The sequence below is a fragment of the Fomitopsis serialis genome (assembly GCF_022376445.1).
Source record: "Fomitopsis serialis strain Sig1Antser10 chromosome Unknown B0H18scaffold_118, whole genome shotgun sequence".
Taxonomy (NCBI): domain Eukaryota; kingdom Fungi; phylum Basidiomycota; class Agaricomycetes; order Polyporales; family Fomitopsidaceae; genus Fomitopsis; species Fomitopsis serialis.
In genome coordinates, this window is record NW_025955078.1 from 1 (window position 1) to 57459 (window position 57459).

The 57459-nt window shown below is 50.5% G+C and overlaps 10 protein-coding genes across 10 annotated transcripts; 6 read left to right on the forward strand and 4 right to left on the reverse strand.

Annotated features, from left to right (window-relative positions):
• Nucleotides 1-5981: 5981 nt before the first annotated feature.
• On the forward strand, nt 5982-7580 carry B0H18DRAFT_958840 (uncharacterized protein; the record flags this gene model as incomplete). The annotated part of the gene is made up of 4 exons (XM_048042736.1): nt 5982-6188; nt 6264-6287; nt 6331-6894; nt 6945-7580. 4 exons carry the CDS (start codon nt 5982-5984, stop codon nt 7578-7580), a joined length of 1431 nt encoding a protein of 476 aa, XP_047887683.1.
• A 1218-nt stretch (nt 7581-8798) lies between these two features.
• B0H18DRAFT_1124230 (uncharacterized protein) lies at nt 8799-9166 on the reverse strand (the record flags this gene model as incomplete). The annotated part of the gene is made up of 3 exons (XM_048034819.1): nt 8799-8902; nt 8957-8972; nt 9050-9166. 3 exons carry the CDS (start codon nt 9164-9166, stop codon nt 8799-8801), a joined length of 237 nt encoding a protein of 78 aa, XP_047887684.1.
• A 2976-nt stretch (nt 9167-12142) lies between these two features.
• B0H18DRAFT_1124231 (uncharacterized protein) lies at nt 12143-14548 on the forward strand (the record flags this gene model as incomplete). Its single annotated transcript, XM_048034820.1, has 8 exons — nt 12143-12295; nt 12352-12763; nt 13245-13725; nt 13774-13919; nt 13973-14083; nt 14138-14203; nt 14273-14315; nt 14374-14548. The coding sequence occupies 8 exons, from the start codon at nt 12143-12145 to the stop codon at nt 14546-14548; spliced, it is 1587 nt and encodes a 528-aa protein (XP_047887685.1).
• A 1279-nt stretch (nt 14549-15827) lies between these two features.
• Nucleotides 15828-16456, forward strand: B0H18DRAFT_884808 (uncharacterized protein; the record flags this gene model as incomplete). Its single annotated transcript, XM_048041044.1, has 3 exons — nt 15828-15935; nt 15997-16170; nt 16235-16456. The coding sequence occupies 3 exons, from the start codon at nt 15828-15830 to the stop codon at nt 16454-16456; spliced, it is 504 nt and encodes a 167-aa protein (XP_047887686.1).
• Nucleotides 16457-17841: 1385 nt separating this feature from the next.
• B0H18DRAFT_1087329 (uncharacterized protein) lies at nt 17842-18508 on the reverse strand (the record flags this gene model as incomplete). Its single annotated transcript, XM_048032156.1, is given in 5 exon segments — nt 17842-17953; nt 18036-18070; nt 18090-18155; nt 18187-18320; nt 18349-18508. 5 exon segments carry the CDS (start codon nt 18506-18508, stop codon nt 17842-17844), a joined length of 507 nt encoding a protein of 168 aa, XP_047887687.1.
• Nucleotides 18509-20700: 2192 nt separating this feature from the next.
• Nucleotides 20701-22157, reverse strand: B0H18DRAFT_884818 (uncharacterized protein; the record flags this gene model as incomplete). The annotated part of the gene is made up of 4 exons (XM_048041045.1): nt 20701-21107; nt 21167-21362; nt 21420-21542; nt 21654-22157. Coding segments are annotated over 4 exons (1230 nt in total), but the record flags the coding sequence as incomplete, so codon positions are not given.
• Nucleotides 22158-24260: 2103 nt separating this feature from the next.
• B0H18DRAFT_958844 (uncharacterized protein) lies at nt 24261-27182 on the forward strand (the record flags this gene model as incomplete). The annotated part of the gene is made up of 9 exons (XM_048042737.1): nt 24261-24364; nt 24421-24491; nt 24730-24761; nt 24922-25048; nt 25101-25240; nt 25300-25379; nt 25437-25755; nt 25808-26428; nt 26478-27182. The coding sequence occupies 9 exons, from the start codon at nt 24261-24263 to the stop codon at nt 27180-27182; spliced, it is 2199 nt and encodes a 732-aa protein (XP_047887689.1).
• A 1397-nt stretch (nt 27183-28579) lies between these two features.
• On the forward strand, nt 28580-30760 carry B0H18DRAFT_1124234 (uncharacterized protein; the record flags this gene model as incomplete). The annotated part of the gene is made up of 7 exons (XM_048034821.1): nt 28580-28745; nt 29307-29581; nt 29632-29700; nt 29776-29979; nt 30039-30212; nt 30281-30449; nt 30735-30760. The coding sequence occupies 7 exons, from the start codon at nt 28580-28582 to the stop codon at nt 30758-30760; spliced, it is 1083 nt and encodes a 360-aa protein (XP_047887690.1).
• Nucleotides 30761-30941: 181 nt separating this feature from the next.
• B0H18DRAFT_1124235 (uncharacterized protein) lies at nt 30942-33955 on the forward strand (the record flags this gene model as incomplete). The annotated part of the gene is made up of 16 exons (XM_048034822.1): nt 30942-31167; nt 31229-31453; nt 31506-31613; nt 31674-31882; nt 31931-32072; nt 32110-32120; nt 32173-32523; nt 32576-32806; nt 32878-33027; nt 33079-33149; nt 33202-33294; nt 33344-33406; nt 33469-33593; nt 33650-33741; nt 33793-33872; nt 33922-33955. The coding sequence occupies 16 exons, from the start codon at nt 30942-30944 to the stop codon at nt 33953-33955; spliced, it is 2211 nt and encodes a 736-aa protein (XP_047887691.1).
• A 14630-nt stretch (nt 33956-48585) lies between these two features.
• B0H18DRAFT_1138762 (uncharacterized protein) lies at nt 48586-50722 on the reverse strand (the record flags this gene model as incomplete). The annotated part of the gene is made up of 6 exons (XM_048035614.1): nt 50604-50722; nt 50332-50533; nt 50040-50264; nt 49553-49980; nt 48677-48875; nt 48586-48626 (listed from the first exon to the last, which is right to left on the reverse strand). The coding sequence occupies exons 1-6, from the start codon at nt 50700-50702 to the stop codon at nt 48586-48588; spliced, it is 1194 nt and encodes a 397-aa protein (XP_047887692.1). The 5' UTR covers nt 50703-50722.
• Between the last annotated feature and the right edge of the window lie 6737 nt (nt 50723-57459).

Below are 57459 nucleotides of genomic sequence, written 5' to 3' on the forward strand. Positions count from 1 at the left end.
GATGTGGTCGACTTCTTCAAGTCAGACAAAGTCCAGGAGAAATACGAGCTGGATGGCTACATACCATGCCTTGCCACTGCACAACGGTGGATGCACCGAATGGACTATCAGTGGGGTAAAGGCCCAAAGGGTCAGTACATCGATGGCCACGAGCGTGACAATGTCGTTGCATACCGCCAAGACATCTTTCTACCTGCACTGGCCAATCATGAGGAGCGCCTTCGTACATTCGATGGCGAGGGAAATGTGATCCCATACTCGGGTCCCCGCCCGATGACACGCCGTTTGGTGATCTGGTTCCATGACGAGAGTACGTTCTATGCGAACGATTGACGGTGTGTATACTGGGTCCACAAGGACGAGACTGCTGTCCCCGAGCTGAAGGGTGAAGGGCCCTCATTGATGGTCGCGGATTTCATCTCTACCGACTATGGATGGTTGCAATCTGCTGATGGGAACAAGACGGCGCGGGTTTATTTCAAAGCTGGCAAGGAGCGAGATGGCTACTTTACCAGCGAGGAGATCATCACACAGCTGGAGAAAGCTATGGATCTCATCAAGACACTCTACCCGGAGACGATCATCTCTTCATTCTTGACAACGCGACAACTCACCTAAAGCGAGCCGACGATGTGATCTCTGCACGGAAAATGCCCAAAGGGCCAAGCCCTGCACGATCGGGTGGCACTACCCAGCGGTTCGGTGTTGATGTCAAACTCAGGGATGCAGATGGGAAGCTTGTGTATGGTGCAAATGGCAAGCCTTTGAAGCACCGCATCAATATGAGCGACACAGTCTTCAAGGATGGCTCACCACAGCACCTGTACTATCCCGACGCCTTTCCCGAGCATCCAGAACTCACGGGAAAGTTCAAAGGCATGGCGCAGTTGCTGATTGAGCGGTATCCGGATCAGCGGGTGAAGATAATGGGCTTGAAGACGGAATGCCCGAGGTTCAATTGCCTGAAGGGAGGAACTGATTGTTGTTGCAGGCGCATGCTCTTCGTGGAGAAGGATTTTGCGGATGTACAGTCGTGTGTCGAAGAAGCGTGCACAGAGTGTGGCTTTCCCGTGCTGTTCCTACCGAAGTTCCACCCGGAGTTGAACCCGATCGAGCAGTGCTGGGGCTATGCGAAGCGTAAGTATCGCAACTATCCCGCATCATCAAAGGAAGCCGACCTCGAGCGCAACATTTGGACAGCTCTGAAGACCGTCCCAATCGAGTCAATTCGGCGGTGCGGCTACTCTGTGCTCCCTCCTCTGGAAACAATCACTCACATGGTTCTTTTCATTTGCCAGCTTCACAACACGCTCCTTTTGCTTCATGGATGCCTACCACAAGGGATTGAACGGCCAACAAGCTGCATATGCCGGCAAGAAGTACAGGGGTCACCGTGTGATCCCAGAGTTGATCTTCGCTGATCTAGAGAAAGCGAAGCTACAGTAGATCATGACATTGTTGGACGTATTTACTGTACAGTCTACGTGTTTCTAAGGTGTACGGAAATCTTATTCAGGGCCTACCCGGTGTTGTCTACAGTTGCGGAGCTGCCACCTTCACCGATTTCCTGTTTCGGAAGCGCCACTTCACGTGCACGTTGCGAAGCGCTGGATGGACAGGGTATGGCTGCGGCCTATCTTATGTTCTTTTGATGGATTCTGTCTGGACTCATCTTGTGACTCGCTCCAGACCGATCTACACTGTTCCAGACTTATTCTGGATCATTCCACTCCCTTCCGGCATATTCCATGACCTTCCAGTACATTCCTTGATCACATGGACACTTATGCATATCCCTATCTCTGGAGTTAAGGCTTACTCATTTCCCTAAAAACTCAGACTTAGTGATTACTGAGTCTAGCTCGCTGTCTGACTGATCACTGGCAATGCCGTTGACACACTGACTGCAAATCATTCTTGAACAGTGGCTTTTTTCTGAACAAGACTGACTCACCTGATACATCCCCAAAGGTATGTCTTGAGGTTGCAGTAATAGTCAGGCACATTCTCTTTCATGGCCTCCAGTATTGTCATGAGGCTATCCCACCTAGGCTCATGGTCATCAGTGATGTAAGTTGAGGGATGTCAGCTACTACATGGTATTCACACAATTCATAGGTAATTGGTAAGCATCACAGGAAACGCAAACAATGTAAAAGAATGAGTGAGGCATGTGATTTTTATTGTGCTTTGTTGAATGGTGCCATATTTATATGAAAGTATGGGAAGGCATACTATGTACAGACTCTATGACACATCATATATGTGTCCGAGAATATACCCAATCAGGTTTTTTTCATTTTTGGGAGGCCACAGCACAGCAAATACAGTGTCACTGATGAGCTTGTGGCTGGCATTCAAGCTCAACTCCAAAGTTTGGCAGCCTGCATGTTCAGGGCCTGTTGAGCCGTTGAACTAAACACAACAGCTTAGGATCCTGTTTGGAGTTGCCAGTTCCTGACAATTCCAGGTGGTACTGGTGGTTACAAGACATACAAAGACTCACTGAAAGAGTGGCTTATATCAGGCCATGCATGGGAAACTCTGCACTACCATAGGTTTTTTGCCACATGCAAGCCTCAATAGTGAGCACAATATGAATGTATAGTGCTTCTGGATTTTTCTCTGATTTTCCTGCTATTTATTCAGTACTGCAGAGGCCATCAATGGCCAACTTCCTAAATGGGCAGGAGACTAACCATATATGGCAGGTTTCCATGTCTGCTTCAAAGACTCCCCTCATACCTGTGGAGCTCTCTAGTAAACATGCTTACCAAGATCTGCTCATATGCCTCAGTATCACTTCTCATGGTCAGTACTCTCAAAGATACCTAATATGGACACCCCATCGGTATCCATGAAGCATCCCATGGAGAAGGAATATTTGGGTATTTATTTGGGTATTCTTGCACATTTAATGGGGCTCTAGTAAGAGCTCAGTTAGTGTGGCTGAAAGCCATCAAAAAGCTCGGCATGAGCAGCTGAGATTGAAAGATTACTTTAAGGGCAACATTTGTCAGCATTCCAGCCAATGGGAGTGCTCATAAATCCCTTTTGAGTGACTGGAGTCGTCAACAGGCTGGAATTCCGGCCTGTTGACGACTCCGCTTCGGCAACAGGCGCTTAATTGAGCGCTTAGTAAGTGATGTAAGTGTATACTGTTTCTGACTTGTTTGGGGCTCAGAAAAGTCCCAGAAAATCGGATAATGTTCTAGGAGATCTGTGGAATATCCTAAGCATATTCAAGTAGAGGGAACCTCAATACATGGTCATTCAGTTGTGGGAAATCAACACAGGCATGTTATGACAATATTTCCCCATTCATAGCAGTGCTGTGCACATTCCAGACACACTCATGCTGTGTGGACTATGTGCATGGTCTATACAGGTCATATCAAATGTGTTTCAGAGACAACAACCTATTCATATTTGGGATCACTTTGCAATTGTCCACAGAGGTTCTCTTTCTAGATTATGAATATATAGGCAAGGCATGCTAGTTATAGACTCTGAGGGCTCTATACAGGATCAATTTCTTACATACAGCAGGCATCATGGATGAATTCAATTGTACATAATATTCCCAGATTTATCAACATTTTCTGAGCCCAGACTGAGCAGCTGAATGGAAACTGCCATTTTTGGAAGGCTAGCTTCCCTATATAGCAGATCCCAGATGGGCAGTCTACAGGCTTTGATAGTGTCACTTTGAAGGTTACAAGCAATGCACTCATGTGTACAGAGGCATATGTGGGTTTTTGAGTTTTGTGAATTGTGCCATAACCACTGAAGTTGATGGGCAAGTCACAGCAGCTACAGACTCTATGACATCATACCTATCAGAGAGAATATTTCGGAGATTTGTTGTATTTGTGAAGGCTACAGTACAGCAGATACATGGACTTGAGAGTCTTTGGCCAAATACAGTAAGGCCAGTCAGAGGCTAATTCCCTTAAACAGCATATTTCAGTGGAGTCTGGGAGACTACACTGCAAGATGACTCGTCCACAGGTCACAATTTTGACCTGTGGACGAGTGAACCTCACATGGCATGTGGCTGAGCCTATTGCACCAGAATCTGTGTTTCTGCTATCCCTTTCCATCTCATCCACAAGTACTCAGCATCACACATAAGTCCTATCAACCCACAATGGGACAATAGTGTTATCTAATATTCTGCTCATTTTCCGGCCATTTATGCAACACTGTAAAGGTGATCTATCATCAACTTCCCAAACAGGCAAGGGATCTACCATATATGGTGATTTTTCATATCTGGTAGCCATAGACCCCTGCATAAGATTGTCAGCCTGTAGGACTCTCCAGTAAGGGCAGTAAATGCAAAACAACATTTGTACTCTGCATCACTTGCATTGGTCAGTACACTGTGAACAAGCACTGGGATACCTAATTTGGACCTCCATAAATGTGTGCAAGGAGCATTGCATGAGAGTCAATATTCCGAGATTTCTCCACATTTAATGTGCTCTAGTAAGAGTCTAGACAGTGCTGCTGACCACATTGGGCAAGCCATCAAAAAACTCGGCATGGGGAGCTGAGATTGAATGATTCCCTTAGAAGGCAAGGTTTGCCAGTGGTTCAACCAATGACATTGCTCCAAAATCCCTTTTGGGTGAGCTCAGTTGCCGACAAATGCAGGGCTGCAGTTGTATACAAGTCTGCTTCGGCAACGGGCGCTTAATGAGAACTTAGTAAGCAGTGTAAGTGCAGACTGTTACTGTGTTCAAGAGGGCTTGTATAGACTTGAAAAAGCGGAATATTCAGAATGAATGAGGTCAAATCCTTATAGCCTTCCATGATACAATTGTTGCATCAACTAGGGCAGTATACTCAATAACATGGTGAGATTCACATTCAGTGAGCTCATATAAGCCTATGATCACACTTCAGACAGTGTCTCTGCAGCATACAAAGCCTGACGTCATAGTAGCATGAACACATATGTATCGATGGCCATTATATATCCCCAGATTGTGTCTATGTGTCTATATGCCAGTTACACACCACAACTACCATATAGAGTAGGTGTCCTGCCCAAAGAGGAAGTAGGACAAGATGTGGTGCCCATGGAGCTCACAAAAATGCAGAAAATCTGTCAAATATACAGAAGCACCCAATAGGAGAATGTGAGTGCTTGGGATTATTCTAGACATCACTACACCATGTACATGGACTACAACATGTGAAAACAGGGTCAAATGGCTCATTGTGGCTGATTTTGGCTGTAGTGCAGCACCCACTGAGTTGTACAGTGTCTGAATCACATATGTATGTCATCACAGACATATGGAACACATCTGAGGCACAAATAGGCACTTTGACATCTGCAGAGGCACATGTGGATCTTTTTATTTTGCATTTTCTGGACCAGCCAGCCACTCTAGCTACTCAATAATGATAGTGTATACTCTCTGAATGAAGGGCTATCAGATCAGTATACTAAGTCCATTCAAAATTGTTACTAACTAGGGCTATGGGGCAGTATATAAGTGTGAGCACTAGCAGTGAGCTGCCTGGCTGCCAGTCACATGACATGCTCACCAGTTGCCATATTGGGTGCCACTCGAAGCATTTCTTGGGCCCTCACCCCAGGACAAAGCACTGAGCCACAGCATTTGTTTGGTGGTGTTAGTGCAAGTCACGTCGTCTGGGAGTCTGAAAATTTTGAACTCCGCTAACTGACCATAACAAATGTTAACTATACATGGTAAGCTGGGGGCAAATGACTGTACCTGTGGGAAAAAACTGCCGCATCGGGTGCCACTGGAAGTGTTTCAGGCCCATCCATCATAAGAATGATACATTCGTACCTCAGGGATCGTAACTATCCAGTGTTGAGTGGGACACCCTCAAGGGCTTCATCACCGTCCAGCAGGTCTTAGCCCGTTATTTTAGGTCAGTTTGATGCTTATGAGTGTTTTCATTCTTTGCTCACCTTACATCCACACTTCTCATACAACATGATGAACGGAGAGCTGAGAACGGGCTCTCCCACCTCTCTTCATCAACATTGTGCCAGCGGAATCAATGCGGTCATTGTTGATGACATCATGAAGCCATTTGATGCACTCCACCCTTTGAAGCACTTGCTCATCCTGGCCGTCGAGGGGCACATCCACATCGATGGGAACTCAATATGCATACCTGATTGCTGCTCAGCAAGAAAGGTGCGTGTGAAGCATCTTCAAGCCAGCCCGGACTTCAATGTTGACATGTCCATTTCTGAGTCCTGCCATTGGCAGACGTGGCAGGACGGGACTGACCAGGTAGGTACCCCACACTACAGTAACACCTTTAGCTGACCCCTAGAACCGGAAGCTACTGCACTTCATGGTTGTCAACGGTGCAGAGGCAGCTGAGGAGGCCCCTTGGCCCCAGAGGTTGACCCACGCAGAGGCTAGAACACCCTTGCTGCCCTTGTCCCCTCTTTCTGATCTCACCCCTTTGCCCCCCAAGAGGTGCAACAACGTAGCATCATCTCCCCTCTCCCATCTCAGCACACCCTCCTCCCCTGGCGTGTCAGACACTGCCTCTCCTCCATGGCCTGGACCTTCAGCCACCTCGTCGGCAGGTGCTCGCCCCCAGCAGCCAGAAGACCAGCAACTCAGCGATCAAATCTTCATGCTGGTTACAATCAAGGAGAAGGACCCGAGAACCATGAGGCTGCCATGCCACTCGTACGGGCTGGAAGAGCTCTGGGAGCTTCTGTGCCCGGATGGTTGCGTCACAGGAGGCTATGCGTACGGAGACAAAGTCGTGGTTGGCAAGATCAAATCCTATCTCATGGCCTTCTATCCAGAGGATGACTACGAAACACTCTACTACCTGCGACACGGCCTGCTGTTGGCCTTCGTGGAGAAGGGCTTAGCCATGGTGAGTACCAATGCCCATCTTACTCACCTGAAATTCTGACGCAGAGTTAGGTCATTTGCACGGACTCAGACAACCTCAACCTCAAAGAGCAAGCGGAGTTTGAGAAGTTCCTGGCCCACTACCGCAAGACCATGGGGTGCATACGACAGAAGATGTATAAGCAAACAATGGCCGTCTCCTCCATGACCGGTGAACACACCAAGGAGGAATTAGCGATGATGGCAAAGGTGGAGGTGGAGCACCAAGTAGATTGGCAACATCCTCCCATTCCAGACCCTACGGAATGCATGCTCATGGTACTCCAGCACGGTGCTCAGCAGCTGGCAGAGGAGCAACACAACAAACACCATGTTCTGCCCTCGAAGGAACACGGCCGCTACACCAAGGCTTTGGGCCAGGCTATAATCGATATGTTTGGCTTGGTCAAGCGTAGACTCCTCAAAGGAGAGTACACTGAGGCCAAGATGGAGTTCAAGAAAGCTCGCCTGTCCATCCACATACCCGTCCCTAAAGTCTCCCCTCCCCGCGACCTCGTCAGCCCCAGCGAGATGGACGTGTTCGCCCAGCTGAGCACCCCTCGCAACAGCAGCGAGGACGAGTGCAAGGACAGGAAGAACAACCCGAGCTACCTGTCACCGCGGCCTCTGCAGCGGTCAAGGTCGAGGAAAGGGCAGCGCGCTGGCTAACGAGTATCCCGCGAGTAGGTTGCAAGTACGCCTTCAGTTCTCAAAGTATTCTATCCTGTCTTGTCTACGCATCCTTGTGGTCCGCTCGCCATTGGTTACTATCCATCGTGTACAGTATGGAATATTCAAGCAGACCTCGGTTATGTCATATTATTTTGGTGCTAACGACTCGAGGGTCTGCACCATCGCTCAGAACCTTGCGCCTTATGCTCTTGAAGTCGTCCATTGCAATCACATGGAACTCACCCAAGAAGAGCAACGTGCCCTGGCGGCCCTTCTTGCCTCAATCGAGGACCTTGATACCCCTCTTCAAGAACTCTTGAAACACCTTCAAAGTCAACCTGGTGGCGCTGCTTCCAACACAGTGATGCGACCGAAAAGAACACTAAAGCCACACAAAAACCCAACCGTGAGGTCGAGCAGTGGTATGCGAGGCCTCTGTGTCTATGAGATGTACGGGGGACTGCATCAGCAAATCAGGCAATTTCTGAGCTTCTGGGAGACTGACGGAGACCCCTCAGAGTGGCTCAGAGCACCAGATAGCTCAGATTCTCCAGAGTAGTTCAGACTTGTCAGATAGTTCAATGAGCCAACGTGGGTGTAGGACTGTCCCATATAATCAAACATCTATTCAATAATTATGGTAGCCACAGAGTCACCACTTGTATATCGATGACTCGAGAGCATTGTACGTAGAGAATACATGGTGAGTAACTACACTAAAGCAGATGGTCGCCATCGACACAGGCTCACGAGTCGAACCATATATTCGCACCAGCTGTCCCGCCCACATTGTCTGCCGCCTCGCTCGTGTCTCGCCGTCTCACCAATGACCTCTGCTGACTCGCCCGCCCCATGTACCCTCTCTCAACCCGTCTGCCGTCTCGTCTGCACCATCTGCCATCTTGGCCACCCCATATACTCATTTGCTATCCTACTCGCATGGACCGGCGGGACCCGCATATCATCTTTCATCAGCTACCGCCTTCACACTGGCCGCGAATGGTCACCGGATGAGCGTGCGGGCCGGCACGTTTGCGAGTCGGCAGTGCATACCGTGCAGGAATTCGTATACGTTCGCTGGCGATGGGGCGAGGGCGGAGCAGTGTTTGACTCGGATGACTGGCGGGTAGGTGTAGGCAGAGTCATTCAGCGCCGCGAGGTCAAAGGACACAACGTGGGCTGTGATGTTCGCGAGCCGATTGCTAGGCTAGTGGTTCACGCGTAGCTGGTCGAAATGTGGTGGGCGGCGTCGTGGTTAACCGTGAGACGTCGCACAGTGGGAGGTAGTGTACGGGCACGCACGCAGCCGTCAGCAGAGCCTGTGAGACGAACTTTGTGAGTAGATAAAGATGGTTGTTGATACTCGTACGTACCTTCGTTCAACTTGTCCTATCGTGTGTTGAGCGCGGCAGTAGGTGTGAGAGAAGTCATGTCGGGAGCGATGTGCAGGGGCTCGCCATGAACACTGTGGCAGTCTTGAAGCTCTCTTCGAAGTCGTCCTCCTCCTCAGTTGAACTGACCTCCTTGCGCGCAGTGACTATGTCTCGTGCGAGGTCCTGCACGGTGACATCCTCGTCGAACATCTGGGGTCATCCCACTCGACGGTAGCACCGAGGCTACCTTGCGCAATGCCGCCCGCACGCCTCCCGCCCGCGCCCGTCCCCACCCTCCGCTCGTCGCTGTGGCCGTGCCCACAGTGAGGATTGGGGTAGTCTGGAACGAAGACATATCGGGCAATGGGGAGGTGGGGATCCTGGGCGTGTGTGGATGGGAGGAGAAGACTCACGCGAGCGGGACGGCAGGCGAGAGGGACGACGGGCGAGCGGGACAGTGGGCGAGAGGGTGAGAGATGGTAGGCGAGCGAGAGAGATGGTGGGCGAGCGAGAGAGATGGCGGGCGAGCGGGTGGGCGAGCGGGCGGGCGAACGAGTAAGTGGCAGGCAAGGGAATGCACGAATCACTCACCTGTGCTATCCATCCATGGCCTGTCTCCTCCAAATTTGTGGTGCCCTCGCTTCTCCGTCGTGTTCCGCGTGTGTCTTGCATGATGCTACCGCGCAGTGTGAAGATGAGTCGACGCTGACGCGGACGGTGGAGGAGGAGGAGCTCGCGAGAAGTGCTAAGCGCCTCAGCCACGACATGTCACGCGCGCTCGCTGGACTTCGACTCTCCAGTCTTCTTCACTGTCAGCCCGCTCCTCCCTGTTTGCTTCGCCCTCGCTTGCTCACCGCCGACCTTGACTACATACCTGTGGACCCGTCCGCAAGAGACGGTGCGTGAATCGGACCACTACGCGGCTCAAGATCGCGCTGTGCGCGACTGCAACGAGCCCCAGCGTCGCGCCAAGAGCCTCGCTGGAGGCTCGCGAAGGGCTGACATGCAGGGAGGAATGCGGGCTGCGGCCAGCAGGGCCAGCGAGTCAGGTGAGTACACCGTTTTTCACCTCAACTCCGAGAATGCCCACCAAGGACAAGTGGATGGAGTCGAACCCAACGGAGACAGCCCCGGTGCACGTTTGCCCAACGAGCACAAGCGCATACGGATACGACGCGCACTGGTACGACAAGAACAGCTCGTCGCACACCCGCTCGCCTTCTGTCTCGCTCACCCACTATTCCACTCGCCTGCCGTTTCACGCGCCCGCCGCTCTCCTCGCCTGTTGTCGAACCCGCGGTCGCTCTCCTCGCCCGCCGTCCTGCTCGCCTGCCCGTCCTGCGCCCACTGTCTCGCTCTCCCTGTCCTCCCTCTCACTTGTGTCCCTCTCGCTGCCCTATCTACCTACCATGTTGCTCACCTACCGTCCCACTCGCCCATACGAGCCCGCGCATAACCCGTTGACCCGCGCAGCACCCGTAGCCGCTGTGGCGGGTCTGTACCGGGGCGGGTATGGGCCCGGGTCGAGCCTGTATATAGCCGTGCTCGGCCCTTCTTGTCATGCGCAAGCTCAAGAAGGATATATCCTTCGAGCGCGAGCGTGGCAAGGAGCATGGCCTGCCCGCTACTAATATACTTACACCAGCCTGACGAACTCGAGCCGAGCGAGTGCAAGCCCGCCCTGTGCCACTCCGTGCAAGTCTGCCGAGCAATGGCCCACGAGCGCGTGCAAGCCTGGTGCGTGCAAGCCCGACAGATGGTCGACACGCACGTTCCTCATCCCGCGGACGCTGCGCCACCTCGACGTGCAGCACTGGGACGAGGTGTACGGTCCGAAGTATGAGATACTGACAAAGATAAAGTGTGAGTAACTGTGAACCCTGACGGTGCGCGACCAGCTGACGACACAAGCCAGTTGGCAACAGTTATGCGCCGGACGAGCCTCAACATACCGCGCACAGACTCACTAGCATCGAAGACTTGGCCGCTTACGGATGCGGATCACGAACCGCGCACTGGTACGATGCGGGCCAGGTTGCCATACATGATGTGCCCAAGCCCGGTACCACACAGTTTAACGAGCAGCACTACGACAGGCAACAGTCCACCAGGCATCTGGTGCGCCCAGCTCGACGCGCATATGCCCGTGAAGGATGCGCGTGCCGCGCCTCAGCCCGAGAAGGAGCTAAGCTGCCGAGTACGAATACAACGAGTAGGAGGAGTGAATCCGCCATGCATATTCACCGGGCAGATGGTTGCTCGTACAAGTGTACGATACATAATGATTAGCAAGTGCTATTTTGTACGGTAGTAGCAATCAATAGAATATGATTGGATCGATTTCTATGACCTGTCTGATCTGACTGATGAGCTGGGTAGTCTGACAGGCTGTCTGAACACTCTGAAAATCCTGTCTGACGAGTTAGCATCGAAAAAATCCGAGGTCATGAGGGCTGAAAATCTGAAGCAATCTGGGGCAATCTGAAGGCTTCTGAAGGCTTCTGAAGCCCCTGACAGGGCCGTCAGACAGATTGCATGATTTCCTGATGTGTACAGTGGTCTAGGTAAGAAGGAGGAGGACGGACAAGACTCCGAACGACGTGGGAGAGCTTCGAAGATGTCGGAGACTGTTCGAAGACGAGGGCTAAGCCTCAAAGGTAGGAGGGAGAGTTTCGACAAACGTGTCAAACGAACGGCGACAAGGAAGGCGAGCGACGGCAGGAAGAGAAGTGTAGAGCCTCTCGGGGCAACTACAAGCTGGCGAACGTACTGGCGAACTGACTGACTGACTTTGAGCATACTGACTGACTGGCGAACTGGCTGACTTCAAACGTACTGGCTGACTGATGAACCTCGCCGGTGCGAGGTGAGATTGAGAGGGTAAGGGGGTCTCTGAGATTCGAAGGGAACAAGCCCCAGAGTATATACAGGAAAATATGGCCCAAAGACCAAGAGAGCCAAGTGAAATCCAAGAAATGATGAAGGAGAGTGATAAGGAAAACAGCCAATCGGAGAGTGTCACAACGCTTGACCCGGACCTACTAACACATGAGAGAATCCAACTCGGCCTTCCGCAGGTTCCGAATAACGGACGACCGTCCCCGAACGGCGAAGGTCATAACCGGAGCCGGTGACAGTCCTCGAAGATATGAGACAGCCGCAGGAGTTCGCCTGACCTACACGAACATGCCTCACCTCGACCCAACTTCCGAAGCGTATGCTGCCCGCTACTACCGTCTCCTAGAGGTCCTCAAGACCGAGGGACTTGTCGAGCCGCGATACGATGCCAACAGTCCCGGAGAGTGGCTGGCTTGGGCCCACGGAGTCCGTTGGATGATTGTACGTGCCTCCGAACTTTGACTGTACTCCGAACCATCGAACCGACCTTCGAACAGCGCTTCTTGTTCGAGTCCCGTAGCCAGGCCATCCTGCTGGCAAACGATACACTTCCTGCTCCTAGGTCGTTCCCCGAGATCGACGAGTTGATGCGTTACCTCAACGAGGTCTTTCACCGCGATGGCAACCAGGGAGATATCCTAGGTTCGCCCTACCCTACGATCGCCTGGTCCGAGACCTTGGTGCTGCTCGAACAAGTCAACCAGGCCGAGCGTCGTCCTCTCGCGAACCTGCAGTATCAGCGCGAGTCGTTGATCCTGTCCGACTTTCGCCAGCTGCCCGACAACCTCGAGTCCATGGGTCAAGCGATTCACAACATCGCAGTCGACCAGCACCGCATGCACGGCACCCTCATCGGGTTGCTCGAAAGCCTGCTCGAGCGCGTCAACACTGACCGTGGCTTCGACACCGGTCCGTCTGTTCGTAGGGGTAGGGGTGGTGGTCATGGGTGTGGAGGTCGAGGACATAGATACGAGAGTTGCCGAGGCCGTCACTAGTTAGTTTGACCTAGCCGTGTACTTGCCCGTAGTCCTACCAATGTAGTGACTCTTCTAAACCGTGTGACTTCGCCGCTAAGGGTTCCGAACATTGACGCTTGAGCTTCGAACATCGGGCGGTTCCCTCGAACGGACGGATAGCGCGTCGACCATACGGACTTAGTGTACTGTCGTACCGACCGTAATTCGCGTTTTCGGTGGGTAGGTGAGCTAAGGGCTCATCAATGGTCCTCCTGAGTCCCCCAAGCCTTCCCCGACCCACAGTGTCAGACGCCAGTAGTTCTACGATGATTGCTGGCTGGCTCAAACTCGAGCCTTCCACAACTAACGGAGGTAAGTAGTGTTGACTATCATACCCTAACACTGTCACATTGAAGTGACTGAACGTGTAGCAGACCACGGAGAGGAGGAGTGCCGCGAATCTCAAGTCAGCCCTGTATGGGCGACGCACTCTTCACAGCGCATACGGGTACAGGCCACCCGGAACGTGCCATATTCAAGTCCAGGTCTTCAGGGCGGACACCCTCACAAACCCATTGGCTGCCCTCGAGGAGGGATCCAATTTGTGCTGGAAGGCGCTACATCAAGCCGCAGGAAGGCCTCGGGATGGGACACACTGTCCACTCCTGCGCAAGTGGCTACCAGCTCTGTATCATCATTCCTCATGCATCTCACCTCCAACCTTCCGCTCGAGCAGGTCCTTGAAACAGCATCGGTGATCCGGCGAACGGCACCTGCCCTTGAGGGTACCACATTCCAGCCGGGCGAGTCATTTCCCGTACTAGCAGCTCGATGTGCATTGAGCCTCACCCTCGACGCTGCCGTGTCTTTCTGGACCATGGTGAACTTCATACAGCTGGCTTTCCGAGTATCAAGGTGAGTACCATTGATCTGTGTCTGACTCAAGCATAACATCGACATCAGTGAGCTTCGGAGGAACAAGCAACAAACCGTGGCCAGAATATGGTGTCACAAGCTCAAAGACATCAAGAAGGGCCCTAAGCCTAAGAAGAGAACATTTCAAGGCTGGTGTTCCAAGGGCGTGAAGTTTGCTCGTGTTGCCGGCGGAGGTATGTACTGTCTGCGTACTGTTGACTTAAACAACTTACAACTCTGGTGTTAGGTTCAATATACATCTTGGTATTAATTGCCCTACAAGGCCTGAGAAAGCCCTTTGGGGATTGCGACAGACACTTGGCAGAGGCCGTGGGCAACATGCTCAGATGCCCAGATGGTCAGTCCGTCATCCGATACGTCGGCTGATGTTATAGCTAAACCCGGTGTTCAGATTCAGCAACTGGACAGATTATAACCAACATCATTGTCCCCTACATGGTGCAGCTTAGACAGCAGTGTCCGTTGGCCATAGAAGTAGGTGGGGGTACTCGCACTCAAGACCAGCGAACTTGTGCGCTACTCATAGACCTGGACACCTCTGACAAGGACTTCAACTCACTGCGAACAAAGTGAGTCCAAATTCTCTGTATGTAATCTCTCAAACCCTCATCCTTTCTCATGTCACAGCACTTTCCGTCTTCTGCCAAGGTTGAAGGCGAAATGGCACCCCTGCTACGATCCAGTTGCGGCAACAGAGACAGCGGACATGGTGAATGCACTTGCCGTGCAGGCTGCCTCCCTTGCCAGCCCGTCCGGGTCAACACTGACAACGTCAGTGCACCAGATTCAGAGCCAGGGCTGAGCGACCGCCAGAGCCAGACGACTCTGCAAGATACCTCTGAGGACATTGTCGAGACGTCGTATGACACTCAACATCCTCGTAACCTGGTCTTCCCAGCCCCGCGGGGCGATCACGCCCACAATGTTGCTTGGACCAAAACTGTGCGCTGCCAAGCAACCAACACATCCAAACCTGACGATCTCAGGGAGTTACGCTCGCAGGTACACATTGTGTTGTCTCGTTCTTAGGCAGACGACCTGCTGAAATTGCGGCTGCGTCTAGTTAGATGCACAATACTCCAAAGGCTGTAAGTCTTGTTGAAGTGAAAGAGATTTAGAAGGGCTGTAAAGCCAGTGGAAGTGAAGGACTAGTAGATGGAGTGAACAGACCTATCCCAGAGGGAAGACTCTGATGCTAGGCAGGCAGAAGAGAGGAGAGATTGTTATCCATTAGGGGGAATCACCCCAGTATATATACATGTCTGGGACTGATCACATGCTACATCAGTAAGCAGATCAGTAATCACTAAGTCCGAGTTTTAGGGAAATGAGTAAGCCTTAACTCCAGAGATAGGGATATGCATAAGTGTCCATGTGATCAAGGAATGTACTGGAAGGTCATGGAACATGCCGGAAGGGAGTGGAATGATCCAGAATAAGTCTGGAACAGTGTAGATCGGTCTGGAGCGAGTCACAAGATGAGTCCAGACAGTGTCCGTCAAAAGAATGTATGTAATACTACATCGCAGAACACAAGTCCATATATGTACATAACTGATAAGATAAGATAAGATAACACTGGAAAGTCGGAAGTTCAACAAGTCTGACACAGCCAGCTACATGCACATGCCATTAGAGTGCGTCGGGTGAGTTCCAAACTGTACTTTCATATGTTTCACTATGTTGTGGCTAACTCACGTCATTCACAGAGACGTGCTCACAATCAGGGGTGCCAACCACGAGCTAGTTGTCTGTGTGTGCACCTCAATGCCCGATATTGAGGTGGGACCGTGACACGGGCGCTTGTGGTGACACAGACATGTGACTAGCGAATGGACTGTAACGGACACGGTTAGTGTACTGCTACCTCAGTCAAGTACCACGAGGTCGAGACTGAGGTAAGCTCATTTGTAGTGTTTTCTCATGGACTCTGAGCACTCATACTGTATTTCATAGACTGTGTAACCTTAATAGGTAGAGTAATAACGAGTCGAGTACCACGAGGTCGAGACTGAGACTGTGTAACCTTAACACCCGAGCACATCAAGAACACACTTACAGAGAACCTGGTGGCCAGTTTCATGAGCAACCCCTTGAAGACGGTGGACACAGGTACTTCTAGCCATGAAAATGAGATGGTACATTTCGAGGCCATTCACTTTTCATGGTACAACCAAAGTTGTATGAGGGTAAGTCGTTTTATCCTTTCGCCGCATTGCACTACAACCTAATTTTCTAACATCTGACCAGGGCAATGACGTGCTGTTGGACATACCGCTGCGACAGCTCAGCTGGGAAGGGTGCTCAAGAACAAACTATTCTCAGATGACACCATACGTATCTGCTGACATGGAGGATCATATACCAATCTACCAGGCTATGACCTTTACTCTAGCGGATATGTTCTCATGGGTCGAAGAGAAGGTAAGTCTGTGTCACACTGAGTGTCGGCAACTACAGCTGACACATGACAATGATACTGCAACAGCTTCAAAGCATCCTGCCCCGCAAATACGACCATCTTGAAGCCACCGCCAGCCTACTCCCTGATCTTCACCACTCCCTAGTCCACCCCTTTGTTGGCTTAGTTGTCAATATGAATGTCTGCATGTACACTCACAGGGACAGCAAGGATGACATTATCTGCCTAGTCATTGTATTAGAGGATTTTGAAGGCGGCAAGCTCTGCCTGGTAGAACCACTGGTCTAGTTCTTCCTCTGCAACACAGTCATTTGGTTATCTTCCCGTTGTGTGGCATTACTCATTTCAACCTACATTACAAAGGCAGAAGGGCATCAATTGTCTTGTATACAGACAGAGAGCTAGGGTCTTGGACACAAGGCAATCGTAACGGTTGGGCATCCAATACCAATTTCATGTAGGTAGGATACCGTCAGGAAACAATATATACCGGCTGCGTTGGACACCTTTCACCATTTACCATCTAGTCTAAGTCTACCGTCTACTGACTACTGCACCATCAGGAAAAACGGATCTGTCTTGGGCGGCATTACAAGAGATATCAGTCACGTGAAAGGCCTTCAAGACGTCGTGCTGACTTGAGAGGCGTTTAAGACAAGTAAAAGACCTCAAAGACGTGGAAGCCATCAATTCCATCATGTCTGACTTGAGGCGCAGTTACTTGTAGTACAATTACCTTTGACTAATGACCAATACACTTATACGCCCTCACTTTTGCATTTTCACTCCTCACAAGTCTGATTCAATAAAGAATACTACGGTACAATACCATCATCTGTAGTGAGGCTCCTGCAACTGTATCTAGTCACACATAGCTCGTGGCCACTCACTCTGTGGATGAGTGCCTGGTGGTTGGCATGACGAGTGATTGCTCATCCATGCCGAGTCCACAGGTCCACCATGACGGCCATCTAACTTGGTCCATTGCCAACTTGATGTGGGTGCGCAGACGAGTGATTGTTTGCGTGGGTGAGCCGGTCGCTACTAGCCGGCCGAGCAGGGGGAGGGCGCACACAAGAGTGCAGGCGAGAGAACGTAGCCGAGCACGCGGGTGAGCGGGTGAGCGGGTGAGACAACGGGCAAGCTAGAAGGTGGGACAGCAAAGATGGCGCACGGAGAGACAACGGGTCAGCCGGCCCATGACTCTGCACGCGCGTCGACGTCCCTGTGTCCAGACATACTTGAGCTGGACAATGGTCAGTGCACCTCCGCCCATCGTCTAGCCTTCACTCACCTCGAGAATGCGGCTCTCGATTTCTCTGTCTGCCCGCCGTCTACTCCCCTCTCAGTCGCACCCAATCCTATCCCATTCACCACTGCTGCCTGAACGTGGGATGTCCGGCACCGTGGGCGTAGGTGAGCACCGCTACGGTCATGTCAATGCCGCCACGTACCGATCCCAGCCAATGCTGATGTACAACACACAGCCCCGCATCCCGGCGGAGACGATCTCTGCGGCGCACGGTGAGTCGGACAATGCAAGTACATACCGTGATGCAGCGCGCATGCTTCTTTCCACTGCAGACCGATCAGGATTGACAACAGGAGGATGACAGCCCATGCTGACCCGTCGATGCGCCACTGCACGGGCACTAATGACGTCGACAGGATGATCAGGCCCTCTTGAGGATCTTCGGGATGTCCTCGAAGAAGATCGACCGCTCGACCTCCTTCTTCGCACCCCATGAGATGTTGTGTGAGAACAGGTGGGCGATAATCGCCTGGCTGACGGGGATCGACAGACCGCCAAAGAAGAAGCTGCACAATACGTCAGTCCTCAGCCACGACACAATCGCTATGGACTTACAAGTATGGAATCCACATAACATTGATGAGGAAAGACTTGATCAGTGGTTCTCACCCAGAGGTACTGGAGTAGAGTGTAGCCGCCGGAGCCTATGAAGACTACCGTCGTCGCCAGCCAAATCTCGAACGGAGTGCATGTAGTAGCCGTCAACGGGAAGCTCGAAGCCGAGGCAGATGTAGTTGATGACACTGATCGTGATCGAACACGCGATACCGTAGTACGAGAACATGTACGACATCATCGAGAACTTGTAGTGCAGCGGCGCGACCAGAGGAACGAGTGGATCTCCCTCGCGATTGGGCCCTGGCGCCACACCACCGAGCTATGGGGTTGAATGGCAGTTCGTTACAGCCGTACGCGTACTTCTGCCACCGGTTCAGCTCGTCATCGCACGTCAAAGACACACCTTCCTTGAAGCCACCGAGGGAGTATGTATCGAATGATAAAACGCGCTCCTGGAGCTGCATCGCCATGTCGAAGTCCTCCGACACATTGCTCTCGGACCGGATCTTGTCCTGGCAGCACGGTCAATGAACACGGCGTCCTGGACGGCCCTCCAGTGGAGGAACACGTTGTGCCCGACGAACGGCGCGACCTCGCCGTTCGCGCACGCGTACGAGATACATTTGTTGATACGCCGGTGAAGTACGCGAAGCAGTGATGCGCGACCTGCATGATGTCCGACTCGTGCTGGATGACACCGACATCGGGCGCTCCGCATCTCGCGCGCCGCGTCCCGGAAACAGTCCTCTGGCACGATGGTGTCCGAGTTGACGATCAGGATGATCTCGCCAACACGGCACGCACGTCCCCACGTCCGTTAGCAGCCCAGGGGCGGAACTTGCGGCCGCTCGACTCGTACACCTCGTTGATGGCAATCTGCAGCACGTGCTCCCTTCCGAGTTCACCTTCTCGTCGTCCTCGCCGCCGAAGCCGACGACGCTGGCGTTACTGCCGACCCGGTGCTGGTACTGCATGCCGTAACGCTGCTCTGCCTCATGACCGAGTGAGTCGCTCTTCTGGGGGCCGCGCTCGTCTCCACAATGAGTGAGAGCCTCAAACCGTAGTTCATGTTCGAGGCTTTCTTGAACCGACCCGCACGCTGGAACCCGTCCGGCGCATCATCAAGCTTCGGCCGCGCGACCCAGCCAATGCCATGGTTGGCGTAGAATGCTATGCGTGTGTCACGCTCCTCGACCGAGAGCAACTGTCACGCAGGCATCAGCGACCCGCACAGCAAGCGTACGTCGGAACTCACCCTGAGACCATCGTCGTTGACGAGTATCATGGACGCATCACCTTGCCGGGCATACGTCTGCATCGCGGTCAACAATCGCACAGCTCATAAGCCCGAATGGGAACTCACAAGACAGTTTCCAGAGACTCCTTGTACACCGGCATCTCAATCGGCAGGCCGTTCTCCACGATCTTGTTCGGCCAGGGCTTGATGGCGGAATAGTACCTTGAGTGTTCGTGGTACTGCGCAATGGGACCGTGGGTACCAGGGACGCCGGTGTGCCCGGTGCTAGTGGAAGTATAAGTATGTGGACGGCGCGCGACCGAGCCGAAGGGCGACCGAGAGTGCGAGTGAGAGGGCGAGAGAGACAGACGGCGAGTGAGATGACGGCGAGACAGAGGGCAGACGGGCGAGAGGGACGTCAGGCAAGGACGGCAGAGTCAGAGCGAGGGCGCAAGCGAGCGGGCAGACCGATGAGGGTGTGTGGGCATGAAGGAGAGGGCATACGAATAGATTGGTTACTCAACGTTGCCTACACTCTACCTAGGCTGCGCTCCCCGCCTGCGACTTTTCGACTTCCCTGCAGTGGGACGTGCTGGCCGCCCACTGTCCCCTTTGCCCTCCGCCTTGCCTGCCCTCTGCTTCGCTTTCTCTTTCCGGGCGTCGCTCACCCGCCCACCGTCCTCCTTGTCCTTCTTGCACCGCTTGCTGGTACGAGGGACAGGGTCGTCTGCCGGAGCGGCGCGTTTTGCGACGGTAGGCTGTAAGGTGTTAGAAGATGGTCCTTTGCGAATACTCAGTACTCACCGTGACCGTGCTCGAACTGGACACCCCGTTACTACGCGCCTCATCGTCTTCGCTGTCCGACGGCACCTCAATGACGACGCGACATGCGGCACGTCACTGGACGGGGGGAGGAGGGAAGTGTGAAAAATCCATCGTGTTCTTGTATCCGCAATATACTAGACCGTCTTCTTCGAGCTTGGTGCTATGCACCTTGCTCTTATTGACGTCGGCGCGGAAGAAGCCGACGTACTGAACGTCGTCGTCAGCAGGCTGGGGGTGAGCCCCAGGCATATCTAGTGTAAGTCATGTAGAAAGCCCAGAAGCATAGAAGAAAATGGTGACGCACCGGTGTCAGAGGTTCACGTCGATGTGTGCAGGAGACAGAGGATGCGGCACTCCTCCGGTCGAGTTGAGCGTTCAGATCTAGATCTCGATCTCGATCTCGATCGCATGCATGACCTCACCTGTCACTGTCAGTGGGCCGTCAGTCAACTTTTACCACCCGTCCGTCTTCTTGTGCCCACGCATCGTTGTACAACCACACTAGTTCGGGCTCGCGCCGCGTATGTATTATTTCCAAGTAGTTCGTTCAATAAACTACGTTGCTGTGCCGCCTTGTATTTCCTTTCCACAGAAACCGTATCACCATATAGTCTGGTAAGCATACTTACTAGACCAGTTGTTCAATACGAATTTTGAGGCGCAGTCAAGAACCGTGTCTGATTTCCAGTCATCAGGAACTGAACGCTCGAGGGAATCCAATGACGATGGGCCGGGGAAGCGGGGAATTAACTGGCACGATTGGCGAATGGAACTCAAGGGTACGACGTCTCCTTGTGGTTTGCCGTTGGATGGCAGAGGAAGCTTGTTCACGTCGTACATCATGTGTACTGGGTTCGCCGTTGAACCCAGCTTCCCGTACCACTCCACGTAGGCTAAAGGCCCCTCCTGGGCCCACTCCTCCGGTGCTTCCATATCCAGGTTTGTGGTAGGATCGCGTATGGTTTTGGGAAGCTGAAAAATAACTCTCAGTCTTCCGACGCGAGTCCCTGTATTGTACAACTGTTAGTTAGGGTTCTACGGCGGTCAGAATACTAGTGAGTCCTACCTTGTAACCCTGTGGCTTCAGCCTCGTCGCCGCGCAATACGACAACGGTATCGAATCTTGCTGGCTTGTCTGCTGAAGAAGGCCTGGCCTTGACGCCATCCTTCTCTTCGGCGTTGTCGTTGAGTGGAATGTTGTTGAACTTGAAACCGTGAAAGACTTCCACTCGGCCGAATGGTAGGTGACGGTTCGCCCGGTCCTGCTCTCTAGGGCGGAGTCTGCGCTGTAGTTTCATAGTATAGACGTACTGCGAGACGGCGTCGGTGAAGCCCGGTGCCGCGTGTCGTTCCTCGATGGAAGGTAAGGATTGTCGAGCGAACGACGGATGTTTGGCTAATTTGATGCGTGTTTTGCTGCTGCGAGGGAGGTGCGTACTGCGCTCGTCGTCTTCAGAGTTTGCTGTGCCAGTCGTACTCTCCGAGGCAGACACTGCTTGTGGGTCTGCAGACTGGTCCGTAAGTCTGCCGCGTAGGGTATCGTACATAGAAACCTTCTCCCTCCTGTCGAGCCACTTGATCATCTGCGGGCGAGCATTGCGGTGGTTCGAGGCTCTCCACGCCTTCTTCGCACAATCAATGTGCAACCGCTCAAACATCTCGGTGTTGAAGTTGTCGGTCGTGCCGAGCCTGCGGATAGAATCGACGTAGTGTAGAAGGGAATGGACTTTCGGTATGTTCAGGTGCTCCCGAATGCCGAGTTCCTCCAGTATATGCTTGTTGTCGTGGAACATTTTGAGGGCGTCTTCCATGTATCCGAGGGTAGACTCGTCGTGAGTGGGGTACTGGGAAAGGTATATGAAATCGAGCAGCGAACGGAAGGTGAGCATTGCAGCCCTGGGTATACGGCCAACGAGGCATCCGAGGAGAATGCGTGCGATGTCCTTCCGCTCGCTACCGGAAACCTGAGAGAGGGTGGATATCCCGGTCTTGAAATGACGGGTGCCGTACGCCGGAGGGAGGCAGCGAATGCGACGGTCGAGTTCCTTCTCTCCGATGAGTTCGGTGGACCACTCCACTATATGCTTGAATACGCCTTGATAGAGCTGGTGAAGGATGTCAGGCGTGATGCAGGAGTGGATGTCGGTGTACGGTAGGTCCCTCCAGAAAGGTTTGATGCAGTAACCGGAGACGTTGAACTGCTTGCAAGACTTGGAGAAGGCTGTGGAGCCTCTCTCGCCTTGCTGACGAGCTTTCCGTAGCACGTCCAGGGTCCAGAGCTGGGCGCGAGGCGTCTTCGCAGACGCGTCCCCAAGGCCGCTCTCCGGGCACTGGCAGATGGGGCAAGTCCCGTACTTGGTACAACTGACCAAGCACTGCTCCGGGTAGTCCGCGACGTAAGACGCCAGGATCGGATGAACCCTGCGCACGTTTCCGTCGCCACCCGTCACGTCAATTCCCTCCTTGCCTGCGTCGACAAGAGGCTGGAGGATGGTGCGCACCGAAGCGTGGAAGAGCTGTTGGACCAACGCTCTCCGCTTGTTCTCGGTGATGCCGGCGGAGTCGACCTTATCCACGGAAAGGTACCCGATGAGTATGCAGGCGTGTTCGGAAGGCTTACGACGAAGCTCCTTGGGGATGTTGCCCAGGGTCATGTAAACAGGGTAGGCGGATTTGTTTCCAGAGAACTGCGTGAGTTGTGTCTTGTCAGTCGAGATAATGACTGGCGCAACCGCAGCGCCTGCCGGTAAGATACTCTAGAATCTTCTTCAGCACCCCGTAAGATTTATGTGTTGGTAGTGCTTACCTGGATCGCGTGCCACCATTGACCGGTCCACATCTCCGTGTAAATCCGGTTAGTGCGTGCAGAGTTTGAGAAGATACGACTGGGTCAATACACGATGTGATTCGCGTGAGCCGGGTTTCCTAACAAAGCCTTGATCGCCTCTATGATGTCACGGTATTGCACCAAATGTCGTTCGCCCGGACGATCCTTGAAGGTCAGCCAGCATTCCTTCCAGGACACCCTCTCTGGGATGGAGTCGACCTTCTGAAGCAAGGCTCGGTTGTTGTGATATGTGAGTCCGAGCCTCTCTTGCACCTGTGATGTAATTCAGTTCATCTAACCAACCCGATGGAACTGCACTTACTTCTGGTATTCGAAGAAAGCGGTCTACCGCGCCCTGCCCGATCCCTTCCTTGACGAACCACTTCGCGATCTGCCAGTCCATCTCGGACTCGAATGGGGCCCACACTGCATTGACCCGTGCTAGTACGTCTTCATCACCTAATATTGATTTGTCAGGTTAGCACTGTGCACAGTGCAGGATAAGTTGATCCTCACTGCGTCTCTGCCCGCCCAAGCTATCAAAATGCTCTCTCCACGACTCTCTAATTGTTTCCGCAGTCCCTATGACCTTTCCTGCACTCCTATCGATATCCTCCACCCTGTCGTCATCATCATCATCAAGCGAAAGGGCGGTACGTTGAGCGGGCGAGGGTGCTGATGATGTCGACGCTACGGGCTGGCTGGGATCATGTACCGGAATGAACTGGTACTGTGTGTCACGTTCATCCTCTTCCTCCCACTCTGCACTACTATCCGCGTCGCCGTCACCCGTAACAAGGTTGCCGTCAACATATACGCTGTACGTATCGTCAGAAATGATAATTCGTCTCACCCAGAAGTACGGAATATCTCACCTGTTCGCCGCGTCGCCATCCTCACTGGCAGCATCAGCCTCCTCGTCTGAGGAGTCCGATGTGTCCGTCTCCTGAAGATACGCCCTCAACTTTCCCTTTTTGTACCAGGCGCACTCTCGGCTTGTAGATTGATGAGCCATGAGCCCTTGCACGGTGTCGAACGAACCGCCGCATGCATCGCATGTCTCCGCCAGCAAGGCATACAAGTGTCTTGATCGCTTTACCATGTCTTATGAGTCTTTCAGTACGTCATTTTTTGCCAGACATGCTTCAAAAACTCACCGACCGACACTGAAGCCACAGTAAAATTCTTCAGAGTCAATGTCTCTCAGGAAGGTACTCAGAGGTTGCAGCAGGACACGACGCTCAGTTGCCACCGACCCTGCGCACCGTTACGTTACGTTTCCACGGGTACTTCCCTGCCTTGGCGGCAAGTCCGCACTGACAGCGCGAGATTGATGGCTCCCGCGGATCTGGCTGTCCGGCGCGCTTCTCACGAGACTCATGCACTCTGCGCCCAAAGTACGTACCCTTACTGGTGCTCGCTCCTTGTACCTCCCAGGTAAGTTGTTCTGTTGGTCAGTCTGCTCAATTACGGATAACATCTGTTTGATACAGGAATTGCCGTGCTACGTTGCGTGGAACTGCTGGTGCATCGTCAACTGGCGGTCCTGGTAGTATTGGCGCAGGTGAGTGCACTTACATACCTGTTCCCGTTCTGCCTACCACCGCGTTCGCTTTTCCTTGGGGACAGCCAGAGCCAGAGGACTTCCTTATCGAGGCGCGCGGCCTGGCCGCGCGCCCCGATAAGGAAACTGGGACTTAACGCACGGAGCCAACCCCGGCAACGATAATGCAACAGTCCAGCGCGGGCTCCGCCGCCCACGGTACACAGTATAGGCGGTGAATATACTGCGTACTGGCCAGGGTATTCCTGTGAGTTCTCCAGCAGCCAGAGTGTGCGTCGGACACTGTAACTGCCGTCCCGACCGTCCCGCCCAACTCCGGTCACTTGACGCATGAGCTTAACACTATACCTGCTTCCCTTCCCATGTACTATCCCCCGTGCTGCCTCGCGATTCCTTCCTCATGCCTCCCCCTCACTCTCCTAGCTTCCAGCCTCTAGGCACGTTCAGCGACCTCACCATCAACGACTGGTCCCCCTTGCCGGACAGTCCCCCCTTCAAGGACAAGCTCTCATCTGGCCTGTCCCGGACGAAGCCCACCTGGGACTTCAGGAACTTAGGTAAGTGTCGAAGTTGGCTTATCTTGTTGTACACGATAATGACCTCCTCTAGCCCCGCCGTCCTCTCCCCCCACCAGTATTGACGAGGAGGACGACATCGACACTGTGCGGCACTGGCCCTTCGCTAGACGTATCTTCGGCGACCTCTTGGACGACAGGTATTTCCCTGCGTTGTCTGACGTTCTAATAGAGGTAAGTGTTACCGTAGGCACTTCCGAGTCTCCACCCTAGACTTAGCTCATGCTTTTTAGACTCCTAATTTCGAGCCGGAAGATTGGGCACTTCTCCAGGCCAATCTGCAAGACAGGCCTCTCATTTTGCGTCATTTCTGGTATGTCCAAAATTTGCTAACCTTCGTATCACTCTCACTAAAGACCTGATAACCCAGGTTCCGTTACGATCGAGCGATGAAGCGTGTAATATCCGGTTCGGCCAGCAGCCTGCATCAACACGTCGCCACGGGTTGCGCGCAAAACATCGCGCAACAGACCATCATGCCTGTCACCCAGAAGTTTCCCGTGGATGGCATGATGGTGACGCAGAACGGCGCGAAGATGCTGGTCCAAAAGGACCACATATTGGTACCGGACTGCCTCATAGGGCTGACCGACCGTGTCAAGAACAACGTACTCAGTCTCAATCTAGACGCTGACTGCGTTCTAGTTGAGTCTGCAAGAACGGAGAGTGTTCCTCACGTTCTTGCGAAGGTGAGCACCGTCTTCAATGGATGACTAATACAATATTAACGTTCTCCCTCAGGTTACCGACTGCATGCCGGTGGACGCTACACCAGTTAGAACGGGGGTGGGACGTACGTACGTCGATGAAATGGCATCGGAGGCAGGATCGGACGAGTCGGAGGATGCGATGGAGGATGAGACGCAGACGCAGACCGAGGACGAGGACGAGACGCAGACGCAGACCGAGGACGACGACGGTATGCAGACTCTGGCAGGACAGGAGAATGAGCACACCGTATCTTCTCCCCTTACCCCTCTCCAGGACCCGTCGTCTCCTCTGTCGCCTCTCTCCCCCGGCTCAATGCCCTCTTCGACTCCCCCTCGTCTTCCTCCGCCTCTGGCGCCTCTGCCCCTGCAACCCGCCCAGGAAATCTCATCCATGGTTTTCATGGTGGTCTCCACGAAGGAGAAGGCCGTCAAGGAGCCACCGCCCGACGTGGACATCAGCAAGAAGGAATGGGTGGAGTTACCTTGCCCGGACGACAAATGCCTCACCGGGGGACATGCCTACGGTGGCAAGATTTACGTAGGGGAGATACGGGCTTACATGTGGGTGTTCCAAGGAGCCGAGGACCACGCCTACCTCGCAGAGCACTGGAAAGACGACCTTGAAGCCTGGGTGAGGAGCGGCAAGGCTCTGGTACGTACGGTTTGTGTTTCCAAGAACGACTGTGCTAACTTGACATTAGCTACTGCACCGGAAGTACGCAACTCCTGCGCAGAAGGCAGCCCTGCTGCTGTGGGAAGCACGGTGGCGGGAGTGCATGCTAACGGTGCGCGAAAAGGTTCTCCACGCCCTCATCATAGCGAAGTCCGTCCAGTCCTCGCCGGAGGAACTCGAGGAGTTCCAGAAGCTGTTCAATCCGGAGCCCGACATGACACTGCCACGCATCAAGAGCCCGGTGGGAGCGGTGCGAAAGCTTGTCAACACCGGCAGCTGGCGCTTGGCAGAGGAAAGGTATGAGAAGCAGAACCAGGCCACCACTTCGTACCATTTTGACGGCATCATCGGCTCTGTGAAGGAGGCCTTCGTAGTCGGGGCCAACCTCAAGCGGGCCCTCGACGAAGGCAATTTGGAAGCAGCCCAACGGGCTCTCAAACGGCGTCACCTCGACCACGCTATCGTTGCGAAGAAGAGCTCCTTGAGCGACTCGGAGTACTTAGCGGACGGCTCGAGCGACCCGATAGCCAGCGACCCCCTCCACGATCCTACGTTCCGTCCTGAGGCAGACGACGGCTCGTACTCGCAGGACAGCAACTACGGCGACTCGGAGTCGTCGCAGCGGGGCGACTCATCGCAGAGTACCAGCTCGTCGCAGGACGCCTCCGACTCGTCGCGGGAAGAATCCGACTCGCAGGATGAATCCGACTCGTCACAGGGCTCGTCCTTGTAGGACAGTAACCCACAGCAGGCGACTCGTCGCTGAACGGAGGTCCACTGCCAGTCGCAGGACGGGCTCGGAGGAGCGCGGAGTGTTCCTACATTCGCGTTCGCCCATAGTCTACCTTAAACTGTCGTTAACGCTATCCCCACGGTACTGTAGTTACTCGTCGCTCACACTACTCTGCTACTCGTCGCTCATGCTACTCGTCGCTCACGCTACTCACGCTACTCGTCTACTCGTCGCTATCCTCTGTCCTGTGTACTTATAACTGTTCAGCGTCCACGTACGTATCATAAAGGCAATACACGCAGATCCGCCGTATTGCACACCGCGGGAATTCCTCTGGCCGCCCAAATTAGGCAAGTCTGAGTAGTGAGGAGTTAGCGGTTGCGCCATGCTGCACTCCTGCCAGTTGTTCATGCAGATCACTCCAGAAGAACGAAGAGATCTAGAGGAGCTGTTATTACGCACCCCTAGACTCAATGAAAATCTCACGTCTCTGCTACGACGACTTCAAGACCAGCGACCCTCCCACCAGCCTGCTGAACACCCAGCTGACTGTCAGGAAAGACGGTCAAGTCTTGACAGGCTGCCTGATGTTGCGCGTGAGTTTCATGCCCGCTCTATCGTTCTCACTGAATAATAGAGTTTTACAGTGACTCAGGAGAACACGTCACAGGACACTGGCGGCGCCAAGCTTGCTCAGGCCCAGACTCGCTGCCAAAATCTAGACAGGTCGGAAGGTACGTACAGTTATTGCTCGCTAGACACAGTTCAATGATTATTCAAGTTGTAGGGGATCAAGTTCTTTCTAACGGGACTGTTTGTGGCCCTCAGCGGCACACACGATCCTCTCGTCGTGCCCGCGAGGAAGCTCACCCGTACGCCCCTCAGCTCGAGGCAAACACTGTCGTAGCAAACCGGCTTGAAAAGCCTGAGGGTCACGAACGTGCTCGAAGACTGCTACGTCAGCGACCGCAGCATCGCCTCCCACCTTGCCCCCGAGGCGGTATCCAGTTCGTCCCCATCAATTCTGCGATGGATGCCAATAACACTGCGACGGAGTCCGAGGAAGCGCAGACACAGCAGTGGGAAAACAGCTCTGAACCGGCTCTTACCACAGGGGCTGCCGTGCATAAGTACACGTCCCTCCTCACGTCAGATCTCAGCCACAGGAGGCTCCTTGACGTGTGCAGAGCGTACAGGCAAGTGTGACGGAGCTGCAGGGGGCGCCGGTTCGCCAGGACGAATCTCTGTGCTCTCTGGTAGCCAGATGCGCCTGCAGCCTGAAGCTGGATGCTGCCGCCAGCTTCTGGCTGATGATCAGTCACATAAGGCTCGCCTTTAGAGTGGCAAGGTACGTAGCTTTTCCTGCTAATATCTCCTAGTGCTAAATGGCGCGTGGCATGACTAGCATACTTGAATTAGATGACGGGAAATCTGACGACGGCAAGCTCACCGTGGCGGGAATTTGGCGGAGAGAATTTGAAGGCGTTGAGGGTGCCCCAGAGAAGAGGACATTTCAGGACTGGAACACTACCGGCGTGAAGTTCGCGCGACTCGCCGGAGGAGGTACGTCTAGCGTGCATGTTCCCAAAATATATACTGATCTCAAAATTCACGTCCAGGCTCTATCTATCTTCTGGTGCTAGTAGCAGCCCAGAATCTCTGAGTACCTCTGGCTACCGCCAACGCACACATAGCACAAGACTTCGGTAATCTCCTGAGGTGGCCGGACGGTAGGCTGATTTTCTTATTGATATCTAACTGTTCTAAGCCGACTCAGATTCAAGAACGGACGGCTCGTCAAAGATGTCATAATCCCCGCAGTAGCTCGTCTGCGAGAACTGTGCCCGATTCGTCTTGACTGTATCCTGCCGGCAGCTCCCCAACATGGAGTGTCAAGATTGCATTTTCCGCCTGATCTGTGCGGCCATCTTGACGCGTCTGACAGCGTATTTGAATCCTGGAAATTGAAGTGAGTGTTGAGTTCGATATTGCCCCCACGTTATGGCACACTAATCGTTTATAGCTCCTTTTCTCTGGTGCCACGAAACAGAGACGTCTGGATATCGTGCTACGATGAGTGCGACACCAGCAACGCATTCACAAATGCTTTGATCAACGAACTAGGGCCGTTATCACCTCTGACGCCGATTGACTCTCCCGTCCCTCCAGAGTTCGACTTACCAGATGATGTCGTCATTTCCTCCCCGCTCAGGTCATCCCCTGTCCCGCCACACGAGGAAGTAGTGATTCGCCTCCAGTACGACGAGCAGCAGGAGGATAACCAGCGCTATCCGGGACCACGCGGTGACAGAGACAAGAACATTGTCTGGACCGAGCAAGCCCGTCAACATGCGTCCAACTCCGCTAGGCCTGCAACCCTGGAGGGTCTCCAGAGTGAGGTACGAGGCGAATAACTTCTCAATTGTGAAGTTAAACTTTACCTTTACAGCTTGACGGTTTGTACTCTGAAGGAAAGCGAATCAGGGACGACTCGTACGTGCGAGTACCCCTAGAACTTGTAAGGTCAGTAGTACTCGTATTGTCGTATCTACCTCCGACCATGCTGCAATTACTCACGACATATGACACACAGAGACGTGCTGACATTCAGAGGCGCAACAACAGTCTCGTAGCGTCGGTCTGCACCTCGATGTCGGAAGCTATGGCAGCCGATCTGACGGAGCGGCTGGTCGTGTGCTTCGATACCGATCCTTTGAATGACGTGGACACTGTGACGCAAACACAGCACGAGTTCCAAGCCATTCATTTCTCGTGGTACAACCGCCACGCCACGAAGGTCTGGAATACTCGTGATGTGTTTGACCTTGACCTCAACTGACATTGCCGTCTGTACAGGGTCATGACGCGCCTTCAGACGTACCGCCACAAATGATGAGCAAGTCAGGACGGTCGAGGACCAACTACCGTCAAATGATACCGTATCCGTCCAAGGATATGGCGGTCCATGAGCCCATCTATCAGGCAATGGAGCGTATCCTCGGCGACGTGTTCAGCTGGATGGACACCAAGGTAAGCTCAATTTCAGTACAGTACGATACTATTATTGTGAATGTGCTAATATTGTCTGAGTAGGTCAGACGATCCTTCCAGGTGTATACCGTCATCTCGAGGCAACGGCCAGCATCCTCCCTAACCACCAGCAGTCGCTGGTCAACCCGTTTGTGGGTTTGGTCATCAACATCAACGTCGCAACCTACGCCCACAGAGACAGCAAGGATGACACTGTCTGTGTCGTCCTTGCTGTTGGTAATTTCGAGGGCGGCAGTTGTGCCTGCACGAAGCAGGCCTCGTCATACCGCTGCGTCACGGCCATTTTATTATTTTTCCTTCGTGCAAACTCACGCACTTCAATCTACATTACAAGGGACGCGGGCCTCAATCGTGCTACATACGGACAAGGAGATGTTACGTTGGGCAGAGAGCGATAGGAACGGCTGGGCCTCCAATACTTATTTCCACTAATCTAACACTAATGACTTGGAGTGGCTAAACGACGTGTACGGTCCCTAGAATCTGATGCATTCTGTTCAGTTAAAGACATGCTGGTCTTGTGGTGATTGATTCGAGTAGGCGTCCGACGTTTTATTCCCGTGACCTTCGTGCGGAACGCGGAATAGCTTTCCGCAACTCAGCGCCAGTTTGTTCCGCGCCGTGTCGTGACTTCACGACTTTCACTTTCCCTACTACCTCTATTCTCTGTGCTGGCTACCTCTCTGATCTCCGACTAGGGCTGGCACCATGTCTCCACGCACTCGCTCCACCGCTAAGAAGCTCACCGCTCAGCCGAGCACGAAGGCGTCGGGATCTCGAGCTCGAAAGAGCAACAAGTCAGCCAAGCAGCAAGAATCCAGCAAGGCGTCGGGTGGCGAGGCACCTCTGTCTGCCAAGGAGCAGAAGCAACTCCAGGCGCTGCTCAAGAGACAGTCCGTTCAGAAGCAGGACAAGGAAGAGGAACGTCAGGCTGGTGAGTACGGTCCGCACAGCTCTCAAAAACATCACCTGAACACATCCTTATTCCGACTCAGGGGTGCGCAAGAGGGCGGCGACTATGACTCGCGAGGAAGTTCAAGGATCAGACGCTGAAGGTGAGGAGCCGTCCCGTAAGAAAGCAAGACACACTACGGATTCCGATGGCGAGGGCGGTGGCGACGCGGGTTCCGATGGCGAGGGCGGGGGCGATGAAGGAAGCGAGCCAGACGGTGGTAGCGAGCGGGACATACGAATGGAGAGCCCTTCTCCCCCTGCTCGGTGTACGTGCAAATTCATTAGTTCAGACGGTCCGACACTGACATATCAATCGAGCTAAACCGAAGCCAGCTTACGGGCGGTACAAGAAGGCCGAGCAGGACTCAGGGAAGGGAAACACATCGTTGACTGAGGCGGAGCAGCGTATCGCACAGACTCTCGGCGGTACGTTACATTGTAAACTACAGGTTCAGATCACGGCTAATGTCTTTTTGTATGCTTTAGCGAAGGGCAAGGCTAAAGACAAGCCTCCGTCCAAGAAGTCGGTGGTAGTCGAGAGCCCGCGGGAGGTTTCTGAAGAGGAACATGCGTCCGTTCGCTCGGGATCGGAAGAGGAGGATAGGACGAGGCGAGGGGAGATGGACAAGCAGAGCGAGAAGAGGAAGGATGTGCGTGGCGGGAAGAAGGCCTACGTGGAGATCAGGGTAGACAAGGTGAGTATCATATGTTCTGCGAACTTGACAGCCTGACATGTTCGTCAGTCCCCGTCACAGAAAAAGAAGGCAGCAAAGAGCAAGACGGTCGTCTCCAGTTCGGACGAAGACCAAGACGACGATAAGGTCGATGAGCTCGAATCTTCGGACGATGACAGGAGCTCCGGGATCCGGATGAAGGGCGCGGGCGGTGACGACTCGGACGCCCAGATCATGCGTCCACTCAGACGATGTCATGGTAAGTGTTGCTTGCATTTGATGTGGTGCGGTACTACTAATACAGTACGTAGGAGATTGCTCAGAAGGGAGCGAAGAAGAAGCCCAGAGGCAAGGGCTCAGTAGCGGTTCGTGTGCGCGTCAGGTCCTCAGACCTGCCCATCTATGTCCGTCCCATTGTCGCCGCTGCTCAGAGCTTCCTCCGCCTTCGTCTCGCACTCGAGACGGCATGGACCAGCTACAAAGCCGCGCCCAGTTCCCGGCTGCAGGACAACATGGGCCTCGTTGTCCTCGCCCTGAAGGACGCTCGTGATATGCGTGACAAGGACGGTAAAAGGGTGAAGACTATGAGGACCGCATACACCGATCTGAAGGAAGCGAAGGGAAAGGAGGGAGACGTTACGAGGAGAAACGTACACACAGTGGTAAGTGATGGACATTGGTGTGAACATTATGACTTGCCTTCATTCTCAGCAGATCTGGAACGTGGCGGCTCAGTTCCGGAACGAGGTAAAGAAGAAAGGCAAGAGCGTGGTAGAACACTCGTACGGGCTGAGCAACCTGACGGTCACGCAACGCGTATTGCTCGCCCAGTGGCTCCTCAAAACTCACCCGATGAAGGTCAAGGGCGGCAAGCGCGAGATCCCGAACTTCGTGTTCGGTGACATGAAGATTGCCTGGAACGCCAAGGATAAACTGGACAAGGAGGTACGTACTGTCTGGCTAGACGTGTTTGCGGCGCGTTGTTGCGTCAAGACACTGCTAATCTTGACGGCTAGAAATGCTCTGTCAAGTCAGAGCTTCTGTTCAGGCATCCGGCGATCTCTGAGATCATCGTGCAGCAGTGGTTCCCGGGTCAAGGTGCCAGCATGGCCGTTGACCGCTTCAGCGAGGTCCCAGATAACCTCATTGCGTTGGTCTGCAACTCGGTGAGTCTTGGACGTATCGCAGGTCTTCTCAATATTGAAATCTTGCTTCAGATCGAAGCAGCGTTGAGCGAGATAGCGTTCGGGAACCCCGTCGCGTTCACGAACAAGCATTTCGTACCAAAGTAAGTAGTTCTCCGCACCTCTACGCAACGTTGACTGTTGAATTTTCACTAGGTGGGACGATCTCATGTCCATCCTCGAAGCTACGAAGAGAAATGCGCCCGACTACTACGCTGACATGAAGAAGCAGTTGTGGAGTCGCGTCAGGTAAGTGCGCATTCGAGACCTAAGCTACATACTGAATTAACTCTGGCAGCGCCCGAATTGAGGGCGATGATCAGGAAGATTCCGACCAGGACGACGGTGAGGACTTCGTGAAGTGGAACAAGCTTCAGGATATGGTGCTCGACGCACCCACCGCCCAGTCATCGTCTAACGCAGGCCGGGTGTCCTCGAGTACCGCCGCCAAGCCCTGTCTAGTGGCAAGCCTACATCGTCCGGTACTACGAAGCCCTCCTCTAGCGGCAAACCGTCGTCGTCGAAAGGGAGAACTAATGAGGCACAGTGTAAGCAGACAGGAACATTGTAGTACGGCAATCACTGACCTGAATCGGTGGTACAGCGCGTACGGATGCCGACGCTCCAGCGTCGTCCTCGAGCAAGAGGGCCCGCACGATGAGGAAGAAGTCGATGCAGACGAACTTGAACGTGAGGGTATGTACACACCTGGTTGCTCTCGCGGCCCCTACAGCTGACGCGGCCCAGGTGACGAACCTGTTCCGGAACCCGATGCCGCCGACACCTGATCGCCTCTGCTCGCCGTCTTCGCTGTCTCTACTCCAAGGGTATGAGAGCCATTTTCACTGCTGAAGTACACGTCTGAAGGCATTTTAGATCACTCATTACTACCACCATACCCACATCCTAGTCCTTGGAGGTAAGAATGACCTATTTTTGTTGTTGCATTCACTCGTTCTCGTCGCTGTACCGTCTGTACTTGTACCACTATACGTTGTTCTGGAGCCTGTTGTGTTCTGCTGTATGTAGATTGTCTGTTGTTGTACCAACTGTAGGAGCGTGCACGAATACGATTTTATTGCAGTCCCCGCATGGATGAAAAAATTAAGGATTGCTTGAACAAATTATGTACTTGGTGGAGAGCCACACAGTAAAGGATACTTGAACACAAGTAAATAAGACATTTGTGCATGGAGCTTGAGAGACTTGGTAAAGACATTCAAGCCGGTTCCATGGGGCACCTGGGCAGCGGGTCAGACATACTTTTAGTCTCTCACACAAGTAATAAAAGGCATTGGTAGAGCTTGTATACCTCGTACAAGTAAACCAAGAATTTGACTTGTCTTTGTACCTCTGTTGCCTTTGTATGTCTTGAAAGTCTCACAAGTTATATTTGTTTTTCCTGATGACGCTGCGTGACGTGCTCATCCCTTCGCTCTACCCATCTACCTGTCTACTGTCTTACCATCTACCATCTACCGTCTACCATCTACCGTCTACTGACTACTGCCCACTGCACAACATGCCTGACCCTTTGCTAGTCGTTCTTAATGGTCACGCGGCAGGTGACCATCGGGCACACGGTCAGCGCTAGAGCACCTACGGAGCTCAACCGGTACCACCGCCACCCCTCGACCGCGACCATTTTGTGTCCCTCTCGCTCGCCTTTCCCAAACTTTGGTAATTTCTCCTTCAGTTACCTCCTTCATGCTCTCTACTACTCTGGCCACATTGCAAGCACTTTTTGCGACTATAGCGACTACAAAAGCCATTGCAAGGACAACACTCAGGAAGCTCAGCCCTCGGTCCTGACCTAGACACACGACTGTGCTGCCTCCCAATCGCTCGACTGGCCAATACTTAGGTAAGCTGTTCTTCTCCTGTGTTCTAACCTATCATCTGTCTAGTCAAATGCTTTGTGGACACACATTTGAAGGACCTGTGGGGATATACCCAAACCCCTCAGCTGCAGCATCCCCGCATATCCACAGTCTCACCATGTAAGTCTTTCAGCTGAGCACAAACTGTCTCTACCATGACTCGTGTTCTGTCAGCTTGCACACCGTTGTGGGCCTAATACAGACAGGCAGTGTAGCACTATAAGCCAAGCTTGAAGTCTTCTGTCGCCCAGAGGGTTGTAAGTCGTCCATTTGTATGTGCCTGCTCAGAGAGGTGTGCGTCGTCGCTGGTTCCACGCTGATGCGCGCTCTGTCCTCAGCAACGGCTATGTTCAATCAAGCATCCATATTCCCTCCGCATGCCTAAAGATGTTCCACCCGACGCTCGCCAGTCCTGCATCGCTTCCCCTGGGGTCTCGCTATTCCACTCTTGAACTCCCCCTTACTCAGCTTCAGGCTCGCACCCCGGTTCGTCTCGCTGTGCGTGTGTACGCGTCTTAGGCTGCCCTTCGTGCATCATTGCCACGGCTGCTAAAAAACCTTTTGGCCGGCTGACTTCAACCAGGTTTACGTGCAAAAATGTCTCGCTACAGCCACCCTGCATGCACCGTCCTGCTCTCTGAGTCTCCTGCCCGGCACGTCCGTCCTCTTCTGGCTTATGTGCTAGTGTTCTTGCTTGATTGTGTGGTCTCGCTCCCTCTCGTGTCTTGCCATGACCCGTGTGTTCATCAGCTAACTCGAGCTCCCCGGTACTCAGCTGCAAGCTCGCGAGCGGGGTTGTGTCACTGTGCGCCCGTCCAGGACCTTCCACCACCAAAGCTCCCCGGGGTATCACAGTCTGCTACGTCTACAAGAGCCCTGGTTGGCTTGCTGACCTCCACCATGTTCACCTGCGAAGGCTTGACTTCGTGATTGCTGTACTGCATGCAGTGCACGAGCACTGCTCCGTAGGGTCATTAGGTGGGTTAAGCCAAGTCGAGTTGGGATGTCGATGTATATAACTTTGTACCCAGAACACCAATGTCTATATGTATAGATGTTCGCCAAGCGGTGTCTCGCACCGCATCCCAGGTGCGTCCACTGTTGGTGTGAGCACGTCAGGCCATACCGTGGTGGTGACTGGCTGAACACGCGCGCGGAGAGGCGATGGGTACGGGGTTCGCGAACGGTGCCCGTAATCATTCATTATGCCGGGTACCATACATACACCTAATACGACTCTACCTTTCCGCACTCATGTCTTCTAAGACATGTGCAACTTTACTTTTACGTCTTGAAAGCCTGATGTCCTGCGTGGTGGGAAATTGAAGCCTACGTTATCAACAATCACTGTGGGAATATCTGCGGTCCCTGTCTCGCAACTTGAACACTCCCTTTGCTGCTACTACGACCTCTCTTGACCGTTCCACAACACCTACTACTACAATGACCCACCTCCTACCATGTTGTCTTCTGGCATCACGAGATCAAATACAAAGTCAGCCAAGCAGGAAACAGCGACATCCAAGAGACCTCCGAAGGCCGGTAATTCCAAGAGCAATGCAAGAAAAGCAGATACTGAGGGTAACAAAGGAGCGACTTGGAACACTGCTGAAGAGAAGGAGTACAGAACATGTTGAAGCGGAAGAAGCAAGTGTTACAGCAATGGGAGAGCAATCACCAGGGCAGTGAGGGCCTGAAGAAATACAAGATGTGCAAGTATTGACCTATTCTGAGAGGTGCGTAAGAAGGCCTTGGCCATGCTCCAGGAAGAAGGGCAATCCGAGGACAAGGAGACACAACCACGCAAGAAAGCGAAGAACACATCAGGCTCTGGTCACCCTGCGAGCGGAGAGGAAGCTGATGAGCAGACAGAGCAGGAGGACGAGAGCGTGATGAGGCGGTACAATCTGAGAGCCCCAGGGCCAAGCATCGCCGTAAGTACTCAGTTGCGACCAGACAAAACCACAGGATCTACTAACAGTACGTGACTCTTACCTAGCCCAGCCAAAACCTGCCTACAAGCAGGCAAACTGCAAACTTTGTGGTTACGATCCCTGAGGTACAAAGGTATCATTCTTATGATGGACGGGCCTGAAACACTTCCAGTGGCACCCGATGCGGCAGTTTTTTCCCACAGGTACAGTCATTTGCCCCCAGCTTACCATGTATAGTTAACATTTGTTATGGTCAGTTAGCGGAGTTCAAAATTTTCAGACTCCCAGACGACGTGACTTGCACTAACACCACCAAACAAATGCTGTGGCTCAGTGCTTTGTCCTGGGGTGAGGGCCCAAGAAATGCTTCGAGTGGCACCCAATATGGCAACTGGTGAGCATGTCATGTGACTGGCAGCCAGGCAGCTCACTGCTAGTGCTCACACTTATATACTGCCCCATAGCCCTAGTTAGTAACAATTTTGAATGGACTTAGTATACTGATCTGATAGCCCTTCATTCAGAGAGTATACACTATCATTATTGAGTAGCTAGAGTGGCTGGCTGGTCCAGAAAATGCAAAATAAAAAGATCCACATGTGCCTCTGCAGATGTCAAAGTGCCTATTTGTGCCTCAGATGTGTTCCATATGTCTGTGATGACATACATATGTGATTCAGACACTGTACAACTCAGTGGGTGCTGCACTACAGCCAAAATCAGCCACAATGAGCCATTTGACCCTGTTTTCACATGTTGTAGTCCATGTACATGGTGTAGTGATGTCTAGAATAATCCCAAGCACTCACATTCTCCTATTGGGTGCTTCTGTATATTTGACAGATTTTCTGCATTTTTGTGAGCTCCATGGGCACCACATCTTGTCCTACTTCCTCTTTGGGCAGGACACCTACTCTATATGGTAGTTGTGGTGTGTAACTGGCATATAGACACATAGACACAATCTGGGGATATATAATGGCCATCGATACATATGTGTTCATGCTACTATGACGTCAGGCTTTGTATGCTGCAGAGACACTGTCTGAAGTGTGATCATAGGCTTATATGAGCTCACTGAATGTGAATCTCACCGTGTTATTGAGTATACTGCCCTAGTTGATGCAACAATTGTATCATGGAAGGCTATAAGGATTTGACCTCATTCATTCTGAATATTCCGCTTTTTCAAGTCTATACAAGCCCTCTTGAACACAGTAACAGTCTGCACTTACACTGCTTACTAAGTTCTCATTAAGCGCCCGTTGCCGAAGCAGACTTGTATACAACTGCAGCCCTGCATTTGTCGGCAACTGAGCTCACCCAAAAGGGATTTTGGAGCAATGTCATTGGTTGAACCACTGGCAAACCTTGCCTTCTAAGGGAATCATTCAATCTCAGCTCCCCATGCCGAGTTTTTTGATGGCTTGCCCAATGTGGTCAGCAGCACTGTCTAGACTCTTACTAGAGCACATTAAATGTGGAGAAATCTCGGAATATTGACTCTCATGCAATGCTCCTTGCACACATTTATGGAGGTCCAAATTAGGTATCCCAGTGCTTGTTCACAGTGTACTGACCAATGCAAGTGATGCAGAGTACAAATGTTGTTTTGCATTTACTGCCCTTACTGGAGAGTCCTACAGGCTGACAATCTTATGCAGGGGTCTATGGCTACCAGATATGAAAAATCACCATATATGGTAGATCCCTTGCCTGTTTGGGAAGTTGATGATAGATCACCTTTACAGTGTTGCATAAATGGCCGGAAAATGAGCAGAATATTAGATAACACTATTGTCCCATTGTGGGTTGATAGGACTTATGTGTGATGCTGAGTACTTGTGGATGAGATGGAAAGGGATAGCAGAAACACAGATTCTGGTGCAATAGGCTCAGCCACATGCCATGTGAGGTTCACTCGTCCACAGGTCAAAATTGTGACCTGTGGACGAGTCATCTTGCAGTGTAGTCTCCCAGACTCCACTGAAATATGCTGTTTAAGGGAATTAGCCTCTGACTGGCCTTACTGTATTTGGCCAAAGACTCTCAAGTCCATGTATCTGCTGTACTGTAGCCTTCACAAATACAACAAATCTCCGAAATATTCTCTCTGATAGGTATGATGTCATAGAGTCTGTAGCTGCTGTGACTTGCCCATCAACTTCAGTGGTTATGGCACAATTCACAAAACTCAAAAACCCACATATGCCTCTGTACACATGAGTGCATTGCTTGTAACCTTCAAAGTGACACTATCAAAGCCTGTAGACTGCCCATCTGGGATCTGCTATATAGGGAAGCTAGCCTTCCAAAAATGGCAGTTTCCATTCAGCTGCTCAGTCTGGGCTCAGAAAATGTTGATAAAATCTGGGAATATTATGTACAATTGAATTCATCCATGATGCCTGCTGTATGTAAGAAATTGATCCTGTATAGAGCCCTCAGAGTCTATAACTAGCATGCCTTGCCTATATATTCATAATCTAGAAAAGAGAACCTCTGTGGACAATTGCAAAGTGATCCCAAATATGAATAGGTTGTTGTCTCTGAAACACATTTGATATGACCTGTATAGACCATGCACATAGTCCACACAGCATGAGTGTGTCTGGAATGTGCACAGCACTGCTATGAATGGGGAAATATTGTCATAACATGCCTGTGTTGATTTCCCACAACTGAATGACCTTTGGTATCAGAATTTCTCTGATCAAGGGCTAATACCTATACAACAGCACTGACAGCAAGTCCCAACTGAGTAGTGGTTACTGTAGTCAACCCCCCAGATTCCCCTTCCTTGAGTTCTAGTTGATCTAGAGGATCTCCTTACTTCTTTGCAACATTCCCAAGCTATTTGCTCTATGTTACTTTCAATACAAACCAGTAACACTGCTCATTAGCATACAGATCATATTGATAAGCAACTTGGCAATTTACCAAGTAAGAAACAGATCCATAATGTCTGTTGCTCATGATTGCAAGCTATGATCCTCATATTACAACAACCTAAGAAATTAGCAGGCTACTCTGAAGTGCAAAATGTGGGAGATATGTCAGTACTCTATGCATAGACAATATACTAGCAGTCTTACCAAGCATGACTTCTGATGCGGGCAGCATGAAGTTGTTCATAAATTGACATATCTCCTACCAAAGGGATCGTACTGCCAGCTATGGCCCTCTCCCCAGCAAGTCTCATGCAATAGCCCTCCCATAACGTGCCTGAAACTACTGATTGTTAGAACAGAAGATACTATCAGAGGTCTCACACTGTGTGAGATACTGCCTCAAATAGTAACTGATTGACTTAAAACAGAAACTGCAGATGTCTTACACCAGATGTCTGAGAGGGTACTACTGGGATTGCATGCATTTGACTGAAAAACACAGGGCTTTATATACACTTAGTGAACTCCTTAATAAGCAGCTGAGTAAGATAATGAGTAAGCAAGCTCTCAAATTAACCAATCAAATCCTATCATGTGATCACTATCACTTGCTGGGGAGAGGGCCATAGCTGGCAGTACGATCCCTTTGGTAGGAGATATGTCAATTTATGAACAACTTCATGCTGCCCGCATCAGAAGTCATGCTTGGTAAGACTGCTAGTATATTGTCTATGCATAGAGTACTGACATATCTCCCACATTTTGCACTTCAGAGTAGCCTGCTAATTTCTTAGGTTGTTGTAATATGAGGATCATAGCTTGCAATCATGAGCAACAGACATTATGGATCTGTTTCTTACTTGGTAAATTGCCAAGTTGCTTATCAATATGATCTGTATGCTAATGAGCAGTGTTACTGGTTTGTATTGAAAGTAACATAGAGCAAATAGCTTGGGAATGTTGCAAAGAAGTAAGGAGATCCTCTAGATCAACTAGAACTCAAGGAAGGGGAATCTGGGGGTTGACTACAGTAACCACTACTCAGTTGGGACTTGCTGTCAGTGCTGTTGTACAAGTATTAGCCCTTGATCAGAGAAATTCTGATACCAAAGGATGTCTTTCAGTAGATTGTTAACAGTACTTCCCCAAGTACAAACCAATCAACAGTGGAGGATGGAACCAATATACAGAGGAGAAGTAGTATGCCAGCAAGGAATTCTAAAAAAGGCCTGTCAAGAATTGATGTGTTATACAAGGAATACAACCAAAGACTGTGCAGTTTGCTCTCACCATAAGTGAACAGTTACCAGACACTGACCAGTAGTACAAAGCCATACTAAGGTATGTTACTGGATTGGAGCTCAGCTCCTGAGTCAATAGTAATGCGCTCATGTAGTACAATGTGAAGCAATGTGTCACCATAGTAAGTGCCATCAAGACTGATAGAGTCATGGGCAGGATTGATCACTGATGAATTGAAGGTACACTGGCATAAGAGTACAGAAGCAAGTGGTAGATGAGATAGATGTTTGGACTTGCTCATAGGGATGCTCCTTTTGTGCATTTATGCACAGCCTTTTAGCTACATAAAATACTTCATAGAATCCTACAAAATAGTAGAAGACTCAGTACACCACTTTCCAAGGCCATTCAAGATGCAAAATAAGCTCACAGGCTCATTGTAAGGCAAGGGTAGATGTGCCAATAATTCTCACTGATCATCAAGGATGTGCTCGATTTATGACACACCACTTGCATGTTGTCCTGAAACACTAGCACAGCCTTATGAACACTAGTCACTCATAGATTGCCTGCCAGCTGGGATAATATATCAATAGATAACATAGTCTGAGCTAATAGAACCCCAGTAATATCTTTCAAAGCATCTGGTCACAAGGGGTCTAAGGAGAGCACTAGAAACTTGGTAATAGTCCAGTCAGAACATACACCAATAGGTGCCACAAAGAATAACAATGTGGGAAAAAAAGATCACTGAAATCTGGTCAGAAGCATTGTGAACCCCAAATGAAGTCCATTAAAAGAATCTAGACTAAAGATAACAAAGCCCAGGAGTGATAAGTATTCCTGCTGCCTACCCTAGTCAAAGACCATATCTATGGAATTTCTTGTAAAAAAAGGGTTTCAATGCCTTGTCCTAACAACAGACTGCATACTAAGACTTGCACATTGGCCTTTCCTGGGTATTCTAGTAATGCATACTATCAATGGTCATGCTCTCTGATCATAAGTCCAGGATTTCTATATCTTCAGACATACTCCCACGATAATCACCAGTGTCATTTTCTGGCTGACTGTTCATTTTGTGTGCACATACAATGTATGGTACTATATTTGGATTAGACATATATTTTCATGTTGACATTCTCCAGCGCAGATACCGCCCAGGATCAACTGCCAAATGGTGTACTGGTAGGCACACTGCCACAAATTTCCAATGCTGTTCAAATATACACATGTTCACACCTGGGTCTAAAGTGTTATATTTCCACTTTCCATATAACATGAAAGGACCCAACATGAGTAGCTGATATTTTATCATCACATGTAAAAGGAAACAGTTGCAGCAAATGAGAGTACTCCCAAAGTCATATTATTGACTAGAGATCCATAAAAGGACAGCCATATATTGGCTCAGAAGTCCATTGTAATATGGCCTCTTCACTGTTGCTTAGTAAGCAATGCAAGTCTGCATTATTTCCATGGCAACCATGACTTCTTCTGAGCCCAATCAGGAAGAAATCACAGCATACACTGCACAAACAGACACCACTGTCAATACATTTTTGCCCATATGAACAAGCCAAGAGCTGCCTATTCTATCTTCACATACCAAGGGCCATTGCATGAGAATAGGATGATGGTAGTGCATACAGACATTAGATATGCTCCAGGCAAAAATTATATGAGCAATTAACAATCAAGCATAGCACCATCATACTGTATAATTGGCACTGCTTCATATTGATACAATCAGTCAAAGACATGCTTATACTGGACTGGGACAATAGAGCTGCAGACATCAGGCTGTGAACTCTGCATTAGCACATCTGAGATGTACTGTCATGCATTGGCCTACAACAGTCAGCACAATATGATGTCATGGGATCATCTGATTTTATCTCATTTCCTACCATGTATCTAGCATTGCAGAGACCATCAAAGCATTTGATCACCTATGGGTGGTGTCCCTACTTTATGACATTGCTAGCCTATAGACTTTCTAGCAACAGTAGTAGATGCACAACACAACTTGTACAATGTCTTTCTATCACTTTCTAGGATCAGTACAGTGTCATAAAGCTCTGCGAACCCATAATATTGATAGCTATGCCATTCACATGTGAGACAAAGCCAATATTATGAACATACTCAGCATTAACTGTGGCCTTTGTGCCACAGGTGTTCACCATTTTCTGCATATGCCATTGCCTGCCAAGAGGTTTAGAAATGAGCCAATCAATACTTATAGCTAGCAAGCAGTACAAGGTGAGTGGAATCATACAGAATATTCCCTTGTTTTATCCACATTTTCTGAGCCCAGACACAGCAGATAACTCGGACTTTCCATTTTGAGAAGGTCAGGTACCACATATGGCAGGTTTCATTCAGGTCTCATATAGCCACACAATCCATAGGCAGTTGGCAAGCATCACAGGAAACACAAACAAAGTGAAAGAACCAGTGTGTACAGAGGCATATGTATTTTATTTTGCTTTGTGAATGGTGGGTGCCATGTTTATATGAATCCATGGGAAGGCATACTATGTACAGCCTCTCTGACATCATATACATGACTGGGAATATTCCCAACTGTTTTTTGGGAGACCATAGCACAGCAAATACATTGTCACTAATGAGCCTGTGGCTTGCATTCAAATTCAGCCCAATAGCCTGCCTTTGCAGGGCCTATTGGAGAGTTGAACTGAACAGAATAGCCTGGATCCTGTCTGGAGCTGCCAGTCCCTGAGAATTCCAGGTGATAATGGTGCTTACAAGATGGACCAAGACTCATTGAAAGAGTGGCTTGTATCAGGCTATGCGTGGGAAACTCTGCATTATTATATGTTTTCTGCCATATGGCCTCAACAGTCAACCCAATACAAATCCATAGTACTATCTAATCTTTCTCTGGTTTTCCTGCTATTTATCCAGTCCTGCAGAGGCCATGCATGGCCAACTTCCCAAGTGGGCAGGGGACTAACCATATATGGCAGTTTTGTATGTTTGATATCCTCCACCTCACATAGCCCATACATGTGGAACTGTCTTGTACAAGCATTTTGCTTATATCCCCAGTATCACTTGCCAAGGTCAGTACTCTGTGAAAAACAACAAGAACACCTAATCTGGGCACCCTTGTCAGTACTCAAGGGGCATTCCATGGAGAAGCAATATTTTAGGATTTTTCCGCATTTAATGGGGTTCTAGTAAGAGCTCAGTTAGTGTGGCTTGAAGCCATCAAAAAACTCGGCATGAAGAGCTGAGATTGAAAGATTACTTTAAAAGGGAACATTTGTCAGCATTTCAGCCAATGGGAGTGCTCCAAAATCCCCTTTGAGTGACCGGAGTCGTCGACAGGCCGGAATTCCGGCCTGTCGACGACTCCGCTTCGGCAACGGGCGCTTAATCGAGCGCTTAGTAAGCGATGTAAGTGCACACTGTTACCGCAGCACAATTCACTTGTTTTGGGGTCAAGAAAATGCGGATTAATCAGACAATATTCCAGGATATATGTGGAGCATCCCTGAGCATATTTACAAGTGGAGAAGATTCCCTATATGGTCATTCAGTGCTGACATCAAAACATGCATGTTATTACCATTTTTCCCCACCAATAGCTGTGCTGTGCAACTTCCAGACACATCCATGCATTGTAAACTATGCACATATCCATACAGGTCATAGGCAATGTGTTTCAGAGACAACAAGCCATTCATATCTGCACAGTCACTTGTGATTCTCTAAATGTTGTCCTTTGTTCTTCATTCCTTCAATGTATGATTAACCCTTGAAATGATGGGCTATCAAATGAGTTTATCATCTCTATAACCTCTATAAGAGTTGATTAGATTTCAGTCAGTGTATCCCAGTCAAATGCCACATTCATGCATGTGTTTCTCTGTTTCCTGAATTTCAAACAACTGGGCAAGTCATACTAGTGATATATTGTGGGGGCCTCCATACAAGATGAATTGCCTTCATATACAAGGCAATACAGATGAGTCTGATTACACATAATATTCCCTGATTTTATCTGCATTTTGTGAGCCCAGACTGAGCAGGTTAAGCAAAATTACCATTTTAGGAAGGTCAGCTACCCTATTTAGCAAGTTTGAGATGTCAGAGAATCTGTGGGCAGCATATAGGCTTCAAAAGAGAGACTTTTGAGGTGAAAAGGGATGCACTCATGTGCACAGAGGCATTTGCATGTTTTTTTGTTTTGTGAATTGTGCCATGACCAGTGAAGGTAATGGGCAAGTCACAGCAGCTATAGACTCTATGACATCATACCTATCACAGAGATTATTTTGGGAATTTTCCGCATTTTAGTGGGTCCACAGTACAGCAGGTACAGTGCCACTAAGGAGCTGTGGCTGAGATTCAAACTCAGCTCAAAACCTCGGCAGCCTGCCTGATTAGGGCAGAAAAGGGGCTTGTTGCACCAATCAGAGCAGCTCGGCATCCCTCTCGTGCCGTTCGGAGGTGCAACCGTGCCAAATTTCCGCACGGTTGCACCTCCGAACGGCATCTGGGCGCTTAGTAAGCGATGTAAGTGCGGACTGTTACTGTGCTTAAGAGAGCTTGTATAGGCTCAGAAAAAAGCGGAAAATGGAGACAATATTCAAAATGATCCAGGCAATGTGAATGAAGCTGTATATTGCATGGGTTTGACATCAGATCAGATAGCATTCTCAATAACCTGGTAAGATGGTTGCTGTGGCCCCAGTGAGCTTATATAAGCCTGCTACTTCACTCTTGGAACTGCTCATGTACTGGACAACCCTATAAGATCATAGTGTAAGTACACATTCAGGTATGTATCCCTAGATTGTGTCTGTGAGCAAGACAAAGCCAGCAGTGGATGCATAATTACCATATGGAGTATGTGACCTTCCCAAAGAGGAATCATACACAAACAGGGGCATGTAGGGCTCAGAGAAATGCAGAAAATCTATGAAATATACAGACACATCAAAGACAAGTGTATGATTGCCTTGAGCTGCAATGGTTACCATTACATTGTATGCAAGGGCCATAAGATGGCAAAAGATGCTCAGATTACCCATTATAGTCCTTGTTACCTGTATTATTGAAGCTACTGAGTAGTCCACAGTGTCTGAACTACACATATACATTGCAGTGTACATATAGACCATATTTGAGTCATAAACAAGCAGATTGAATCTGCAGAGGCACATGTGCATTTTTTTGCTTTGCATTTCCTGGGTTAGCCAGCCATTGTATACACTCAATAGAATTTCTGTATACTCTCTGAATGAAGGGCTATCAGATGAGCATACTATGTATACTATGATTTGTTACTGGCTGAGGCTATATAGGCCCTACAGTGTGTGAGCGCTTGGAGCAATGGCCCACCAAGCTGCCAGTCACATGATATGTTTACCAGTTTCCTTATTGGGGGAACTGCTAAGGCGTTTCAATGGGCCTCATAAGATAGGCCCAACGCATTCTCGACTACTATCGGCGTCTGGAAGACGGCACGTGAAGGGCATGCCAACCCCAACCTTAGTGAGATAAGTCCGCATTCGGCCTAACTGACGCGCACCTAGCGAGGGTGGCGATGTTCGACGGCGGGCACACATTGGATGGGCGGATTGTACTATACTAGAGCCACGGTGTGGGGTAGGCCCACATGGGAGCCCCGGCGCGAGCCTCAATACAACGCACACACGGTCAAAGCAAGAAAAGAGGAGCGCGGTAACATTAACACACGACGCATGCGGAGGCTACTGTACACGAACGGCAGGCTCCTCCGCCACCTCATCCTCGACCTCTCCCTCCTCCATCGCCTCGACGTCCCGAGGGTGCGCGAACTGCAAGCGACGCGGTATCCCCGAATAACCATCGGGAACGTACACTCCTTCCGATAAGCGAGCGTGCAAGTCCCGGACGCTGGTCTCAACTGAACTCAGGCCCCGGGCGATACGGACAGCCTCGGAACGAGCGTCACGATTAGCGGTGCGGCACTCGTCCAGGAGGCCTTGGAACCGGGTCAATAGACCATCGAGGCTGTCGGAAGAGGCGCGGAAGGAAGATAACTGCATGGGACGCTCCAGGTACCGAACCGGAAGGAGCGGGCGGCCGAGCTCAGTGTCGGATTGCTCGGCGGTGACACGGTTTGGAGCCCAGGCGATCAACGGGTAGGGCTCGCCCACGTAGCTGTGCTGAGACGGGAGAGTCAGGAACACCTGGTCGAGGTATTCGATCAGGTCCTGCACGTCGGAGTATCGGCGAACGAGCGGAAGGGAAGCATCGCCGTGGGCGACCGCGCGAGACCGAGAATCGAAGAGCATCCGCTGTGTAGAGCGAAGGAAGGTTGGCGAGACATGGAGGATGAGGCGGAAGAAGGCACGTACGATTAGCCATCGGGCGCCATGAGCCCAGGCGAGCCACTCCAGGTCGCTATCGGGGTTCAGACGGGGCTCTACCACTCGCTCGTCCCGAAGGAGGTCGACGAGGCGATAGAAACGGGTGGTGTAGACAATGGTCGAGGGGTTGGGCGGGATGTCAGCGGGCATCGAGGACTCCAACGACGGTGGGCTGGCGAACGGAAGAGGAGGGCAGGGACGGCGGAAGGAGACCTAAGGGTGCGGAAGGAGTAGGAGCGGAGGGAGGCCCAAGGGCGCGGAAGGAGTAGGAGCGGAGGGAGGCCCAAGGGCGCGGAAGGAGTAGGAGCGGAAGGGAGCGGGTGCCAGCGAGGTAGGGACGTGGGAAAGGCAGCGGAAGGGGGCTAGGAGGACGGGGCGGAGGAAAGGGGGAGTTAGTTACCTACCACTACCTCTCAGGACTCAGTATCTAGGTTGCACCGGGCAATCTCAGGCTTCAGGTCCCGTCTCGGGCTCGCGTTTAGGCTAAGGAAGGTCGCAGAAGTTAGGCTCAGGCTCAGGATCCAGGAGAGCTCAGGTTAGGATCGTCGGAGGGAAGGCTATCGAGTATACCAGGCTCAGGAAAGGCGGTCTTCACTAAAGGACATCGCGGACGAAGCGTGCGGCGCACCACCCCATCTCCCCTTTTCCCTCCGCGAGGTACCACGAACCTCGCTCGCTTCCTCCGCGAACCGTCAACTTGCACCAACGACCCCCGCCCATCGTTTTCACCGATACCAAGAATTCCCTTCCGCGTCGTCCACGCACCGGGGACTCGCAATCACCACAACGGTCATATAGATTCAACAGATGTTTTAAATTGTGCTACTCGCGCTCTATGCCAGCAGTTTCAAGCTCTTCAAGGATGCTGTTTGGCAGCACACGATGACCTCGGTATTTTTTACTCGCCCATGCAGCCTGCTTCCCCGACAAACCGCGACGATAAGCATTCATGAAGCGCTGTGAACGCACGAAGAACCGCCGGACAGAGTCGAGAGGCACTGTGTCAAGGGCGGCTATGGTGTTCCGCTCGAGGTCTGCCTCGAGCGTCGATGGTGCGCATTTGCGGTAGACACGTTTTGCAGAACCCCAGCACTGCTCAATCGGATTGAGTTCGCAGTGGAATTTCGGGAGGAAGAGCACCCGGAATCCACGCTGTCGACAATGTCCTTCCAGTGTTGATTCGACATCGCGGAAGTCCGGCTGGTTATACAGAAGACGCCGCATACAGCAATCGAGGGCCGGAGGCTGGCAGTGAAATTTGGGGCATTGTGCACGAAGGCCGACCGTCGCAATACCGCGCTCCTCGAGAATCTTCTCCATGCCCTTGAACACGCCCACTTTCTCCGACCCCTCCTCGAAGTAGAGTGATTGTGGCTGGCCATTTGGCAACACTCCATCTGACATCCGCACGCGTTGCTGAAGCTTCTTCCCGTTCACGCCATAGATCGGCTTCCCATCTTGGCCAATCACATCAACATCAACACCGAACAGGGGCTTATTGGGTGCGGTTTGCGGCGCACAGATAATGCATCATCACTTCGCTTCAGGTGAGTCGGGGCGTTATCGAAGACGAGGACATGTTCTTCGTCTGGGTGTTCACGTTGTAGGATGTCCATGGCCAACGATGCGTGCTCGAGGATCTCGTCATTGGTGAAGTAGCCATCGCGGCTTTTTCCTGCCGTGAAGAGCTTCTGTGCTGACTCGGCCCCATCAGGAGAGCGCAACCATCCATACTCGGCAGAGACGAAATCGGCAACCATAAGGGAAGCTCCCTCTCCCTTGGCATGAGGTTGGGCCTTCTCACCCTTTTTGACCCAGCGAATCTGACGGCGATCATTTGCATAGAATGTCAATTTGTCATGATACCAGAAGACAACTCGCCTCCGAGTTGGGTGACCTGAGCTGTCTCCTGGCAATACAACATTCAAAACAACTCCATGGATTGGGCTGTCATCCGAAAGGGAGATTCGGACATCGCCTGTCAGACGGAATGACCCATCAGGTAAGAGGGGTCCTTGTGCCTCGAATCCGTTGATCCAATCCCGCGTGTATAGGTAGGACCCATCTGCCAAGACAGGTCCCTGAACAAAGGCCCCATCGATGAATTGCTGCACATATGGATCCAGGGCAGCGAGCGCGGGGAGGAAGACATTGTCGCGGTAGTCAACAACATCCGCCCGCTCGTGTCCATCAACGTACTGCCCCGATGGTGTCTTCGTCCAGCGGTAATCAAGCGCGTGCATCCACGCCTGTGCAGTTGAGAGGCCAATCGGCTTCTTCAGGCCATATCGGAGGAGGACTTCGGGATCGGACATGAACTCGACTATGTCCATGGCCCGTACGTACTTTCCCACCGTCTGCAGATGCTCACAGAGAGCATCCTTCAGGTCAGGTTTCTCCAGCAACGACCTCGTCCACTCCCCATTGGACTGAATGGAAGGGCATGTCGGTCCTGCAGGAAATCGCGCGTCCATTTGCGCAGCCGCTTTGCTCGGTGGGGCCCGAATTCCCAGGCCACAGCAGTCTGAAGAGACGCAGCTATCCAGCTCCCAAAACTGTTCGACTCGGGCCGGGTATAGTGACCCAGCAGCATCTTCATCTGTTCCATACGAGACTGGAGCTGATCATCGCCAACAAATCTCAGATAACCGAGCTGACTCTTCCGCCTCGGATGCAACAGCTCGCGGAGATCTCGCAGAGCCACAGTTGCCTCTTCGACAGAAGGTGGAGGCTCAAACATGGGCCGCTTCTCTGGCCTTCTCGGTGAGTCATTCATGCTGTCTTGTGCTGCTCGTATGGCTTCGAGTTCTTCGGACACAGATGCAATCGGAGATTCCACTGCAATGGCATGCTCGGACTCGGAGTCACCAAGACTCGCATGTTCTGTTTATCAAGAGTATAAGGTGCATTATAAGTCTGATATGGCAGTACTGAATGCAAAAATGCGCACCTGTACTAGACATCAGGCCTGACTCGGAGTCGGACACGAAGGCAGGTTGATGCTCAGGTTCCGAGTGGCTTGGAGTCGGAGCAGTCCATGTAGGCTGCGTGATTTCAGCGAAGGTATGTCTCATGTCTTCATAAACCTCCATTGGTGTCTTCGGTAGCTCATGCAACACTGTGTCTAGCTCGGGTCCGGGTGCTGCCTCAAGCTAGAATTGAGGTGGTTTTGGAACTGTGAGTCAGACGAGTTGGTCTCATTCATCGAGGGAGTTACATCACATTTTCCTTCCCTGCATCCACAGCAAGTCGTGGCCGCTTCTGAGCATATGCCCCGAGGTTCTGTAGGCCAACACGACCTCTTTTGTTGTGTGGGGCCATAGTACAGCACAGTCGGGCAGGCCACTGCGCATTACGACCGCGAGACGGCCAGTATATTGTATATTCCAGATTACATAAGCATGTAAATGCTAATATCGAAGACATTGGCTGCGCGAGTGAACACCACCGAGAAATGCGAAATTCGTGAACTGTCAGATATTCTTGAAAGTGCTTTCCTCCAATCTGACAGTGCTACTTTTTTAATATCTCGGTGCTGTATTTCTTTATGCTAGTTTCTCGTGTCCGCTCCCAGCCAAAGTGGTGTACAGGCGCCGAAAGCCGGTACACGTGATGTAGTCGAGAATGCGTTGGGCCTATCTTATCCATAACTGAGCACTTAGCCACTGCATTTGTTTGTATCTGTTGGTCCAAGCCGCGTCGTCTGGGAGTGTAAAATTTCAGACTCAGATAAGCAACCCATACTAACAGTTACTTATCTCTGCTTATCGGGGTGGCTGCAAGTCACGTGCACTGTGGGAACAAACTGCCATTCCGGAGGAATCACTAAGGCGTTTCATGGTGGTCCATCATAAGAACGATACCTTCGTACCTCAGGGATCGTAAAACAGCCACAAAGTCGAAATCAACAAAGCAGTGAAAAATCGGATGAGTGCAGGGGTTCAAATCCCTGAAGATGCAAACATTATAGAAAATGGTAGACTGAAGGGAATGACGTCGAAAAAATACAGTGTAGGCACGGTATAGTGATGGCGTCCATGTAGAATAAAGGGGAACACCAGGACACGTTCCACAACTTGGACAGGGCAATGGAGCTCAGAATAATTCGCAGAAATGCGGAATAAATTCTGAGCTCAACAAGGTGCTCAGTCAGCAATGCCAAGAGCATTAGTACTTGCTGGATATCAGGCCACAATGGATAGAATTATGGTATTGGTCGGCCAGTTGTGTTACGATCCCTGAGGTACGAAGGTATCGTTCTTATGATGGACCACCATGAAACGCCTTAGCGATTCCTCCGGAATGGCAGTTTGTTCCCACAGTGCACGTGACTTGCAGCCACCCCGATAAGCAGAGATAAGTAACTGTTAGTATGGGTTGCTTATCTGAGTCTGAAATTTTACACTCCCAGACGACGCGGCTTGGACCAACAGATACAAACAAATGCAGTGGCTAAGTGCTCAGTTATGGATATGAGGCCCATTCACTGGGGACAAGACGCGTTGCTCGTCGCGCGAACATGTTACGGACATTCTACGACTTATGATAAATTTTCCCACGGTGTTCAGTCGCCGAACACTCGAGGATCATTGACAGTGACTGCCCCGTGTTCGAAGTCCCAAGCATTGCAACAGCATTATCATTGTCTGGACGATTAACATGAGGCGTGTTCATGGTGTGTTCCATAAGAGTGCATAGACCAAACACTATGCATGATCCTCATCTGTAAGCCACATGTTCTGTGTCTGTACATGCCGAGTGTACACCGTCGTGATATGAAGCGAACATTGCAAGCACATGATAACTGTTCTTGCAATGTTCCGAGTATGACCACCGTGCATGTCTGGAGGTCAAACATGGTCACAACATTGTAAAAACATTGGTTCTTAATCATGTTCTTTCAATGATCACACATGTCCTTGGAATGTTAACTCCCCAAATCTTCAAAATGTCCGGTGCATGAACATGAGAACACAATGCTTCATGGTCATGGTATGTCGTCACAATGTGGTGCATACAAACATTGTGGTTGGTTTACACATGTCCTAATCGAGGTCACACTATAAACATACCCTGTGACAGTACAATGTTTGCTCTCCGAACATGACATGCACATTTGGCATGTTCGAGTCGCAAACAGCAGTGCTGTCCATACAATGTTCTTTTCTCCGAACATCTGAGAGACACTTGGCATGGTCGTGCGATGTCCTGAGGAATAACATCGAGGGAAAATATGTCATAAGTCGGAAGATGTCCGTATAATGTTTGAACTCCGGTCAACGCGTCTTGCCCCCGGTGATTGAAACACCTTAGCAGTTCCCCCAATAAGGAAACTGGTAAACATATCATGTGACTGGCAGCTTGGTGGGCCATTGCTCCAAGCGCTCACACACTGTAGGGCCTATATAGCCTCAGCCAGTAACAAATCATAGTATACATAGTATGCTCATCTGATAGCCCTTCATTCAGAGAGTATACAGAAATTCTATTGAGTGTATACAATGGCTGGCTAACCCAGGAAATGCAAAGCAAAAAAATGCACATGTGCCTCTGCAGATTCAATCTGCTTGTTTATGACTCAAATATGGTCTATATGTACACTGCAATGTATATGTGTAGTTCAGACACTGTGGACTACTCAGTAGCTTCAATAATACAGGTAACAAGGACTATAATGGGTAATCTGAGCATCTTTTGCCATCTTATGGCCCTTGCATACAATGTAATGGTAACCATTGCAGCTCAAGGCAATCATACACTTGTCTTTGATGTGTCTGTATATTTCATAGATTTTCTGCATTTCTCTGAGCCCTACATGCCCCTGTTTGTGTATGATTCCTCTTTGGGAAGGTCACATACTCCATATGGTAATTATGCATCCACTGCTGGCTTTGTCTTGCTCACAGACACAATCTAGGGATACATACCTGAATGTGTACTTACACTATGATCTTATAGGGTTGTCCAGTACATGAGCAGTTCCAAGAGTGAAGTAGCAGGCTTATATAAGCTCACTGGGGCCACAGCAACCATCTTACCAGGTTATTGAGAATGCTATCTGATCTGATGTCAAACCCATGCAATATACAGCTTCATTCACATTGCCTGGATCATTTTGAATATTGTCTCCATTTTCCGCTTTTTTCTGAGCCTATACAAGCTCTCTTAAGCACAGTAACAGTCCGCACTTACATCGCTTACTAAGCGCCCAGATGCCGTTCGGAGGTGCAACCGTGCGGAAATTTGGCACGGTTGCACCTCCGAACGGCACGAGAGGGATGCCGAGCTGCTCTGATTGGTGCAACAAGCCCCTTTTCTGCCCTAATCAGGCAGGCTGCCGAGGTTTTGAGCTGAGTTTGAATCTCAGCCACAGCTCCTTAGTGGCACTGTACCTGCTGTACTGTGGACCCACTAAAATGCGGAAAATTCCCAAAATAATCTCTGTGATAGGTATGATGTCATAGAGTCTATAGCTGCTGTGACTTGCCCATTACCTTCACTGGTCATGGCACAATTCACAAAACAAAAAAACATGCAAATGCCTCTGTGCACATGAGTGCATCCCTTTTCACCTCAAAAGTCTCTCTTTTGAAGCCTATATGCTGCCCACAGATTCTCTGACATCTCAAACTTGCTAAATAGGGTAGCTGACCTTCCTAAAATGGTAATTTTGCTTAACCTGCTCAGTCTGGGCTCACAAAATGCAGATAAAATCAGGGAATATTATGTGTAATCAGACTCATCTGTATTGCCTTGTATATGAAGGCAATTCATCTTGTATGGAGGCCCCCACAATATATCACTAGTATGACTTGCCCAGTTGTTTGAAATTCAGGAAACAGAGAAACACATGCATGAATGTGGCATTTGACTGGGATACACTGACTGAAATCTAATCAACTCTTATAGAGGTTATAGAGATGATAAACTCATTTGATAGCCCATCATTTCAAGGGTTAATCATACATTGAAGGAATGAAGAACAAAGGACAACATTTAGAGAATCACAAGTGACTGTGCAGATATGAATGGCTTGTTGTCTCTGAAACACATTGCCTATGACCTGTATGGATATGTGCATAGTTTACAATGCATGGATGTGTCTGGAAGTTGCACAGCACAGCTATTGGTGGGGAAAAATGGTAATAACATGCATGTTTTGATGTCAGCACTGAATGACCATATAGGGAATCTTCTCCACTTGTAAATATGCTCAGGGATGCTCCACATATATCCTGGAATATTGTCTGATTAATCCGCATTTTCTTGACCCCAAAACAAGTGAATTGTGCTGCGGTAACAGTGTGCACTTACATCGCTTACTAAGCGCTCGATTAAGCGCCCGTTGCCGAAGCGGAGTCGTCGACAGGCCGGAATTCCGGCCTGTCGACGACTCCGGTCACTCAAAGGGGATTTTGGAGCACTCCCATTGGCTGAAATGCTGACAAATGTTCCCTTTTAAAGTAATCTTTCAATCTCAGCTCTTCATGCCGAGTTTTTTGATGGCTTCAAGCCACACTAACTGAGCTCTTACTAGAACCCCATTAAATGCGGAAAAATCCTAAAATATTGCTTCTCCATGGAATGCCCCTTGAGTACTGACAAGGGTGCCCAGATTAGGTGTTCTTGTTGTTTTTCACAGAGTACTGACCTTGGCAAGTGATACTGGGGATATAAGCAAAATGCTTGTACAAGACAGTTCCACATGTATGGGCTATGTGAGGTGGAGGATATCAAACATACAAAACTGCCATATATGGTTAGTCCCCTGCCCACTTGGGAAGTTGGCCATGCATGGCCTCTGCAGGACTGGATAAATAGCAGGAAAACCAGAGAAAGATTAGATAGTACTATGGATTTGTATTGGGTTGACTGTTGAGGCCATATGGCAGAAAACATATAATAATGCAGAGTTTCCCACGCATAGCCTGATACAAGCCACTCTTTCAATGAGTCTTGGTCCATCTTGTAAGCACCATTATCACCTGGAATTCTCAGGGACTGGCAGCTCCAGACAGGATCCCAGGCTATTCTGTTCAGTTCAACTCTCCAATAGGCCCTGCAAAGGCAGGCTATTGGGCTGAATTTGAATGCAAGCCACAGGCTCATTAGTGACAATGTATTTGCTGTGCTATGGTCTCCCAAAAAACAGTTGGGAATATTCCCAGTCATGTATATGATGTCAGAGAGGCTGTACATAGTATGCCTTCCCATGGATTCATATAAACATGGCACCCACCATTCACAAAGCAAAATAAAATACATATGCCTCTGTACACACTGGTTCTTTCACTTTGTTTGTGTTTCCTGTGATGCTTGCCAACTGCCTATGGATTGTGTGGCTATATGAGACCTGAATGAAACCTGCCATATGTGGTACCTGACCTTCTCAAAATGGAAAGTCCGAGTTATCTGCTGTGTCTGGGCTCAGAAAATGTGGATAAAACAAGGGAATATTCTGTATGATTCCACTCACCTTGTACTGCTTGCTAGCTATAAGTATTGATTGGCTCATTTCTAAACCTCTTGGCAGGCAATGGCATATGCAGAAAATGGTGAACACCTGTGGCACAAAGGCCACAGTTAATGCTGAGTATGTTCATAATATTGGCTTTGTCTCACATGTGAATGGCATAGCTATCAATATTATGGGTTCGCAGAGCTTTATGACACTGTACTGATCCTAGAAAGTGATAGAAAGACATTGTACAAGTTGTGTTGTGCATCTACTACTGTTGCTAGAAAGTCTATAGGCTAGCAATGTCATAAAGTAGGGACACCACCCATAGGTGATCAAATGCTTTGATGGTCTCTGCAATGCTAGATACATGGTAGGAAATGAGATAAAATCAGATGATCCCATGACATCATATTGTGCTGACTGTTGTAGGCCAATGCATGACAGTACATCTCAGATGTGCTAATGCAGAGTTCACAGCCTGATGTCTGCAGCTCTATTGTCCCAGTCCAGTATAAGCATGTCTTTGACTGATTGTATCAATATGAAGCAGTGCCAATTATACAGTATGATGGTGCTATGCTTGATTGTTAATTGCTCATATAATTTTTGCCTGGAGCATATCTAATGTCTGTATGCACTACCATCATCCTATTCTCATGCAATGGCCCTTGGTATGTGAAGATAGAATAGGCAGCTCTTGGCTTGTTCATATGGGCAAAAATGTATTGACAGTGGTGTCTGTTTGTGCAGTGTATGCTGTGATTTCTTCCTGATTGGGCTCAGAAGAAGTCATGGTTGCCATGGAAATAATGCAGACTTGCATTGCTTACTAAGCAACAGTGAAGAGGCCATATTACAATGGACTTCTGAGCCAATATATGGCTGTCCTTTTATGGATCTCTAGTCAATAATATGACTTTGGGAGTACTCTCATTTGCTGCAACTGTTTCCTTTTACATGTGATGATAAAATATCAGCTACTCATGTTGGGTCCTTTCATGTTATATGGAAAGTGGAAATATAACACTTTAGACCCAGGTGTGAACATGTGTAATACTTGAACAGCATTGGAAATTTGTGGCAGTGTGCCTACCAGTACACCATTTGGCAGTTGATCCTGGGCGGTATCTGCGCTGGAGTAATGTCAACATGAAAAATATATTGTCTAATCCAAATATAGTACCATACATTGTATGTGCACACAAAATGAACAGTCAGCCAGAAAATGACACTGGTGATTATCGTGGGAGTATGTCTGAAGATATAGAAATCCCTGGACTTATGATCAGAGAGCATGACCATTGATAGTATGCATTACTAGAATACCCAGGAAAGGCCAATGTGCAAGTCTTAGTATGCAGTCTGTTGTTAGGACAAGGCATTGAAACCCCTTTTTGTTTACAAGAAATTCCATAGATATGGTCTTTGACTAGGGTAGGCAGCAGGAATACTTATCACTCCTGGGCTTTGTTATCTTTAGTCTAGATTCTTTTAATGGACTTCATTTGGGGTTCACAATGCTTTCTGACCAGATTTCAGTGATCTTTTTTTCCCACATTGTTATTCTTTGTGGCACCTATTGGTGTATGTTCTGACTGGACTATTACCAAGTTTCTA